Source organism: Solea solea, chromosome 10 (assembly GCF_958295425.1).
Source record: "Solea solea chromosome 10, fSolSol10.1, whole genome shotgun sequence".
Lineage (NCBI taxonomy): Eukaryota > Metazoa > Chordata > Actinopteri > Pleuronectiformes > Soleidae > Solea > Solea solea.
The window spans coordinates 24378182-24443736 of record NC_081143.1 but is presented as its reverse complement, the minus strand read 5'-3'; the positions used below and the strand labels follow the sequence as shown (position 1 = coordinate 24443736).

Sequence of the window (65555 nt, the reverse complement as noted above, 5' to 3'; positions counted from 1 at the left end):
GGACGACATACTAACCTATGACTTTTTTGTCACATTTAGGACGACATACTAACCTATGACTTTTTGGTCACATTTTGGACGACATACTAACCTATGACTTTTTGGTCACATTTTGGACGACATACTAACCTATGACTTTTTGGTCACATTTTGGACAACATACTAACCTATGACTTTTTGGTCACATTTTGGACGACATACTAACCTATTACTTTTTGGTCACATTTTGAAATACATACTAACCTATGACTTTTTTGTCCCATTTTGGACGACATACTAACCTATGACTTTTTTGTCCCATTTTGGACGACATACTAACCTATGACTTTTTGGTCACATTTTGGAAAATTTTTGGACGACTTACAACATTTTGGACGACATACTAACCTATGACTTTTTGGTCAAATTTTGGACCACATACTAACCTATGACTTTTTTGTCACATTTAGGACGACATACTAACCTATGACTTTTTGGTCACATTTTGGACGACATACTAACTTATTACTTTTTGGTCACATTTTGAAATACATACTAACCTATGACTTTTTGGTCACATTTTGGACCACATACTAACCTATGACTTTTTGGTCACATTTTGGACGACATAATAACCTATGACTTTTTTGTCACATTTTAGACGACATACTAACCTATGACTTTTTGGTCACATTTTGGACGACATACTAACCTATGACTTCCTCGCACATTTTGGACCACATACTAACCTATGACTTTTTTGGCAAATTTTGGACAATATACTAACCTATGACTTTTTGGTCACATTTAGGACGACATACTAACCTATGACTTTTTTGTCAAATTTTGGACGACATCCAAACCTATGACTTTTTTGTCACATTTTGGACGACATACTAACCTATGACTTTTCTGTCAAATTTTGGACGACATACTAACCTATGACTTTTCTGTCAAATTTTGGACGACATACTAACCTATGACTTTTTGGTCACATTTTGGACGACATACTAACCTATGACTTTTTGGTCACATTTTGGACGACATACTAACCTATGACTTTTTTGTCACATTTTGGACGACATACTAACCTATGACTTTTTTTTCAAATTTTGGACGACATACTAACCTATGACTTTTTTGTCAAATTTTGGACGACATACTAACCTATGACTTTTTGGTCACATTTTGGACGACATACTAACCTATGACTTTTTTTTCAAATTTTGGACGACATACTAACCTATGACTTTTTGGTCAAATTTTGGACGACATACTAACCGATGACTTTTTTGTCACATTTTGGACGACATACTAACCTATGACTTTTTGGTCACATTTTGGACGACATACTAACCTATGACTTTTTGGTCACATTTTGGACGACATACTAACCTATGACTTTTTCTTCAAATTTTGGACGACATACTAACCTATGACTTTTTGGTCACATTTTGGATGACATACTAACCTATGACTTCTTTGTCACATTTTGGACGACATACTAACCTATGACTTTTTTTTCAAATTTTGGACGACATACTAACCTATGACTTTTTTGTCACATTTTGGACGACATACTAACCTATGACTTTTTGGTCACATTTTGGACGACATACTAACCTATGACTTTTTTTTCAAATTTTGGACGACATACTAACCTATGACTTTTTGGTCAAATTTTGGACGACATACTAACCTATGACTTTTTTGTCACATTTTGGACGACATACTAACCTATGACTTTTTGGTCACATTTTGGACGACATACTAACCTATGACTTTTTGGTCACATTTTGGACGACATACTAACCTATGACTTTTTCTTCAAATTTTGGACGACATACTAACCTATGACTTTTTGGTCACATTTTGGATGACATACTAACCTATGACTTCTTTGTCACATTTTGGACGACATACTAACCTATGACTTTTTTTTCAAATTTTGGACGACATACTAACCTATGACTTTTTTGTCACATTTTGGACGACATACTAACCTATGACTTTTTGGTCACATTTTGGACGACATACTAACCTATGACTTTTTTGTCAAATTTTGGACGACATACTAACCTATGACTTTTTTGTCACATTTTGGACGACATACTAACCTATGACTTTTTGGTCACATTTTGGACGACATACTAACCTATGACTTCTTTGTCACATTTTGGACGACATACTAACCTATGACTTTTTTTTCAAATTTTGGACGACATACTAACCTATGACTTTTTTGTCACATTTTGGACGACATACTAACTATGACTTTTTGGTCACATTTTGGACAACATACTAACCTATGACTTTTTTGTCAAATTTTGGACAACATACTAACCTATGACTTTTTGGTCACATTTTGGACGACATACTAACCTATGACTTTTTGGTCACATTTTGGACGACATACTAACCTATGACTTTTTTGTCACATTTTGGACGACATACTAACCTATGACTTTTTTGTCACATTTAGGACGACATACTAACCTATGACTTTTTTGTCACATTTTGGACGACATACTACATTTTGGACGACATACTAACCTATGACTTTTTGGTCACATTTTGGACGACATACTAACCTATGACTTTTTGGTGACATTTTGGACGACATACTAACCTATGACTTTTTTGTCAAATTTTGGACGACATACTAACCTATGACTTTTTGGTCAAATTTTGGACGACATACTAACCTATGACTTTTTTGTCACATTTTGGACGACATACTAACCTATGACTTTTTGGTCACATTTTGGACGACATACTAACCTATGACTTTTTGGTCACATTTTGGACGACATACTAACCTATGACTTTTTCTTCAAATTTTGGACGACATACTAACCTATGACTTTTTTGTCACATTTTGGACGACATACTAACCTATGACTTTTTGGTCACATTTTGGACGACATACTAACCTATGACTTTTTTTTCAAATTTTGGACGACATACTAACCTATGACTTTTTGGTCACATTTTGGACGACATACTAACCTATGACTTTTTTGTCAAATTTAGGACGACATACTAACCTATGACTTTTTTGTCAAATTTTGGACGACATACTAACCTATGACTTTTTGGTCACATTTTGGACGACATACTAACCTATGACTTTTTTGTCAAGTTTTGGACGACATACTAACCTATGACTTTTTTGTCACATTTTGGACGACATACTAACCTATGACTTTTTGGTCACATTTTGGACGACATACTAACCTATGACTTTTTGGTCACATTTTGGACGACATACTAACCTATGACTTTTTCTTCAAATTTTGGACGACATACTAACCTATGACTTTTTGGTCACATTTTGGATGACATACTAACCTATAACTTCTTTGTCACATTTTGGACGACATACTAACCTATGACTTTTTTTTCAAATTTTGGACGACATACTAACCTATGACTTTTTTGACACATTTTGGACGACATACTAACCTATGACTTTTTGGTCACATTTTGGACGACATACTAACCTATGACTTTTTTGTCAAGTTTTGGACGACCTACTAACCTATGACTTTTTGGTCACATTTTGGACGACATACTAACCTATGACTTTTTGGTGATATTTTGGACGACATACTAACCTATGACTTTTTTTTCAAATTTTGGACGACATACTAACCTATGACTTTTTTTTCAAATTTTGGACGACATACTAACCTATGACTTTTTTTTCAAATTTTGGACAACATACTTACCTATGACTTTTTTGTCAAATTTTGGACGACATACTAACCTATGACTTTTTTGTCAAATTTTGGACGACATACTAACCTATGACTTTTTTTTCAAATTTTGGACGACATACTAACCTATGACTTTTTTGTCAAATTTTGGACGACATACTAACCTATGACTTTTTGGTCACATTTTATACGACATACTAACCTATGACTTTTTTGTCACATTTTGGACGACATACTAACCTATGACTTTTTTTCACATTTAGGACGACATACTAACCTATGACTTTTTTTTTTCAAATTTTGGACGACATACTAACCTATGACTTTTTGGTCACATTTTATACGACATACTAACCTATGACTTTTTTGTCACATTTTGGACGACATACTAACCTATGACTTTTTTTCACATTTAGGACGACATACTAACCTATGACTTTTTTTTTCAAATTTTGGACGACATACTAACCTATGACTTTTTGGTCACATTTTGGACGACATACTAACCTATGACTTTTTTTCACATTTAGGACGACATACTAACCTATGACTTTTTTTTTCAAATTTTGGACGACATACTAACCTATGACTTTTTGGTCACATTTTATACGACATACTAACCTATGACTTTTTTTTCAAATTTTGGACGACATACTAACCTATGACTTTTTTGACACATTTTGGACGACATACTAACCTATGACTTTTTGGTCACATTTTGGACGACATACTAACCTATGACTTTTTTGTCAAGTTTTGGACGACCTACTAACCTATGACTTTTTGGTCACATTTTGGACGACATACTAACCTATGACTTTTTGGTGATATTTTGGACGACATACTAACCTATGACTTTTTTTTCAAATTTTGGACGACATACTAACCTATGACTTTTTTTTCAAATTTTGGACGACATACTAACCTATGACTTTTTTTTCAAATTTTGGACAACATACTTACCTATGACTTTTTTGTCAAATTTTGGACGACATACTAACCTATGACTTTTTTTTTCAAATTTTGGACGACATACTAACCTATGACTTTTTTGTCAAATTTTGGACGACATACTAACCTATGACTTTTTTGTCAAATTTTGGACGACATACTAACCTATGACTTTTTTGTCAAATTTTGGACGACATACTAACCTATGACTTTTTTGTCAAATTTTGGACGACATACTAACCTATGACTTTTTTGTCAAATTTTGGACGACATACTAACCTATGACTTTTTTTTCACATTTAGGACGACATACTAACCTATGACTTTTTGGTCACATTTTGGACGACATACTAACCTATGACTTTCTTTTTCAAATTTTGGACGACATACTAACCTATGACTTTTTTTTTTCAAATTTTGGACGACATACTAACCTATGACTTTTTGGTCACATTTTATACGACATACTAACCTATGACTTTTTTGTCACATTTTGGACGACATACTAACCTATGACTTTCTTTTTCAAATTTTGGACGACATACTAACCTATGACTTTTTTTTTTCAAATTTTGGACGACATACTAACCTATGACTTTTTGGTCACATTTTATACGACATACTAACCTATGACTTTTTTGTCACATTTTGGACGACATACTAACCTATGACTTTTTTTCACATTTAGGACGACATACTAACCTATGACTTTTTTTTTCAAATTTTGGACGACATACTAACCTATGACTTTTTGGTCACATTTTGGACGACATACTAACCTATGACTTTTTTTCACATTTAGGACGACATACTAACCTATGACTTTTTTTTTCAAATTTTGGACGACATACTAACCTATGACTTTTTGGTCACATTTTATACGACATACTAACCTATGACTTTTTTTTCAAATTTTGGACGACATACTAACCTATGACTTTTTTGACACATTTTGGACGACATACTAACCTATGACTTTTTGGTCACATTTTGGACGACATACTAACCTATGACTTTTTTGTCAAGTTTTGGACGACCTACTAACCTATGACTTTTTGGTCACATTTTGGACGACATACTAACCTATGACTTTTTGGTGATATTTTGGACGACATACTAACCTATGACTTTTTTTTCAAATTTTGGACGACATACTAACCTATGACTTTTTTTTCAAATTTTGGACGACATACTAACCTATGACTTTTTTTTCAAATTTTGGACAACATACTTACCTATGACTTTTTTGTCAAATTTTGGACGACATACTAACCTATGACTTTTTTGTCAAATTTTGGACGACATACTAACCTATGACTTTTTTTTCAAATTTTGGACGACATACTAACCTATGACTTTTTTGTCAAATTTTGGACGACATACTAACCTATGACTTTTTTTTCACATTTAGGACGACATACTAACCTATGACTTTTTGGTCAAATTTCTGACGACATACTAACCTATGACTTTTTTTTCAAATTTTGGACGACATACTAACCTATGACTTTTTTGTCACATTTTGGACGACATACTAACCTATGACTTTTTTTCAAATTTTGGACGACATACTAACCTATGACTTTTTTGTCACATTTTGGACGACATACTAACCTATGACTTTTTGGTGACATTTTGGACGACATACTAACCTATGACTTTTTTTTCAAATTTTGGACGACATACTAACCTATGACTTTTTTGTCAAATTTTGGACGACATACTAACCTATGACTTTTTGGTCACATTTTGGACGACATACTAACCTATGACTTTTTGGTCACATTTTGGACGACATACTAACCTATGACTTTTTTGTCACATTTTGGACGACATACTAACCTATGACTTTTTTTTTCAAATTTTGGACGACATACTAACCTATGACTTTTTTGTCAAGTTTTGGACGACATACTAACCTATGACTTTTTGGTCACATTTTGGACGACATACTAACCTATGACTTTTTGGTCACATTTTGGACGACATACTAACCTATGACTTTTTTGTCAAATTTTGGACGACATACTAACCTATGACTTTTTTGTCAAATTTTGGACGACATACTAACCTATGACTTTTTTTTCAAATTTTGGACGACATACTAACCTATGACTTTTTTGTCAAATTTTGGACGACATACTAACCTATGACTTTTTTGTCAAATTTTTGACGACATACTAACCTATGACTTTTTTGTCAAATTTTGGACGACATACTAACCTATGACTTTTTTTTCACATTTAGGACGACATACTAACCTATGACTTTTTGGTCACATTTTGGACGACATACTAACCTATGACTTTTTGGTCACATTTTGGACGACATACTAACCTATGACTTTCTTTTTCAAATTTTGGACGACATACTAACCTATGACTTTTTTTTTTCAAATTTTGGACGACATACTAACCTATGACTTTTTGGTCACATTTTATACGACATACTAACCTATGACTTTTTTGTCACATTTTGGACGACATACTAACCTATGACTTTTTTTCACATTTAGGACGACATACTAACCTATGACTTTTTTGTCAAATTTTGGACGACATACTAACCTATGACTTTTTTTTCAAATTTTGGACGACATACTAACCTATGACTTTTTTGTCACATTTTGGACGACATACTAACCTATGACCTTTTTTCAAATTTTGGACGACATACTAACCTATGACTTTTTTGTCACATTTTGGACGACGTACTAACCTATGACTTTTTGGTCACATTTTGGACGACATACTAACCTATGACTTTTTGGTCACATTTTGGACGACATACTAACCTATGACTTTTTTGTCAAATTTTGGACCACATACTAACCTATGACTTTTTGGTCACATTTTACGAAATACTAACTCACATACTACCTACATACTACCACATACACATACTACGACATACTAACTTTTTTGTAAAATTTTCTCAAAAATGTCTATGACTTCTTTGTGTGTTAAAGTGTCATACATGTCAAATAAAAACCATCAAAAGTCACGTTCAAATTCAAGGTTTATTGGTTTAGTACAGTTGTATATTTTATATTTTATACACCATTTTTGCATTGTTTTCTTTGTTCTTGCAGATTCTTGTGATACATGTAGAAATAGTTATTTCAAAGCGATTTTCCTACGTGTCAGTTAAGAATGTTGCAGTATTAAACATACTTGTGTGTGTGTGTGTGTGTGTGTGTATGGATACATAAATGACTGAATAATGATGATATAAGCATGTATTTGACTACCAAAATGTCTAACGCACAGTCCTTCACAGTCTAATCAATGTCTAACTATTTGGATTTAAACTCTCTCTCTTTAACACACGTTGTCACATTGTACTCTATCTTTCTAACTAATGCAGACACATTACTTAATCCTAAACGCAGCTGTGTGACTGATACACGAAGCAAAGCGGTGACAGAACATGTCGTTTAACACTAAAGAGGAGTCGGTGTAATACACAGGAGAAGAGAGATATGAAGGAAACGAGCAGCCAATAATCAGCTTTCTGTCTCCTTTCTCTAACTCAACGACACCTGGAAAACGGCTGCGTATAGAGAGAGAAAAGGTGAAGGTTGTTAATGAGCGTGATCTGGCTCCAGCACTGGGTTACTGTCAGTCTGTGTCTCTGCAGAGCTGTGGGCCGTGGTGTTCCACATGTCCACCTCAGAGTGGGGCTCCAGAGACGGGCTCGCAGCCACGGGGTCTGAGGAGTTGGTGGTCGGGTCTGGCAGGTCGCGCACAGTGGTGAGAGGACGGTTGGCGGGGACGCCGGTGGGCAGGCGGGATGTGGGAGTGAGAGGAGCGTCAGACGGAGAGAGGGTGGGTGTGTCAGTGTGAGGTGTCTGTGAGGAGTTGAAGGAGGAGGAGTTGGAGGAGGAGGAGTTGGACGACGTGTACGAGGACGTGTTGGAGGTAGGAAGTGAGGGTGAGTCGGAGAGTGTGTGTGGGAGTGGGTCAGGCGGAGATGAGGTGGCCGGGGAGTCGGTCAGAGTCGGCTTGAGCGTGTGAGCAGGGGTCGGTTCCTGTGGGTCTGTGCAGATGGGCTCCCCGTCGGCCACGTACCAAACCTCGTTGTGCCTGTTCAACAGCTTTAAGGGACTGTGCACACACACACACACACACACAGAAGGAAACACAAGGAAAGAGGGAGACAAAAGTAAGAAGTGAATTCAATTAAGTGATGTTAGTGTCTTGGACAAAATACTGAAATGTATTGCATTCACCTAAAATCATTTTGGAAAAGGGCTGTTTTTACGAAAAAAAAATTTGGGCTCAAAATCTTGTAAAAACAGACCCAAAATAAATTATTTCGTAAAAAAAGATCTTCTGAGCTTCTATGCCTTTTATTTATTGTGTCTTTTATTTATTCTTCTGAACAGCTCACACTCTGTGTGGTGACCGATAAATAAACAATTAAAGGAAAAACACAAATTATTTTTACAAATGTCATCATACACTGCACAAAAGCTATAGGACTTCAAATAATAAAGTAATGTAAGTAATGACACCGTGATACCTGTCGTAGCCGACTCCGTAGTGGTACGTGTTGTTGTAGGAAGCTCGGACTCTCTGCAGCTCTTTACTCAGCAGGTGAGTGTGAAGCCTGGACGTGACCGACAGCATCCAGCCTCCGTAGCTCCTCACGTACACGTCCATCTCTGGCATCTCAGTGAAATACAGCTGTGACAGAAGATAAACCGTTTCACCAACGACACTTTTGGGCAAGCGCTCTTGACATTATGGTGCTGTTTTTTGTTTTGTTTTTTTTTCCGGTTCAAAGAGGTGCATCTGCGTGTGTCGTATTATCTGTCTTGTTTTTATCTTTTATGACCTTGTCTGTGATCAATAATGACGTGGTGGAGGAAGAGGAGAAGAATCACAGAAACATAAAAAGGCTAATAACAATAATAATAATAATAATAATAATAATAATAATACTCAAACTGGCCACTTCTGCACTATCTTGGATGGATAAAATGGATTAAAGGTTGGATTAGTTTGTCATAAAGCAGACACTGGACGACTCAATGTCACAGCATTGTCTCGCTCTCTGTTCTGCTGAGTGAGTGAAAGTCATCTGCACTAAATACTGTGCACTCATCGGTGATTTTCTATTGATCTGAAAGCAAAAACCACCGATTCAATTACACGCGAGGACTAAATGGAGGATAAAAGCATTCGGCTTTCGTGACGAGAAAGAGCAACTAAGCATCTGTGGAAAAAAAAACAAAAAGAACAGGAAAATGCCTCTGAAAAGAAATGGTTGAGTCATGGTTGGATATTTTGTTGTGTGTAAAAATGCAAATGTCTGCAAAAGACACTTTGGACTTTTTTGGAACTTGGAAGTCAAAGTTTTGGATTTTTGATGTTCATGTATAATCATCATGTAAACCTTGGAAAGTGTTTTTTATTTTAAATCTTTCGTAGTTACGTATGTTTATAAAACGCTTTAATCCTTAGAACGCAGAGCTTTCAGGCTGATTTTTCATTACTATGTTAAAATGTGTATATATACAGAGGCTATAACCCTTTTTAACACCTGAGCCTCAAAATGTCCGTCTGGACTTTTGTTTTTGCTTATTTAACCATAAAAGGAACAGAAAATGTCATGTGAGTAAGTGCTTTTGCCCATTTTTCCAGGATAACTTTCAATATCTGGCTGTTATTTATAATTTACTGCAAAAAAATACAGTTAAAATAGTGAATTAAACATTTAAAATAAAGATAAACACAAGGCTTTATTGAGAAAAAACAGTATTTAAACAGTATCAAAAATATTCAAAACTAAACGTTTTTGTTTTTGTCTCAATGTCCAAAAACAGGCCAACAAAATGGAAACTATGTAAAGGTGTTTTTTTCAACTCTCTCCTTTCTGGTGACTAAGACACTGATTCTCCGGCTTCCTGCAACAGCACCAGCAAAATTACCGTAATAACCAGACATAGGCTTTGACGTGCAACTTCTCAGCTTTCAGAAACGGTTGGAATTTTTCCGATATATATCACAAACCACCGTATAATTACGGTAATGCAAAGTGCTCAGTATCTTATATCCTTTTTTCAGCACAATTTATAGATAATCTGATGACATGATTTTTTTGTTTTTAATTTTCACCAACTATACAAACGCATCTGAGCAAAAAGTACTCACATTTTTAAAAATTTGTGAAATTTGGAAATATGTCACATTTCAAAGTTGGCATGGCTCGTTTTTATGAACAAAAATAGAAGAAAAAAGGTCTGTTTTTGTGACTTCTGCACAATTCTCACTACATTTATATCATTATATTACATTTAAAATGTATGCGATATAAAATGAATCATAACTTTGACTCAACAACACATAAGAAGACGGAAAAAAATGCATTTTGTAAAGCCTGAAGATGTGACCTATAAACACACACACCTCCAGGATGTCCATATAAGGAGTTATGTATATTTCTGTGTCCCTGGTCACCAAACTGGGACAGGTTAATCCAAAGAAATTAACATTTCGGAGAACTCCTTTAACTTGTTGAGCTAGTTTGTCAGTTTAATATTAAAACATTAAAATGAAGGGCTATTGCTTCGATTACTGTGGTGACACTGATGATCTGGGTTTGGTTTATATAACTTTTAACCGTCATTTCTCAGCTCACCTTGTCACAGGTGGGTGCCGGTGGGTTCTCCTGATAAGCTGCCGGCAGCGGGAAGTTCAGCGTGTAAATAGCCGGCTCCCACATCTTGGTCTCCGCTGGGATCTTGACCAGGACTGGAGCTGTCATCTCCATCTGGATGCCTGTCCACACACACACACACACACATAGAGAAGAACATAAACAGTCTCTCCACTGAGGCAGATTTTCCCTCTGGTTCCTCTAAAGCACGGACTTTACCTGCATCGTTGGCTCCGGTGATGTACTGGAAAAGTCTCCTGAAGGCCATGGCTGCTCCCACGCCCATGAAATAAGCTTCTGCGTCTGTCGACACCCAACGAGTCGGGCTGTAATGTCGCACCTGGACACAGGAGCACACACACACACACACACACACACACACACACACACAAATGGGAAAAGAAATGATTGTGTATTAGTGCCTGTGACAGTTTTATGGACACGGTGATGTGTGTGTGTGTGTGTGTGTGTGTGTGTGTGTACATGTGCCGTTCACTCGCCTCGTATTCATCCGTCTTGCAGACGAGCTCATACTGCAGACATTCCTTTGACTCGGTGCAAAAGCTGGTGTTGGTGCTGGGTCTGTAACAGAGCGCTTCTTCTTTATTATTTTTAAAGTATATAAAATAAAACTAGGGCTGCACGCAGTCATTACAGGGCCCTCGTGACTGGATGTGAGCCTGGTACAAGGCAACAAAATACAACAATAGACAATGTGCATCTATTGTAACCATGACAATGACCTGACTAGTTTTGATTAAAAAAATAAAATAAAATTGGAATTAAAGAGTTCCAAAGAAGTATAATAAATTACTATATTCCTGTTTAGAGAAGAAGAAATAATAAATGAAAGTCATATAATTTAGTAAAACAGCACCTAGTTTATTTACAAACAGGTACAAATGAACCAAAGACAGCATTAACTAGGAGTAAATACTTAATAATACTTAAATAATCAACACACCAACATTTGACCATGTGATGCATGTGATGAGCTTACCCAACACTTCCTTCTGCTGAAACCACGAAGGCCAAAACCACCAAGACTGAGACGGAAGTCCTGAGGACGAGAACGCAGAGAAAATCACACACACACACACAAACTGACAGTTATTATTAATTACGTTAATTTAAAAAGCGTTAATTTACCTTGCAATGATTAAAATGAGGAAAATATTGCTGTGAAAAAAATGGGGGTTTGTGGAAAACTATCATGATGTATACAGTATATCATGCCTTTTCTTAATTACTTATAATTTTTTTGTAATTTGTGCAGGTTTAGTCTTTCTTTCTTTCTTTATTCCTGTTTTTTTTCCCCTGTTTACTTTGTTTCTTTATTTTAAGGGAGCAGAGTTCGTTGAGCCTGCAGCCTCTTCTCCTCTCGGTTCATTTGAATATCCTGTTTTCGGGTTAAGGTTAGGACTTGTTTTTAGGTTTAGGGGTAAAGTTAGTGTTAGATACGAGGGCCACATCACGCAAAAATATAGACCTTTTTTTTACTAATTTCCAGAGATAAATGAGTTATTTGATCATCAGACAGTGGATCTGAGATACATGTCTCATTCTTACAACAACAACAGAGGAAGAGAACGTTCTCTAAAGGTTGTAGAAAAGTAACATTCTGGGAACCAAAATAGAATGTTCTCTAAAGGTTGTATGAAGGTTGCAGAAAGTTATATTTGGGCAACGTTCTGGGAACCTTTAGAGAACAATCTCTGAAGGTGTCGGGGGGCGTGAGAGGCAGGGCAGGACAACTCATACAGTGGTTTATGCAGATAAATAAATAAAAATGATCAGGTTCTCAATAATGTGAAAACATTTCTGTTTTCACAGAAAATGTTTGGGGGGGCATGATAGAAAATAATAGAGAACCACTGTGTTAGGGGAACGTTCTGGGAACCTTAAGAGAACGTTCCCTAAAGGTTGTATGAAGGTTGTAACAAAGCAACGTTCTGGAACCAAATGTGCAACCAAAAACTAACATTAGGGGAACATTAGGAAAACTTTCCACGTCAACCACAGAGAGCCCTGGGGGGAACCTTCAGGGAACGTTCCTGCAACCAAAAGGTAATGTTCCCAGAACGTTCTGGGAACCAAAAATTGTTAGCTGGGTATGTGTGTGTGTGTGTGTGTGTGTGTGTGCGCTGCAGACATGAAAGGGGACACGTTCCTCTGGAGACAGAAGTGCTGCATCATCAGTCTCTGTCTCATGAACCAAAGGCGTTTTAAGGTCGTGGCAAAATAAAACAGCCTTAAACAGCATCACCACACACACTCCTGCATCATAACCTGACTCTCACTGACATTTAAAGACAATAGAACAAAGGAAAAATCGATATTATACAGTGTAATAATGTCCGATTGTCGCGCACGCACAGCGGGTCAACAATGACGCAAACCAAATCAACTTCACTTGACCGTGACGCTGCAGAAAAGTCGCAGAAATCAGCATTAAATGATCCGCGATAAAACGCTCACAGTCTAATAATGATAATGATGATAATGATAATAATAAGCGCGTAATATTCATTTAAAATGCCAATGGTATACTCACATCGTTCGTGCCCCGTGTTCGTCCTTTCCACCTGCCAGAGGAGCGCAGGGAGGAAGAGGAGGAGGAAGAAGTAGAAGAGGAGGAGGAGGAGGAGGAGAGTGATAGAGACTGCAGTCTACTGCACTCTGCTGCGGACTGCAGTGAGGAGTGAGTCCGCCTGCAGCTCACAGGAGGGCGGGGCTGAGCGGACAGCAGCCCGCAGACTACTGACGCTTATTATTATGACATTCTGTCACTTATTGAGAGTTATTATTATACTGACGACGATTAGTACACTGGCAGTCACTAATTACACTGAAAGCTTACAGTTATTACACTATTGTAAGGTATTATTTCACTGAGTTACTACCAAAAACTCAGTTATTATTATGCTGTACAAGGCCCTTAAATGTCTTAAAGGTCTAGTGTGAATGTAAAGACAAATATAAATAGTCTCATTTAATCTAATCCATTCCAGTACATGTAAGAATTAAGTGAGACTGCAGATTGTGACAAATGAAGGACTTCTACACAGTCATCCCTCACTTTCCCAAATGCATCAGGAAGCAACGGTGGCCTTGATAGACCACAATAGTATGTTGAGATGTTTGATGGTTTTTAGTTTAGTAAAAACAAGGCGACCATGGCGTAACCTTGAGGGAACGTTTAGGGAATGTTCTCTAAACGTTAGTTTTGGTTTGGTTGTAACTAACCTTAGGAGAACCTTAGTTCTGTAAAGGTTGTATGAAGATCGTATAAAGGTAACGTTAGAGGAACCAAAAGAGAACGTTCTCTAAAGGTTCAATGAAGGTTGCAGAAAAGTAACATTAGGGGAATGTTCCCTCAACATTTAGGGACCATTATGCTCCTACCTAAGGAACGTTCTCTAAACATTAGCTTTGGTTTGGTTGGAACTAACCTTAGGAGAACCTTAGCTCTGTAAAGGTTGTATGAAGATCGTACAAAGGTAATGTTAGAGGAACCAAAAGAGAACGTTCTCTATAGGTTCAATGAAGGTTGCAGAAAAGTAACGTTAGGGGAATGTTCCCTCAACATTTAGGGACCATTATGCTCCTACCTAAGGAACGTTCTCTAAACATTAGCTTTGGTTTGGTTGGAGCTAACCTTAGGAGAACCTTAGTTCTGTAAAGGTTGTATGAAGATCGTATAAAGGTAACGTTAGAGGAACCAAAAGAGAACGTTCTCTAAAGGTTCAATGAAGGTTGCAGAAAAGTAACGTTAGGGGAATGTTCCCTCAACATTGAGGGACCATTATGCTCCTACCTAAGGAACGTTCTCTAAACATTAGCTTTGGTTTGGTTGGAACTAACCTTAGGAGAACCTTAGGGGAACGTTCTTTGATGTTGTGCGTTAGTAGGGGATGAGTTTCCGATAGGTGCAGATGTGCAGATGTTTTAAAGGGTAACTAAACCCAATCTTCCAAGGCTCAAAACTTCAAAAATGCCAAGAAGTGAGCCGAGAGCTCTGTGATGAGGAGTGAATAAAAAAATTGAAAAAAATTAAAAAATAAAACAAAGCAAAGCTTCAGGACAAATGTGGAGGACAGCTTCATGTGAGACCTTTCCAAAAACACCAGCTTTATTGCGACATTTCACACAAACTCTCTGTAACAGGCACAAAACCTTCCTCAACACAGGAAATCCAGGTCGTCTGCAGACACTGCAGCTCTGTTGTCACCGTGCAGGAGAGACGGTGCTCAAACCTTAGCAGTCTTTCATCGACTCCTCTCATTTCCTCCTCCTTCTCCTCATCTCGCTACTGTCTTCACAGCGTCCGTGCAGTTCTTACAAAAAAGTGTTATGTGCCTCCTCTCTCTCAGACCGTCTTCCTGTGTTAAGTATTTACAAAATGGCCGTCGTCCACCTGACCTGCACACATTTTCTAACGTTTCATGAACCAGTACGTCAATGATAATTAATAAAACAAGCGGCACGCCAAGAGCAAAAAAAAAAAGAAAGAAGGTAAAACCAAAAAAAAACAAATATATCCAAGGATGAAGGTCACATCTCTGCCCAGATCGACACGGCATGGCCAAAAATATAGCTATAATAAAAAAAAAATAAAAATAAAACAAAAACAAGGTCATTGTTCTTGTTTGGGCCATTGATTGAAAACCCTGTTCTTTCATTGTGAGGTCCACAGTCACAGAGTGAGTCCAACTCTAACCGCTAAAGCACTAATTTACAGCAGCCGTCCAAACCTCGCTAACATAATCAATAATACTGAAACTTAACATTTCAATATGCACCAAGCAAACATGTTGAAATACACAGCCTCTCACATCCATAAATATATATTTCAATGTAGAAATCAAATGTTTTTTTATATTAAAAACCATGAAGCCGATGAAGCTTTACAGAAACCTGAACATGTCCAGACTGATACCTACCGTTATTATTATAACCATTATTTTAAACTGTATACTAATTAGCCTTTTACCTGAGTGCGGGCTATAGTCTCCAAAAAAAAAGGAAGAAAACCACAACATAGTTGCGTTCGAATCTTGACACATTCACACAAACATTCTCGCACACACAAGTACTCACATCACACACGAGAAGGTACAACTATGAAGCTCACAAAAGTACCATTTTGAATAGCCGATATAAACACACCCAAAAGAAAAAGTCTTTCTCTGATTATTTATAATTATCTTTGGAAAGATAGAGAGAAAGGGAAAGAGAGGAAGACATGGAAACCGTGAAGAACGTCAGAGCCCCTCTCCATATCTCCACGCATCCAAGTGGCAGGAGCTCGTCTCCTGAAATCTTTAGTGTTCCAAATTAAGTTAGTTTGTTGTTGTTGTTGTTGTTGTTGTTGTTGAGTTTTGTTCCTTTTTTGTGTTTTTCTTTGCATAGCCTGACAGTAGTCGCGCTTCCTTTTCCTGGAAACATGACCTTTTTGAAACTCTCTTGCAGCCACACAGGAGTTTCAAAAAACAAAACAAAAACGATGACGGCTGTCAACGTTGGGGGTCTAGAGCCTCGGTCCATGAGCAACCCCTTCAAAGGTGGCTGGTCAGGGGGTGTTTAGTGGGTCCCTCCCTGAAGACGCAGCGTCCTGCTCACAAGGCCGACTCTTTCTGGCGTTCGCGTCCGTTGGACGTCTTCTTCACTTTGGAGATTCCTTCCAGGACACCAGACTCGGTCACTCTGTTCACGGGGAAGGGGCAAAGCAGAGAAAAGCAACGACACTTAATTCAAAATGTAATATTTAGACACAGTTTGTACATTTGGTTTTGTTGAATCTGAAAATTCAGTAGTGATGGGAACAAAAGCTAATTTCGGTGTACTTTAGAATCAGTTCACTGAAAAGATTTGGTCACTGAATCGTTCTTCATCAGTTCTTCCTACACGACAAGAGCGCTGAGTCACTGAAATGAAACTCCTTGCTTGCTAAACATTGGAGTTTAACACACATTTTCTGTCACTTTCTGTCTTTTCAAACTGAGCAAAAGTTTGGCATTATTCTGGGATTTGCTGAGGCAGATTTTAAGCCGCTGAGTCACTGAACTGGTGAACTGATTAACAAACAGTATACTCACTTGATGGATCACGTACCGTTTCCTCACAGCAAAGTTTAAGTAGAACTGAGACGTCTCAGTATGCGTTTTTTGTCATATTGTAGGTTTGAAGGGCTGAAAAGGCGTCGAGATCAGAATGCAACACTTTTAAACAATAATTTGATCTTGCCACTTTAGGCTCAGAGCGACAGGAGTGCCAGTAAATCTCCCGTTGAGAATCTGCTGCAACTGCTGCTTGAAAACTCTGAAAAACACATTTATCTCTTGCTCCTGTGGCCACATTTTTAAAGATATCCACACAAAGATATCATGTTGTCCAGGAAGTACTCGGGACACTCACAATGTCGTCGGTTTTTCCAACAGGACGCATGATTTCCAAATTACAGCGAGTTGTTTTGACACTGTTTTCTCCGTATCGCACGCATGCACGCTTCAAACCAGCAATTCAGCGTAGCTTCATTTTGCGCATTCGACTACAATCACACTGCAATTTCTTTCTTTTTTTTGTCAGCAATGTATGACTTTCTAATATCGTTCAGCCCTAGTCTCACTTCTGTGTTATTTCATTACTCGTTACAACACGAGTAGAGCTTTCACTCGAGTTTTACTAAACATAATTTTGCTCTCATGAACAGAAACCTAACGCTATCCACATCGGATCACGAAGGCTGGATGTTAATACCAGGTCTGAACAGGACCCTCAGTCACATGCCTCGTTAATTGTGTGTTTACAGTCTCTTACATAATTACGGCCGATGTCGAAAGCATATTTTACATGTGGTCAGATTACAATGTGTTGTGGAAAGAACAGAGAGGTCAAAAGGTCAAAAGATCTCATTCAGGTGGTGTGTGTCCTTACACTTCATCCATCTCCACGTCCTCCTCGTCCTGGGGAAGCTGGAGGTACGGGTTATTGGACGCAGGTCGGAATTTGTAGCCCGTCATCACGAAAAAGACCAGCGTGGACACCTCCACCAGAAACTGAAGACACATGAGAGACATTACACATTAAAGGAGGAAATCAGAAGAGCAAACACGACATCTTCGTTTGGGTCACCAGTGATTTTATATTTTCTTAACCTCTGCTTTCATTGACCGTTCTATTATACATTATGTTATTAGCTGGAAAGGCTGAAACAGCAACTATATTGTTCCTGTTTTCTTTATTTCATGTAATTAAGAGGGCTGCACCGATTATTTTTAATAATTAAAACAACTACACAAGCTTTCTGATTTATCAGCTTCTTAAATGTGAGTTTTTTTTTGGTTTCATTGCTCCATTTAACAAAGAAATCGTGAAAATAATTGACAAGATAAATCGATTATGAAAATAATTGTCAGTTGCAGCCCTAGTAATTAATTTCACATGATTACAAGCAGTATTTTGGTTGCTACGTCTTTCTGATGTTTTTTGTTTAGCCGATTTCAACGATACTTCAACGATATTCCTGACAGAATTAAAACAGGAAAATGAATCCTTGTCTGTGTGCTTTCACTCATCAAGAGAAACGTTTTAGGAAATAACGCTCACTGCAGAGTCACTCTTCGACCTCTAAAAACAAGGGCGCTATTGTCTTACCTCGTAGCACCACTGCCACTGGAAGGGCATGGTGACTTTGAGCAGAATGGCTATGATCCTTGTGAAGTAGATGTAACACACGATCTAAAAGAAAAAAGAAGAGGAAGATACATTTACATATTTACTATCTCATGGGTAAAACTTGATTTGTGACCAAATAGAATGACACATGTTAAAAAACGGTCAAATAATATCTGGAAAAAGTGATGAAATGCTGATGGGTTGAACTCCTCCTTACCATCACATAATAATGCCGGAAGAGCTTGAGCTTCTCCAGATTCATGGCAGCTGCAAGAGAGGAAATCAATTATTTTAATAAATACATTTCAGGCTCGATATACATGTCAAACTGTGAAACTTCAGATCGTCATCGCTGATCGGGGGAGTTCACCTTTGCCGTCAGTGCTCGAAGCTTCCTGTAGGTGACGGATCGACCTGTGAAGACCAAAGAGTGTTCGTTCAAAACAGAAACTACCTGGATCATTAAATTATTATAACGTCATTCTTTTCTTGGTGCAAGTTCATTAAGCTAATTTGAATTTACTCTATCACAGAAAAACCTTTAGGTTTTTTACCTTTTTTTCAGCGAACAAACAGCAGCGAGTTTGCCTTTGCCACATTCAATACTAAGTGTATTGACTTTCATTTTGATGCCGTAAGACACGACCCCTTTTAAACATATGCTGCTACTCCCAACATCTCTTACTTAAAGCTCCAGTGTGGAACTTCTATCGCCCCCTGTTGACTTTTGAGTAATTACCAAAACACTGCAGTCTGCACATGACCTACTTTTCTCTCCTCCTCGCGCGCACACACACACACACACACACACACACACACACACACACACACACACACACACACACACACACACACACACACACACACACACACACACACACACACACACACACACACACACACACACACACACACACACACACACACACACACACACACACACACACACACACACACACACACACACACACACACACACACACACACACACACACACACACACAGGTTTGTGCAGCTATTCCTGTTGGGACACTGCCATTGACTATGACTCATTCATTTGGACAGGCAAAACAAGGTGTTACCATGAACCTTAACCATGACCACAATTCAGTTCTTAGCCCTAAACATAACCAGTTCCTCAGAAATTAGGTTTTGCCTCATGAGGACCAGGATTTGGTCTCCATGAGGACAACTGGTCCTGACAAGGTCTGTGTTTATGCCAGAAAAGGTCCTAAAGAGGTATAGATATAGGGATATACTGACCAGACAACAGGGAAAAGGATGGCTCCACAGCAGATAAGGTCAACCAGAAAGAGGATCTCCTTCCACAGGTAGTATTCACTGGACCCTTCCTCTGTAGACTCGATGATGATGTAGGCAACGTTAGCCAGAACCTAGAGGACGACAGGCAAGGGTCAAAAAAAACAAAACATACAAACCCACTAAGACACACACACACACAAGTAGCCATTATCAAGCACACAAACCTGCAAGGGGATGACAATCATGAAGATCTTCTTCTCCTTGTCAGACAGGATGTATTTGACGAAAGCCCAGCCAGTGCCGATCAGTGCCAGAGTGATGAAGAGCAGAGCTCCCTTCAGCCTGGAAACCACATGAATACAAGCTGAAGAAGAGGATCCTTTCAAATGAAAAACACTTCAACTTTATCCTGGAGAAATGTGTACTTACAGGTGTGTGATGTAATACATGACGGCCCAGCCTTCGATCGGATGACCCTCAGTGTTGATGAAGTAAAAGTTGATCTAAGAGACGGAACAGTCGCCACAATATAAAAAAAAAAACAATTGCACAACACTGAGACAGAAGAGAGCAGATGTGCATATGTGGTGATAGTTACTTACACTGTGGAAAACTAGGGAGATGGACTTGGTGAAGGCCAGTGCTGCCATTAGCCAGTGGATCTTAAACACACTGTACCTGTTCAAAAGACGTTTAAACATTTTCTGTGTCAATACATGTCTTAAACTCAGGTGATTGATACAACCATTAGCCACGTTTCCATCGAGTGGATCGGTTCGGTACAGTATGGTATGTACGGTTACGGTTATAGTAAATTCCATGTTTGGCACCCTTTCCTTGGGGTATCAGAGAAAAATGGTACGGTATGGTCAGGGTGGAGTCAGTTAAACTGGACGACAGAACACCCTCACACACCTTCCGACTGGCGTTACTTCGAGGCCCGCAGTTTATATTCATAAAGAGCTAGATGTCTCGTTGATGGTCGCTAACGCAGCCATCGGGGCATAGCCCACACACATACTGTACACTTGACTTAAACTTAAACCCACATATCAAACAGCAAAGGTGGGGTGTTGGGAAAGTGGAGCTGGTAATCTATTGCATTTAGTTAAGTGTAGTTAATGGCCCTTTTCCACTATGGTCCCAGGTCGCCTCGCCTCAGTTTAGATTTATTTTCCACTACAAAATAGTACCTACTCAGCGTAGGCGGAGTCATCACTGCACGGCTGCATGAAACTGCCGTGACTTTGTTTTACACGTGACACACACACAAGCGACTAGTGACTTGTAAAGCAGTTGTTTTCAGTGTAACTGAATCATTAGAATCAGTTCATTAAAACTATATGTTCAGTACTTCCTCCATGACCCGAGCACAGACTCCATCTGACACAAGTCACTGGACTGAAATACAGTGGCAGGGTTTGCGATGTCGCTCGTGAACTGCAGTGCTGTCGCTAAATACAGACTCCTCTGTTAAATATTAAGATTTTAGACATTTCTCTGGTAATTGTTGGATATTAACCCACGTTTTTAGAATCGTTAAGTCGTTTTAACTGATCTACAGTTCGGCATTGTCCGGCTTGATTCTGTTGTCTGACGTCTCTTCCTGTGACGACACTCTGACCAATCAGTGGCCGGCAGTCTGGCGACGGTGTGCTTAGAACCCCGCCACAGCAGTACTAAAAAAAAAGTACCTGGTACCAGATATATGCCGGTGGAAACGCAACTTAACCGCGCTGTGCCGTGCCAAGGCAAGTCGAGCCAGTGGAAACACGCCATGAGTTTCATGTGGCTGCAGCTACTTCATTCATCTCAGCAGCTCCCAGGTTTTAGTTGCTTAGTAACGACAAATGCGACAGAAGAGTAACCTCCATATGTGCGTTGGTTAAAACTCCTCTGCTTTATCCAGCATTTTTTAGACGTTGCATGTGAACTGTGTAAGTGTGTGTGTGTGTGTGTGTGTATACCTGTGCTTCATAAGTGTGTACACCCAGACCAAGGCAGCGGTGAAGAAGATTCCAGCCATACAAATGTAAAGACGAGACAGTGGAATTTCTGCTGCGGACAGGTAACCACCAGGGTTCTTCTCGGTCACCTCCACCTGCAGATGATGTATTCTCCAGGTTTATGCACACACACACACACACACACACTCCTGGAGTGTACACGTAGTGCTGACACAAGCTCAATCAACTTACAGTGAACGAGTAGGGCAGTCTGCGCCCGGCAACCCTGTTCTGACAGTAGTGGAATTTGAGACTGTACAGACCCTGTGCCTGTGAGCCGACTTGTATGTGGAACTGTGGAGGGATGGAGGATTTAGCATAACAGAAATGATGCACCGACATTGAATTCTGGGTAGATATCAAATTTAAAATTGAAATTAGTACATACACTGAAGTTGTAGGCGCCGTCAACTTTGTCCAAAGCGATCGTCAGTTGCTTGGTCGTTCCCAGCTGAAAGCAAACACAGATTAGAACCCGATTTCATGAAACAGACGATGCAGACAGAACCAGATAGACAAACGCGTCTCACATTGAATTGGTTTTCCTCCATTTTTGTAGCTTCCACTGGTGCTTTTGGCACCGTGTCATCCTCTTTCTTCTCATCCACAGTTGAGTCCTTTTTGTCATCGTCGGGCTTCTGTTCCCCACCTGCTGGCTTAACCTCATCAGCAGCCCTGATTTTCCTCTGACCTACGGGACACACAATTTAAAGCCAAGTCAGTCATTCTGATGCTTAAATATGGCCCCAAAGGGAAGTTAACCTCTGAATGATTTTGTATGTGTAAAAAAAACAGACCTTTAGACTCATCGGCCTTTGGCTTTGCTGTCAAGAGGTTGTCTTGGTTACCTGTGGCTTTCACAGTGACACTGCACAAAAACACAACACACAAAGTTAGAGAGTCAAACTTCACATTGGGCCGTCATTCGACACTACCACTTCCTGAAACACACACACACACACCTTCGGCCAATGGTATCAATAATAAAAAAAATAACAGGCTCCTCTTCATTACTGGTCATCTCTGTTGGGGTGAGGGGGCACGTATCTGTCTCCTCTGTCTGAAGAAGAAAAAAAATCATCAGTATCTTAGAACACATGAATAAAATGGACTTAAAAGCCATAAGTATTTCAAACAACTGCTAAAAAAAGACTGGTTTTTAATTTTGGATTAGGAGGGACTCACTGGGTAGGCGAGGACACCATTCACTCGTGACCTGGAGAGGCTAAAACCAACCTGAACAGGAGTGCAAAAAATGTGTCAGATTAAAATCACATGATTCTCAGTATTCACACATATTGTAAATTTTCCTTTTCATAGCTCGTTCACAACGGAGTTTCACTCAACACTCCACATACTGTCTGGCTCTCATAGTTTGAAAAAACCAGGGCAAATGGGCAGTCAAAATACCACCAATGCTGTGAAACCATAGGCCAGATAGAAGAAAGCTTACTACTGTATTATCATTATTGTAGTTATTATTATTATTGTTGAGTGTTTTAGCTTTTTATGATACTGAAATAACTGCACTAATCCTCAAATACACTAAGAGATTGTTAATCATTGAAGCTCCTCGTCTCAATTCTAATTATACTCAGCTTCTCAAAAACTATTCAAAGCTACTTGTGAAAATATTATCTTAAATTATCTTTGGACAAACTTTTAAATGTGTATAAATACTGGCTTATTTTCTTATCGTTTGCAAATCCCAGTAATTACCTAGTATAAGGGCTGAAACAATTAATAATTGATTAATGGGTTTGAGTGCTCTTTTGAAGAATCAAACTAATTTTCACATTCTTAAATGTGAATATTTTCTGGTTTCTTTGCTCCATATAAATAATATAAAAAAATACCGTTTCAGTTGTTGACAAAAACATTTTGTTTTCACATTTTTATCAGTGAAGTCATAACTAGTTTAAGAGGCACTTTTTTTTTAACGTTGTAAAAATAGGTATGTTGCACAATTTCAAATGTTACAGGAAGTCAGTGAGTGCTGTTTAACACTAATCTCATGATGGATCTCTCCATGTCTGCCCTGTTGTACAAGCCAGTTTAGGTTCCTTGCCTGAATTTGCATATTTGAATACAGGAACTACTTTTCTTTTTATGTGTGGAAAATACCTCTGTGTTTTTGCACCTGCAGATATGTTATTGACAGCATAATAGTTTATGAGATGTAGAGCAACTGTATGTGGACAGTATCAAGGTCGCCATATCAATATGGGAAAAGAAAAACTGGTTGAGCTATCCCTTGCATATTGCCCGTTCCCACAACTGGCTGCGTCACATCCACAAAGCAGAATAATTCCACACACCCCACGCTTAACTAACAGCTGGCAGAGAGGAGGTTAGTTAGTGTTGATTTGAGTAGAATATCTTTTTAAATTCAAAACATTAAAAATAAACAGGGTTCAGTGCTGTAGGGTTTGTATTCAAATCTTTCTTATTCAAAGCTCTACTAAAAAGGTAACTTTGCATACAACAACAGCATTCACAAACAAACACTTGTTACCGGGTGGGCGCTGGAGTTCTGCTGCTCGATGGGGAGGCGCAGGGAAACCAGGTTGACATCTAGTGTCCCATTAGCATAGAAGCCAAAATTATTCAGGTCGACAGAAACGCGGGTTTCATTCTGTGGGGACAGAGAAGGGAAGAGTTGAGCACAGAGGTTTCCCTACATTCATTCAGCAGGTGGTGCACAACTTTCAACACCATCATTAGTACCGCTAGCCTCAGGGGTTCCCCGAGCAATAATTTGGTGCAGCACTTGTTTTATTGAAGTTTACTGTGTGTTTGTAATTGGTACATTTCCCTTGCCCTTTTTAAAAAAACATTTCTCAATTTAAGAAAAACCCCAGGAAGAATTACCAATGTTTTATGTAACACTGCATCCTCAGACAACAACGTTGTGGGGACATACTTAAGTATTGTAATGCAAACTACTACAATTATCTGAGCTGTCAAAGGGGAAACACCACGGGTGATACAATCATGTTGTCATCCTGTAGCACTCAGACCGCAGTTACACTCAAAGCAAGACAACACCACATGCACTGGATTATGATAAGATAGAAGAGTGGTTCTCAAACTTTTAATAACAATTATGACCAGAGAAAATACAAAGAATATCACCATTATCACCAACGTTAAAATACAGTTGTGTAAATAGGCCTAGCAAAGTCAGCTATAGACTTTGCACAGGAGACAGATTTATTCCAAATAAGATCATTTGCTCTCTCATCCTCCTCTTCTTCACATATATTTTACACACTGGAATCGTGCTTCTGGCTGGCATTAGCAGAGAATAACATTTCAGAATAATCATACATTATACTTTAAAATCATACTGTCGTGTTTTTTTTAATACCTATGTGTAGGTGGACATTATTTAATAAATGTTTTCGATGTTAAATGCATGTTGTTTGAATGTAACCCGGGGCCATCTCCCCCTCCTACACTGTAAACCTGTACAAATACAGGAGAAGCTATGGCTATCTCATGACACTAAACAGACGCAGCATTAGTTTACACATATGCTCCAATAATCATCATAACACACTTTTTTTTTTTATATCGTATAACTTTTTGTTGCAATCTGTCACAACGAGACACCGCGTTGGGTTCAGTGTCCGTCACAACAGATATCCAGCTCCACATTCCTACGTTACCTCCCAAGCTAACGTACGTCTTGCAAGAGGAAGAAAAGCTCGTCTTACCCTCAGTGTAAGCTTGTGTATCCTCGCCCTGCAGCCAGCCAGCAGCAGTATGAATAAATACCCAGCGACAACACAGCCTCTCTGTGTCACAGCCATCCCCGGACACTACCTGGCTGCTAACGGTAACTAGATGCTAACGTTAGCAAACGTCAATCCAGCCAGATGGCTAAAGGGCGAGTTAGCTAGTGAGCTCAACAGCACGCGAGACGTTTATTTTGTTTTGTTTTTTCCAAATCAGCGTATCGGTATCTTTAGTCGCGTCGCTATTTAACAAATTGGCACCGTTGATGCTACGTTTTGCGATTCTTTTGTGCTTTCATCGCGCAAGGTATCGGCTGGCTCGTAGGTGGTACGAGTTTCCGGGTAAAACAACTCTTTACGCAGGGTCCGGACAAACACGTCAGCTGGTAGCAGTAGCAGCAGGCTAACGTCCGCACACACGGATGTGACTGGGCAAAAGGCCTAACTGAACAGAAGTTACCCAAGTTACTGGGTCTTAAAACAACGATTTACTAAAGTGAGACATCGAAGATAATATGGAAATGGACCAAAGTGCTGTTTTATTTTTATTATTTAGTTAAACATTTGCGTTTTGACTACTCCTTGTGCTAAATGTCCTAGATTTGGTCACATGACTCATAAGCTTCCGGATAGAGCGTTCATGTGATAAAATCCTCCACGTCATATGAAATTTGTCCCGTGACGTCTAACATGTGAGACACGTCGAACTTAAGCTATGAATACATAATTCCGTATTAATTCACATAAAAATATACGGACGGACAATATTTCCCGACACAGATTAAACGAATGACTTTTTATGCTTTTTTTTTCTTTCTCAAACCACACAGCTTTTATTTTGAAAAATGAGCACATTCCCAAGAAGATGAGATGATAAAATATCAACACACATATACTGTATAATTAACACTAACTACAGGCCAGTCGCACTTGCTGTGTGTATATATATATATATATATATATATATATATATATATATATATATATATATATATATATATATATATATGCATAATTATATCTAATCTCCCATGTTTTCTGTCAGTATCTGTACTTTGACCTGTGATGCAAAAAAAGTAACTAAAAACAAAAATGACTAATAAATGCTGACAACTCTTTACCAAGAAAATCCCTCCAGAATTCCAGACCAAATGAGGACACACATTTAGTTTTTCATTCATTTGAACCATTTAATAACAATAGCTTGAGGAAAAACTAGACATTTGATTCACATCACAACACATTAAAATCCAACACAGAAGCTGGTGAATTGAAGTCAACAAGGGTAAACATTTGTATATACAGTTGTAATTGGTACAAGCATATACCACAAATATGTTAAACTTTTTTTAAAATATTTTATTAATCATCTACGAGGAACCTTCCTAGAATTAGGAACAGCACCAGGGGTACCCCAGCCCTTTGACCTGGCAGGGACTCGAACCAGCAACTCTCCAGGTATGTCAAACACAAATTTTGTTAAAATATGTTGCAGGTGTTAGTCTTAAAACTATCCTCGTTACACTTGGACTCTGAGCTGTTTAACCCGTAGGGGTTACCCTCTTACCCTAACCCTTCAGCGTGACATAATATTAAAAAGCAAAAACTAAAAAAAATTCCAAAACCAAAGCCAGCAATTAATGTGATTATAAATATTCACTGTCTGATCCACAGCGGAGCTTTAACAAAAATAATCAGCAAATCATCATTTGTTAACGGTTATATTCACTGTTCCACAGTTGTCACCGGTCACCATCGGGGCGACGACGATGCCGCCATGGTCAGCAGACATTGTGAAAGGAGCAGCAGGAGCAGCAGGAGCAGCAGGAGCAGCAGGAGTTGAAGCAGAGGAGGCGGTGGCAGCCGCTGCTGCTTCTGGTTCTCCCCCTGCGTATATATCAACAATAAACAGATGGAGAGAATCTGTAAAGACAAACCAAAGCTGCAAAGACACTGGTTTTGGTTCCTCTGACTCCAGTGACTTTTTGGAACGTACCGTCGAATGCACCTGGGAACATGTCCTTTAACTCCTGTGCATTGCTGTTGCAGTCCATCTGCTTCAGGACCAAAGCGGTGACACGCACGGCCGACTCATCGCCATAGCTCTCCCTCAGCCTGGTGACCGTCTCTATGCGGGACGCCTTCGCCAGGCGAGACTTCGGAATTGGTTTGCAGCCGTCCAAGACTCTCATTGAGAGATACCACTTAAATTTCTCGAAGTTTTCATTGTCCAGGTCCTCCAGGGTCTTCAGGAGCTGTTGTGGAACCTGCATTTTTGTTCACTGAACAGGCAGAAAATACACAATATTAGCTTCCATTGTGTAGACCAGGGGTCTCCGACCTTTTTTCTTTCTTCTGAGAGCTACTTTGACAAAATGAAAATGAGAGCTTAACATGTTAAACGGAATAAGCTTGTTTCAACCTGAACATTTACATAATGTCGGTGTCCACTACTCACATTTTGCAATATTCATTCCTTCATCTACCGCTTTATCCTCCACATAAAATCTCTTTTAACCTCTATTGATCCCGAGCCGTCTCTTTTCTTATTTTCTTATGATTGTGTAGGGAGTGGATTCCTTGGTTGTTGACAGTAAAACAATAATGAATTCCACTAAACTCAATTTTACATCAGAGCGTATAATATATATATTTTACATCATAAAGACGAGAAAATCGTTTGGCAAATAACAAACTGAATTCACCTTTTTATACCCACATTTGAACATTCAACCACTTAAACTAAGTTTTCTGTTCAGGAATGCAAGTAAATAACTATAATTTGACATCAATCAAGAAATAATAATGTCCTTTACTATTTTTTCAGTTTTTTTTGGAAAAAGGTACATTTGAAAATTCATGGATAACAATAATAATTCTATTTTAACAAATAATAAAATATAATTTCTGTTATATTAACCATTTATAAATGCTGTAAATTGGGGAGAAAAGGTCAGTGTCTGTAGTCATAAACTTGTGTAAATCATTTATAAAAGGTGTTTGCCGTAATAAATGTTAATAAATATTTACAAGATTAGACCTTTGTCTTCCAAATGAACTAAATGGTTATTCCAAACATTATACCGCATGCACGGTTAAGCCCGTGGTATACTTTCGCACACATGCTGCGCATCGCATATCGTGGACCCTGGGGTATACTCGCGCGTCAGGGTCCCGTAGTATTGGTGGGCGGGGCTTATACTCCACCTACCCGTGGGGCGGAACTTTGGATCGCGCATGCGCTGTCCATGCGCACCTAACACGCTCTCTGTGTATGGAAGTATACCAGGGCCATTTCAAGTCGATTTTTTTGAATGAAGTGTGTCCACCTCCACTATGGTGGGTGGAGGTATTTCAGGTCGTGGCTAGGTGTTAGCATGTCTTCATGCCATCCACGAACTTTAAAATATTAAATTCTATAGCCTGATGCTGTGTTCACACCGAACGTAATTTGATGCAAATTTAATGGTGAAACTCGCCAAGCTGAGTCCAGCTCCGCATGGTGTGTGGTGAAACCACACAAGATGACGGTTTCTTAAAGAGATAAAGTGTCGTACAGCTCAGAGTGTCCACACACAAAAATAATAAATTTCCCCGAGCGGAGTTTACGTGACGTCATCCAGAGAATCTCAACCCTGATTGGCCATCACGGCGCAAAAGTTTACATTTCAACTTTAGCGACAGGCGCGATTGCTGCCATTTTTTCGCGTCCCTGCTCCCCAATAAGCACGGCGATAAATTTGTGTTGTGTCCGGTGTGAACGCAGCATTACACAGCAAAAAAGGTCATTCAAAAAAAAAATGTCACTATGTTTTTGTCACCGTTTTTTTCTTTTTCCGTGAATAAACTTCTATTAATTCTGGGTATTAATGGGGGCTGTCCATTTTTGCGTTGTTTTTTTTTTTTAAGGAAGTCATCAAACATCTGCTTTGGTCGTATGTGGCTGCTGTGAAAGCAACAGCACGTCCAGCAAAAGTCGCATTGTGTTGCTTTAAAGGATGATTGGGTTCACATCTGGATCTCGACTCACTTAATTAGCAATAACTTCCTGGACCTGTGGCCTGGACTTCCACCACAGTTTATTGCAATCTTATTTAAGATATCCTGACTGCCACATTAAAAAAAACAAATAAAAAAAACACAGATCAACCTGCTCTCGCTTCAACCATTTAATTAACGGATCTTCAACAAGGTCTTATCACCGCACACACGGACACACGTCTCTCTGTCTCTCTCAGTGTGTGTGTGTGTGTGTGTGTGGGTGTGTCAGCGAACCCCCGCCCGGACCTCGCCGGAGCAGACGGTCCTCAGTGCGCCCTGACAGTGTCGCGTCATCAGGACGAGGAGCGTAAATCGTCTCGAAACACGGACCAAGTCATTTTTAGGTTTTGATTGTCCCTCTGTCTGTCCAACCCCCCCCCCCCCCCCCCCGCCCGGGCCCTAGGCAAGTGCCTAGTTTGCCTTTGCGTTAATCCGGCTCTGTGTGTGTGTAAGGAGCGCGCGCTGCATCAGGATCACTGACCTTGTGTGATGAAAGAAGTGCGACAAGACTACAGAAGCAGACTCACCTAAGCCCACTGTTCATACACCGCCGTCAGTTCATATAGAAAGAAAATGGCGCAAATTTAAAATAGTTTCACTTTAAAAACCGGAAGATTGACTTTGACACCTATGAGCGCACACACGCGCACACACGCGCACCGCAGCGAGTAACGAGAATTGAAACCTGCGTTTATGTGACTCATCAGACATTCACTTAAAAGTCACACACGGGCATCAATATCAACATACTGGTCTATTATAACCATAAAAATATAAATATGGCTGGTCGTCTAAGCACTGTATATAAAAGCTTAATTTTGTTTTTATTTTATTTATTTTATTTAGAGTCTACTTTGACTTGATTATTGTTTTTGTTTCGCATACACTTCTGTAAATATTTATTTTCTATCAATTTGCCTATTAATTTATCTAAGACTGCAAGTTATGTCCTCTAATGTGCACAGTTTAAAATCACATTAATTATATATAATGAATGCTGTCATGTTAATGTGTGAAGGTTGTGACAAATTAACGTTAGGGGGAACGTTCTGGGAACCTCTAGAGAACGTTCTCTGAAGGTTGTGACAAAAGTTGTTAGGGGAACTTTCTGGGAACCAAAAGAGAACGTTCAATAAAGGTTCTATGAAAGCTGTAGTAAAGTAACATTAGGGGAACATTCTGGGAACCTCTAGATAACTTCTCTAAAGGTTGTGACAAACGTTGTTAGGGGAACGTTCTGGGAACCTTTAGAGAACGTTCTCTGAAGGTTGTATGAAAGTTGTAGTAAAGTAACCTTTAGAGAATGTTCTCTGAAGGTTGCATGAAGGTTGTGACAAAGTAAAGTTATTGAAACCAAATGTGCAACCAAAAACTAACGTTTTCCATATCAACCACAGGAGAGCCTACAGAGGAACCTTCAAGGAATGTTCCCGCAACCAAAAGGTTACGTTCGCAGAACGTTCTGGGAACCAAAAATTGTTAGCTTGGTGAGTGGATTAGGACAACTTCATTTATTGGACAACCTTAATAAATGACTACTACTATGATTTTCATATTTATTAAATTACTAATTTCACCATCCCAAAAATAAACTTTTTTTTCCTAACGTTAGTTTTTGGTTGCACATTTGGTTTCCAGAATGTTAATTTGTCACAACCTTCTTACTAGACACACTTTGAGTTAGGGTTAGTCACCATATGGTTCTCAAACTGTGGTACGTGAGCTTCCTCTGCTGGAGTGAAATCATAAATACTGTTCTACTGTATATACCAGAGTATGTGATGGTAGTGGAGCCGAGGAAGTTTGACTCGCTCTCGCTCCATCTTCATCGACCAGCGTGTGAAGTACAGTATATGTGAGGAAGAGGAGGATGATGAGCAAATGATCTTATTTACACCACTGTGTTTTAACGTTAGTGATGATGGTTTTACTGTGAGAGCTCAGTATTTTCACTTGGTATAAAACTTTGGTTTGAGAACCACTGGTTTAAAGTAACACTGAAAGCAGCTGTGCTCATGTAGTTTTGGGGATTTTATTTTTATTTTTAAAGCAGCCTATTGTTGTGTAATGCACACACACACACACACACACACACACCTAGTCTTGCCCTCCATGCTTCAGCACTACACTGCATTATTCTTGACCCTCCCTTCCTTCCTCTCTTGATATACCAACAGAGAACGCCCATGCTGGGTTTCAGAGGCTAGAGCAAAGGAATCGCCTGATTATTAGTTTCAGACGCACACGTGCGCACACACACACACACACACGCACACACACACACACACACACACACACACGCACAAACACACATACAAACCTACACACAGAATAAAAAGCAGAGGTACGCAGAGTTTCTCTCAGAAGTCTCATTGCTGGCATCGCATGTGTGCTTGACGGAGACGTCACATCATCAGCAGCCGATATTCTGAGCCGGGGAAACTGATGAAGGATGTTTGTTTGTCACCGACCAATCACACTCCTGCTGCTCCGCCTGTTTGGCTCAGGTGAGTGTTTTCAGCAGGTATAATGAAATTGAAAGAAGAAGAAGAAGAAGGAGCATTAAGCTTTAACATTAAAACAGTAATTTTAAAACAACAGGGTAATATTAGACATGGCAAGAGAAATATTCTACAATATCTTTTATCATCTTGCAGTAGTTAACATATATATGATTTCATATATTATTATTATTGCTATTATTATAATATGAACACAATGTATCATCTTTAACCTCATGTGATCTCAGCCTTTAGAACTGCTACAAATGATCCTAAAGAAAAATAAATGACAGTAGAGAGGCAAAAGTGACTCACTCACACTTACTAAGAAATATAATGTATTTTAAAGGAATATTTCCATTTCTTTTAATACACTTACACATCAGCATGACCTCATTTCACTCATCTGACAGCTCAAAACTGTCATTTTAAGAAATTAAGAATCATCCAAATTTGGCAGATAAAATGAATGATCAGTAGAAAATGATATAAATACCCCAGAAAGTTCAAATGTAAAAAGTATATTTTTGTTGCAATTACTCTAACACAGAGGTCTCAAACACATGGCCCGTGGTCCGCATGCAGCCCATGATGAGAAATAAAAAGAAATTTTAAAATCATAAATATGTTTTTTTTCTATTGTGAACTATATATATATATATATATATAGTATATATGTATATATATACATATATATGTATATACGTGTATATATACGTAATCTGTGAAATATCTGTTATTCTGTCATGACTGTTTACATCTATGTGACCATATGAATAGTTGCCCACTATTATTCCACTCATTTTTCGCCAGCTATGAGGTTTGACAGCTGTGACACACACACACACACACACACACACACAGTGAGTGAGTGGGCGAGATCCTCCAGATAGGCAGGAGAACAACCTCAGGATTCAGTGGAACAATGGTCACAGAAAAGAGAAGGGAGTTCTTTCTGACTTGGGCAGGGTGTCCTTCCTTCCTCAGAGGAACACACTGGGTGTATTCAGTGTGCCGCGAAACAATGGTTCACAATAGATCAGCTAAAAAGAGTATTATTTTACGAGATGGCATAATTCAGCTGACCCCTGCCTGTATTATGTTAAGACAGTGGGAAATGACTCACGGGTTCACGCGACTCTCGGCTCCAACATTACATATTTTGCAAAGACACATCGTGATGAAAACTGACCGGCAAGAATCTACATTCATATATATAATAATTGAAAGGGAATATTAACACAAAAATACGAGTTAAACTGCATTTATTATATTGACATGCCTTGTAAACATATTTCTTCCTCTCCCACCCTCTGACCCCCCGCTGACCTCAGTTGCCTCACTCGCCATTCATACACCTGCTCCACCTCTTCCTTCACAAATCTTCCCCGCCTCAACCTTTCCATCAAATGTTCCATCCTTCCCCGCCTCTCCTGGCGTCCCACCCTCCGTCCCTCCCTTCAGCAGCAGCACCACGGAGTCGACAACAAGAGCCCGCTGCCCTCTGACGACGTCACCCTCCTCTGTGGTGGTCAGGTATGATGACTGAGTGATTGAGTTATTAAAGGGGTTTGTTCCACCCAATTTCTTAATTTTTCCATCTTCCCACTGCTGGAAGAAGAAGAAGAAGAAAGAAGTGTTGGACTTTTTTACATGTCTACATTAGAGATGCCATTCTTGTGAATTACCACTCAAACCTCAAGGTGTTTTTGGATGAAAGGGACAACCATTATAATTATTTTTGAATAGTATCTAGTTAATCATCAATTATTACCCCAAGAGATTTGATTTATTTCTGTCACTCTTTCTATTTCTATATCCTGAAATATTGTGTTGCCCATTTCTTGAATGTGCTATAGTTAAATTACCAATTACATTGTGCTTTTAGCAATAATCATCTACTATGAAAAGTAAAAAAGTCTCTTGCAACATTTGACACAAATAATTTCACTTGCTCAAATTGAAACTAGGCCAGTGAACCAAGGATTAGATTATTTTTTCTCTGTTTTGAACTGTTCCTGTGGAAATGTGTAAACTAACTGAGTTAAAACTCTCCCATCACAGGTTTGAAGATCCAGTCACAGTCAACTGCTCTGTACCAGAGACGGGTTTCTCTCTCCTGGGATGGGAAGTCTCACTGGTAGGAGAAATCTTATCAGCTAAATAAAAAAACACATCACCCATAATATTGTCTTTGCAGACCTCCAGTGAACATTAAGCCTCAGGATGCAAATATTACCTATAATATGTACATTTATCATGGAGGTTTAATGTCTTACGTAGAGGGTCAGTGAAGTCTGTGTGTTGCCTGTTGAACTGCTGGACCCTACATTTAAATATTCTGTGTTCAAATGGGGTTTGTTTACCATGCTCACAGAAAGAGTACTCACATGAATTGTTTTTAATTAAAGGCAAACCTTTACAAATTAAAGTGCTGACAAAATATGTCAACACAGAATGGGTCAAAGGTCACAAATGCTTTAACTTTCTCACTCACTCAGGGACCTTAATTAATGCCAATTCACGTGTCCTCATCATTCACTTGTCTTCATTATCCACCTGTCCTCATCCTACACCTGTCCTCATTATTCAACTGTCCTCATTATTCACCTGTCCTCATCATTCACCTGTCCTCATCATACACCTGCCCTCATCATTCACCTATTCACCTGTTGTTTTAATTTGTGACCTATTGTAACTCAAGGAAGCTCCTCAGCCCACGATGAATCGTTTCCTGGTCTGGAGTGTGAACAGTGTGACTGACTGGAAAATCAACTCCACGTGCTATGCACTGTCTGATCACGGGGGGCAGTGCTCCATCAAACTACCCATAATAGTCTACAGTGAGTTTTCAGTGTAAATCTTTCTGACGCCATCAAGCATCATCTTTTCTGACTCGTCTGATGCGCACATCTGTCTCCACAGAGCCTCCCGACAACGTGTCCATCAGCCTTGGTAATCACTGCGGCCCGATGCTCGAGGCTCATCGGTACACTCTTCACTGTGAGGTGCAGCGCGTCGCTCCGGTCGGACGCCTCACTGTCACGTTCTACAAGGGACAGACGGCACTACGTCAACTACGCTCCAACAACACAGAGAAGGAACCAGTGACTGAGGTCTTCACCGTGGACATTGTCCCCAGCAAGGAAGACGATGGAGTCCAATACTGGTGTGAAGCCACGCTGGAACTGGGACCTGAAGGGCCACGGCGTCCCCCTGTGATGATGTCACAAAAACTCAATGCATCAGTGCACTGTGAGTCCAACTTCTGACGACTGAATCTACATTTTTTACAGCTGTCAATTTTTCCCTACGTCCAATGTCTTCACTGACAAGAATACAACCTGAGCAGCATATGAATAAATGCTCTCTTCTTCTCTCCCAGTTGGCCCACAGCTCATTTGCCCTGGAAAGCTGCAGGTGAGAGAGGGAGAGCGTCTCCTCTGCGACGTGACGGGAAACCCTCAGCCATCAGTCATCTGGTACAGAGATGGACAGGCGGTTGCTCTGCCCACTCACTCCAGCAGAAACCATGCTGGGAAATACATAGTGTGGACAAAAGGACATCTGGGACAGAAAAACTTTACAGTGGAGGTGGAAGTCCTTGGCAGTTTTGGTAAGTTTGTGTAAATCTGCATTGAAGAGTCATTTCACTGAGGTAAAGGTTAAAAAGGCATAGTGTCTATTAATCAGCCTGTCTCTTCCTCTCACTAGGAACATCCAACAGCTGTAATAGATGTTTCCTTTCAGCCGTCCTCGTTATTCAGATGATCACCTGGCTGTGAAACCTGTGCGATCTGTCCTTTCATGCTGTTTGGATGAACTGTTTGCCGAAGAGGAAACCTCGTCTCTCGACCCCCACCCCCCCCCCCCCCCCCCACCCCAAACACACACACAATGGATCACTTTTGAATGTGTTTTCTTTTTTTTTGTGCATCTTCATGTTCAACTTTCTAAACATGGGGATCAGTGAAGTTCTCCGCTTTGCTTGAGAGCTTCTGCTCAGGTACACTTTCTTTTTTGTTATTAAACACGAGTCTCCATGTAAAAACCACAAGTCACCCCTTGTCATTGTTGTTTTTGTCGTTCTGGGACAATGGAATGCTTTAGAAAGATCTAGAATCATGTGCAGTGTGATGGCTGATTTTGGAATAAAATATATATAAATAATATTTTTACGAGCCAGTGGGACTTCATAGCATCTGCCTGATGGCAATAACTGAAAGGAGGGATGGAGGGGGTGAGGTGGGTCCATCAGAGTGGCGTTTATGGAGAACCTATGATTTTGCTGGCCTGACTGACTATGCAGGAGAGTCTTGTTACTTCACCCCACAAAGTGAGAGTGAAGTATTGTTTTTAGTGGCTCTGCATGTCTCTGTTTGTTTGTGTTTCCACACTTGCACTTGCCAATATGACCATGAGAGGCCGCCAGAGGCTTGTTGTGTGAATGGGGTGAAGTCTGCCAGTCAACATGTTGTGTAAAAGACAGGGTGGAGTCAGTCTTGCTCTCTCACATTCCACACACCAGCTCTTGCTTCACTGGGATAAAAACGATTAAAATGAATGTTAAATGTCCAAACATACACAAACTTGCTCCATAATAACTACATTTTCTATGTTTATATGATGTTGAAAGTATGTGAAAGAAACATCTGACGGTTTAGATTTAACATTTTAATGTAGAAAATAAAATGTAGGTGTGTCCCACTCTAACTATAATTATGGGGTGAAATCTTTTTTGTGTGTGGCTCAACAATCCTTAAATGTATTTTCAGTTGCTGTAACCTCATTAACACAACCAAGCTAGAAAGAGTTGATACAGCCTTTAAACTCTATTATTTATTTCTTCCAAATAGACCTTTTACATTAGAAAAAAAAAAACCAAAAACATTTCCAGTACATATTATTATCATCATCATTATTATAATAGGGTTATTACCACATTCAGTTGTCAAACTGTGGGTAATGAATTCACCCGACTATTCAAGTATTACTCAAAACTCTTCCAATCTTCCAATCCAATCTCAGATGACTAACCTATCCAAAACAATTAAAAGACAAACAGAAATCTTATTCCGACTGTGGCCAAAGGCGAGCAGGTTTATTAATATTAGCTGGTTATCACGGTTTATTATAATCCAGTCGTGTGTCCAGTCCATCTTCATGTGCAGTGTTCTCATCTAAAAAGAGAAGACAAATACATACGCATCACTTCCCATCCACCACGAGGAAAAAACTGATTTCAGCCACTCAACAGAAGTCTTATGCAACAAAATCTTTGCCTACTTAAATTGATGATATTGAAGGAACATTAAAAACGCAAAATTCTGCATTTTAAGCTTACAGGGACACAGAAGATCCAGGTCTACTGCTGAAGTTTGTTTCACTTATTCTAGGTCATTTGAACAAAGGATTACCAGCACCAACACATTGGATGTTACCAGTGGCGATTTTGGTCTTGAAATTCGCCTGGGGCCAAGCAGGAAAATCTTATAATGCAATCCAGAAACACCACATTACTCTCATACCCTCATGACAAAAACACAGTAGCAAGTGAGAGAGGGAACACAGCACATTTGACACAAAATTGCAGCTGAATAATGCCATCACACAAACAATGCCAATTTGATGACATATATTATCATATCAATAGCACCACCAAATGGCTGTGTTCAAAATCTCACAAGATCAAATACTCAAGATCGAAAAAACAATGTGAAAACAGCGCACACCCCATTTGCAAAGCCACCACAGACGTATCGCCAGGTACACACTACAGAAATTCCACTATAATTCAAACATGTAAACTACATTATCAATTACAAGTTAAAATAAAAATAAATTAGACTGACCGCTCACTTCTTGAAGAGGAATGACGCTCTGCGGACCTTCATGTGCACAAACCAGTGCCCGCCCTTGCTTCAAATCAACCAATGAGAATCGCTCTGGGTCCCTGAACTTCTGGCCCCACTGCTGAAACTGAAGCGTGCTCTGTACACGCGCAGCAGTTCTGAAGTACACAACACTGCAGGGAGGATATCACGGCCGGGCCCCACCGACCAGAAACAGAGGACGCGCAGCATCCGGCACAACCAACTATTCACATACAACTACACGATGTGTCTCCATTTACCACCTCACAACTAAATCTGTAGCCCGATGGGAGGCAGGGCACTGTAAAAAGAAAAAAAACTCCCATTGAAAACTGCCTAGACTGGTTGGGGTGAAAGGCAAAATGGGGGACAGAGGTGAGGTAGAGATAGAGAGTTATCAGTTTTGAAGTTATCAGTTTAGACAAGACAGATTACGACACAGTTCAAAAGAGAGCAGGGGCTCAGGTTTGAAAACGAGTGCATCTGCCCATGTTCAACTGATGTGGACGATCAGGTCAGAGAGCGACGGTCCAATAACCTAACAAGTACTTTCACAACTTGTGGATGAAACTCACAATCCTGCCAACTGTAGCTCTAAGGCCACTTTGTCAAACAGGGGGCGAGGAGTTTGAAAGACAAAGACCATCTTGGATGCATTATGGTGAATCCAAAATCCTGTGATTTTGCTCAAAGTGTATTAGGAAATAAAATGTAATTTCTGCATTGTCTCTTTAAGGCCCATTTTTACTAAATTTTTGTCTGTTTTACTTTCGTCCCTCCAAATCATCATCTCAGTCACTATCCTTCATACGTCTGTGGGTCTTTTACGTACAGGTATAGAGGTTAAACAATGCAGTGCCAATTGCCAAGTTACAGGCAGAAACAAACATGGCTACAATTGACAAGGTTATTAACTCACAAGGTGATTGAAAATTTCTAAGAAAACTTACTGTAGGTAACTGGCGTCAGAAGGATCATGGTATGATGATGACAGAATCGTCAGACATTCTCTGCACTTGCTCAGCCTCCAAATTCTTGGCGAAGTCTCCCGTCTGCAAGAGCTGAGGCAAAACCGACTGACACACCCTGAACTCCGGGAAGCCTACTGGGCTGGATTGAGGAGGGGGAGGAGGACTTTTCATGTTCACCCCAAAACTATTCCAGTGCTGACCTGAAAGTTTGTATTTGATGATGGCCGCTGCGAGGATCTCCTGGGGAACCATGAGAGGTTGCCCTCGAGCCAACGCTTGATCAGCGAGAAGCTCTAGAGGCGAGTGAGACGGAGCAGCTGAGGCACTGAGTGAAGGTTGTGTAGAAATAGGTGTGGAAGCAGCAGCAGCAGCAGCAACTGTTGCCCCTTCATTTTTTTTCGGGGGAGCAGCAGCTTCCTTCGTCGTAGCATCAGGTGGAATAAACATGGAAATACTTGAGCCTTCAACTATGTCATTAGTTTTCTGGGGGACTTGTACTTCTAGAGGTGGAGCCCCTGATGTACCAATGGTGGAGGACTGCTTCTTATCTTGTTTGGCCTTCTTTCCTCTGGGCACACAGAGACAGACGGTTTCAATTTCATACCAAAATAAAACCCGTAGACATGAAATCCTCTGATTTTTGTACTTACGGCAGCGAAGCAAAGGAGCCTAATAGCTTCCTGCTCTCTCGCATCAGTGTCCTAACACAAAGTGTAAAGCAAAGGCAGGTCTTCATGTAGAACAAGATGAAAAAAACAAATACATTTCATGCCCTACTAGTATCTTGCACACCTGGACAGCATCCAACCCTTGGGCCACAGAGGTTTCACCTCACTGTCCAGCAGGGTCTTCAGGTACTCCTCTACCTCCTGACTCTCGCTCCTTTCCTTCTCATATTTGTCCATTTTTGCCCTCAGCACATCACACAGACACTCTCTACATTAGAGGGAGAGGAAAAATAATGTTATTAAATAGTTTTATACCTCAAGTTGATCCGTTATAATGTATCTGACCTGATCTCCTCATTCCATCTGAACACCTTCTTGGGACCTCCTCTTGTCACACCTTTCTCCTCCACATTGTCCTCACTCGGTTTGCCCTCAGTGGCCTCCTCTGTCGCCCTGACATGAACACAGGAACAGAGGTCATCTCCACCACGAATGTTATGTTTCCACCGTTATCTATTTCAGGCTTTGTTTGTCAGCAGGATTGTGAAAATACTACTTGGAAAAAATGATTTCTAACAAACTTGATAAAGGGATGATGTCTGGGAAGCGTCCATTACATTTTTGTGAAGACTCGGATTAGGATTATTAAGGAATAACTTTTCACTTTACCATGTTATGACAAATCAATGATTTAGATCACTTTTGGTGCTTTATCTTTTGACTTTCTACTATACGGAATCATGTAATGACTTCCGAAAAGATACAGATCTACACTAAAAATAAATAAATCAGAATAAGTGTTGAGAAAGTGACATCCATAATATTCAAACAAACGGGATCTTCCTCACATCTTCAAATCGACATACTATAGTCTGTCCTAAAACAAGAATCTCCCCTCTCCAGTGTCGAGTACTGTACATCCAGGATTTCTTATTTTTCTATAGTAAAATGACTGAACACCAGCCGTTCAGATCTACATGCCAACTACAAGTGTTTCTTCCCGTAATGCCTTTAGCATTGATTCCCTTAACCACATTGTGCTTAATGTAGAGCTGCAACTAACGATTACTCGATTAATTGAGAAAATAAAATGTCAGAAAAGGTTAAGAAATGTTGATCAGTGTTTGTCAAACCTGGAAATGACGTTTTAAAAGATTCTTGTTTTGTCCACAAACCACTTTTAATGATTTCTCTGTTATATGGAGCAAATAAATTAATTTCTTAACATTTAAGAAGCTAAAATTTTTTTGTTTTAATCATGAAAAAAGTTTCAAACTGATCAATAAATAATTGATTAATCGAGTAATTGTTTCAGCTCTAGTTAAATGTGAACGGTGAGGGTCAGCTGAATCTCATCTCCACGTTATTATCATGTCATTCATTCACATGCAAAGGCCTTAAAATACAGTTTAAAATAGTTTAAAATACAAAGGTCTGCCATGAGATGCTATAGCAGTCAGCAGCTGCCAAATGTTTTTTGTTCAAAAAGGGTTCAAATAATTCGAATAACATGATATTTGCTGTGATCCACCATCACATAAGATACATGCCAATGAACTTACTTTGAAGCTTTCAGTTGTTCATATGCTTGACAGTTTGCTTGGTAACACGCTATCTGTTCAGGCATCGCTTTACCGATGGCCTCGCTTAGTTTCTGTACGGAATCCTCCATATCCGGGGGCTCCTCCTTGTCAATGTAAGATTTAAAATGTTAAAGTCACATACTTAAACACATATACACACACACATACACACACATATGTATATATATATATATATATATATATACACATATGTATGTATGTATGTATGTATATATATGTATATATATATATATATATATATATATATATATATATACACACATATATACACACACACATATACATACACATACATACATACATACATATATATACACATACACACACACAAACACAACTCAAACAATCAGCACACTGACCATGCGAGTGAGCAGAAGCTTCTTGATGCGTTTGAGGAGCGTATCTCTGCTACAGGGCAGGAAAGACGACAGATGTGTGTAGAGCTTGGAGCGCAGCGGGCCGCCCTGCTCCCGACACTGCAACTCAATACTGGAGGGAGGTGAAAGAGGGGGACATGATGCTTAAAGCAACGTAACTCAAAGTCTTATTGTCGACCAGTTTGTCAGATTTACGGATGGAGTTGAAGTGTAATATGTGTATATGTGATTTGATCTCCTGCTCGACAATTGTTTGAAGTTCCTTCGAGCAGAACGCTGCTGATGGAATCACTAGCTGTGTTTACATGTGCAACATGTCTTCATTATAAAAAGATTGGCTCCATTGTTTACATGGACACAACTAAAATGATGATGATGATGTATCAGATCAGAGTTTTCGGAATTGCCATGTTTATGACATTTTTATTCCAATCAGGCTTTAATTCTGCTTACTTGGGTCCATGTAAACAAGGCAAGTGTCTTACAAAACAAAAAAAAAACAAGGCAAGTGTCTTAAAAAACAAAAAAAAAACAAGGCAAGTGTCTTACAAACAGAAAAACATAATATGACAAATCTAATTCACACCAATAGTCCGTCAGACTCGGTACGACTGGGGACTCGGTTCAATAGACGTTTGCAACATTCAGCTGGTCAGAGTTTGCTTTCACACAAACCAAAACCTCTTCAACAACGTATTCCCCTACTCACCTGAATCCATCTCGCTATCGTTCTACATGAGTATGTTGTGGTTGGTCGTTGTAGTCCGAACCAAAACCTATGTTTTTTAGGCGGACCTTTGGTTGCCCATTCACACCGAGCAAAACAAACTGGACTTTCCGAGTACAAAACGAACTAGGATCCGAAAAAGAAGGATTGGTGTGAATGCATCCCCAAAGGAAGGGTGCCAAACTAAATGGAACGGTTGGGGTTGGTTATTTTTGCATACACAAAAAAGTACCATACTGTACCAAGAGGATGATTAGTCTTGGCTGGAGACAATTACTGCTTTCGGTTGTTGGATTACTCACTCTAACAGGATTGAGTTGATCTCTGGTGTGAAGAACTTGAGTTTCGACTCGCCCTCTGACATTTTGACAGCCTGAAAACAAAAAAAAAAAAACAAACAAACATGCAATTGCAATTTTAGCACATAAAAAAAGCAAAACTCATCTCACCATCATGAGTTTCTTCACAGCCTCTTCTAGTCCTGGGGTGAGGCCCTCTGGTAGAGGAACACACTGATGCGATGAGCAGGAACTGGCTTCCGACTGGGGCTGGGGTTGTTCAGGTTGAATCTTTGGCAAAGAATTAGTCTTTGTGTTTGAAGGTCGGGCTTGAGCATCGTTAGGATTATTTGTTTTGGGTTGAATGAGTTGTGTCTCGGTGGCAGGTTGTGGAACCAATTTTGGTGACAGAGTCTCTTCAGTGGCGTCTAATAAGGAGACCAAATCGATATCAAAATCCACCGTGCTGGCCGCTTGGATGAGAGCGTGGTCGTTGATGGATCCAATTAAACTAAGGAGAGGATCAGTCATCCCAGAGCCTCCGCCGCCAGCTGCATCTGCCGGACACAGAGGGATTGTGGGTACACGAGGGATCCCCGCCACCTTCTGTTTTGCCTTCTCCATTTTCTGTCGTTCCTTCTCCTTCTCTCTTTGAAACTTCTTCAACATGCTTGTGACACTGAGTGTGCCCACGACCCTTTTCTTCTTCTTTCTCTTCATCTCGTCGTTCAGTCCATTGTCAGACAATGTGCTGCAACGTGGAAGAGACTTTAATCAAGCAAAAGTGTCTCAAATAAGAAGTAAAGTTACTTTGAGTATCACCTTAACCTAGCTTCCATGTTGACGTTCTTCTCTTCGTCCTCTTTGCGTTTCTTCTTCAGCTTCTCCTGTCCATCATTGACTTTACGTTTCTAGGCAAGACATTTTTTTACAACACGAAACAACTGTGCAAACACTTTAAATTGAAATGTGAGAGACTGTGTCCATTTCAGTTGACATATTAATAAAATATTTACCTTTGAGAGCTCAAGGATTGTCTCTGTTGTGAAGTTCTCAGTCTCCGAGTCAGACACCTGGCGGAACTGCAGCACGCCAGAGTTGATGTAGAATCCACCAAATTTTGTTGTGATGGCAGCCGGAACAAACTCATCGTACTACAGGGAGCAGCCGAAAACATTGTTACGATTTGTTTTAAAAATCAATAAAAGAAAGCTAAAAAAGAAGTTGAAATTTGAGGACTCAGGAGAACAGAACTGTCCTGGATAACAATGCTATAATGAAAGTATGAAGTAATATATAAACATAGACTTACAGCCTCAGAGTTGTCAATAAAAGAATCTTCATCGTCATAACCATAACCAATATCAATCAGATCCTGAATGCGATCCTTCTTTTTCTCTGCTTTTCCCCCCTATAATGAGAAGATGAAAAACATTGCTTCTCTTTTTTAATGACATGAAAAACAATAGTTTGATGCAAGGTCATTTAAATCGATTCATGTTGTTCTTCTTCTTAAGCTTGACAAGGAAGAATTCCTGGTTGTGTGTGTGTATGTGTATATGTATATATATATATATATATATACACACATATACATATACACACACACATGAGTGATTCTCACATATTTTGCCTCCAGTTTCCTTGTAATGGAAGCAATTTCATCAGTCTCTCTCTTCTCTTCTTCAAACTTGCTCAATGGGACTTTATTGTTCGAGTGCTTGATCTAAAAACAAACAAACAAAAAAAATCATACAAGTTAATCATACATTTCACACTTAAAATACACATTTCTGTGTTCCACAGTCACAACCAAACACCTTCCAGGGAGAGGTTTAAGTGCTACTGTGAAAAACAACAACTTATACATTTAAAAAAAAAAAAAATGTAAAATTAAACTATACAGCAAAAGAAATTAACTTAAAAAAGGTACAATAAGCAGGATTTTATTTGTGTGCATTGATGAATTATTCCATAACGGTCTGGAGAAAGGAGGCTGAAAGCTTATTTCAGAGAAGACAAAGACCAGTTTGGCCCAAACTCTTATATCAAAAGACAAGCTTAAAGTGGTCACTGCATTTGAAGAGGATGAGATACTTTCATCTCGAAGTAATGTAATGCAGACGTGATGATAATAACAAAAGGAGAAACGTTGCAACCATGGTCTAATTTGTCTGTCTCCATTGAAAATAACACATTTGTAAAATGCAAAAGACACTGCGCGTGAATGACACCTGAGGCCTCCTAATTCCCGAGTGGCAACTTTGGAAGTATTGCTGGGAATTGGAATTTTGGGAAAAATACTTGGATATCAATTTCTGGTCTATAAAGCGTACCCAATGTTTCAGGGTCAGAAATAAATGTGTGCTTTTTTTTTGGGGGGGGGGGGGGGCGCTTTTATGCCCCCGCCCTAACCCAGTGTCCCTAGAGATCCTTGCAATGCCCCTGGTCCTAGCAAACACATTTACGCTAATCATAGCTTCGTGATATCAACATTTAAGTCCACCTTTGTGCAAAATTACGACTTAAAATGAAGTCATAATTAAGATTAAGACATGAAAATAATAATGTCCCACCTTGTTCTCGATGAGCTGACTGTAGCTGAACTCTGGAAAACTCTGCTCATCAGCCTCAGATAACGTCAGGACCAGGCGGACCGTGTCGGTATTAGCGGTCCCGTGTGGACGGTTTTCTTCTCCCGGCAGTATACCTGTCCATGATGGACACTTCTGGGTCTGGACAGAGGACGACGGTAGATCACAGGACAAAGTGGTTAACGGAACTCTGCGGGACTCCGCCATTACAGTGGACAACAACGTCGAACCGCTCAGGTTTTGTTTCAACACACACACACGCGCGCGCACGGGTTTAATTAAGTGAAAGCAGGTGCAGGTGTGTTCACCCGAGCCTCTCCACACACGGCCAATCCACTTAAAGAGCGCTGTTGACGATTCTTTTCAAACCACATAACATTAAACAAACACTTTCGTGTTGGTTTTTAAATCGTTAACATAACGTTTAAAAAAAAAAAAAAAAAGTGTTCCGTTAACGAAGTACTGCCCCCTGCTGGCCGCTATAACCAGCACACACTCGTGATGGGAAGTCCGGCTCTTTTCAAAGAGTTGGACCTTTTGGCTCGGTTCCTTTTGAAGAGCCCTCTATTTTAGCCTAATTTAGCAATTATGTATGGTTTGTGTGTTGGTTATTATTTTTTTTAATCAGTTTTTTCATCAAAGCCTTTTTTTTATGCATTTTTTTTAGCACAAACAATACAGTTACTTATTATTTTTTATTTTTTTATTAACATTTTAAATGCACCTTTAAATGAAAAACTGAACACATAACCTGCACCAAACCTAACCTAACCTAACCCTGCACTGAGGTAGCACTGCTGCCTCACAGCAAGAAGGTTGGTTCGAGTCCTGGCCTTGGCCTTTCTGCTTAAGTTTGCATGTTCTCCCCGTGTGCGTTCAGGTTCTCCGGTTTCCACCCACAGTCCAAAAACATTCCCCAGATTTGGGATTAGGTCAATTGGACACTCTGAATTGACCATAGGTGTGAGAGTGTGAGTGGATGGTTGTTTGTCTCTATGTGTCCCTGTGATGGACTGACAATCTGTCCAGGGTTTGACCCTGCCTTTCGCCCTATGTCAGCTGAGATGCCACAGCGCCCCCTGCTACCCTCAGCTGGAGGATAAAGCAGTAGAAAATGGATAGATGGATTCAATATCAAATCAACTAGTAGCTTATGTAAAATCAAAAAATATTTGTTTTTTGGCATTGTCTGACTTAAGCAGTGCAGTGGACCGGTTTGCGACACCACTGACTGCAACAGTTTTGGGGCTATTTTGAGTTAGTCTGTGAGTGTTTTCTTATTGGTCTGAAAAAGTTTGAGAAACACTGTTCTAGGGATTAAACCAGGGGTCTCAAACTCAAATGACCTGGGGGCCACTGAGCATTGAGTCTGGTCAGAAGGGGGCCGTTCATGAAGTCCAACTTTTTCGTAGGGATGGGAATCGGTATCGGTCCGATACTGGTCAAAATCACTGGGTCGCATATCAGACGGATAAAAATGTAGAATCAGATACAGTCCAAAAATCCTATATATCACACGCTTCACTGAGCACAGACTGAAAAAAATGTAAATAAAAAAATCAGCAAAAGCATTGTAGCTGAGTCATGTTTGGGCTGTTTATTTCAATATTTGTTACACATTTGTTACAGAATTATGTCTTTGAAATGACTCGGTGCAGATGTGTCAGATCTGTGTGTAACACCTTGTATCAGAATAATTTTCAGAAGTAACTTTAAAGTTTGAAGTAAAGGGTGGAAGATATGAAAAAGATATCAAACATATTGTAATAACAATATTTTTGATGATATTCCACAGAATTTCAAAACAAATCTTGATACGGAACAATATATAGCTGAAAAAAATATCTTTATGATGTAAAAAATTATCTTTTCCTTAAAAAAACAACAGAAATAACTCATGAGAACTTGATATTTAAGTGGTGGGCCACAGGGAATCAGCTGGAGGGCCGTAAGTTTGAGACGCCTGGGTTAAACACTTGTTTAGATATCTAAATCACAATATCAGTGTAAAGACCTGCATGGCACCTTGTCTACCACAAGAGGGCGGTGGACATCCATGAGGAGGAGCAGAAGCCTGTACTGTTAAAGTGAAAATGCTTTGAGAAATCTGAGGGTTGACAGTTTACCTTAGACTCCCTATGAACGCCTCAGCACACATGCAGTATTTGGGCCTTGCAGATTATAAATGAAATAATAATAATAATAATAAAAAATCACATGATCCTCAAAGGCCTGTCTTCACGTCTTGTAATTGAGGGTGTGTACATGTGTCATCGTGTCATCTGAGGTGACAGCCTGACAGCAGAGGGTTCCTGTTGAGGCTTTGGTAAGCAGGGTCACAGAGATAATCAGATCGTCGGCGTCGTGTATGTGTGTATGTGTGTGTGTGTAAAATCCGACTCTTTCACATGTAGCGTCCACTCGGCCTGCGGTGAATTGATTTTGACAATTACAATAACAGGATAATTGCAATCTGTCACCATACATTTGTGTTAGCACGTCACCAAATAACCAATTTGAGCATGAGTCAGTCCCCCGCCCATACACACACACACACACACACACACACACGTCCCCTGATCTGCATAACACACACACACAGACACTGCAGCCCGTTTTGTAATTATAAATGAATTTCACGGTGCCAGGCTTTTAATGCAAATAATATGGATCCTTTTTTTTTTTTTACACCCCTCCTTTCACTAACAGGACCATGTTTGTGTGTGTGTGTGTGTGTGTGGGTGTGAGAAAGAGAGAGAGAGAGTGAAAATGAGAAGGATCAGATTGCAGCCATGCTTTGTTTGAGTAGCCTCCCCTCTCAAATGAGTTAATGGGATGGAAGTTATTTGCCACCATGAGCTTATGATGCGAGGGTGAACAGAAGCGTTGAATCAAAAAAAAAAAAAGAGAGAGGAAAAAAAGCGTCAATAAATGTGCTGGAGACAATGAAGTAAAATACACATGAGCAGGATGAAGACAGACAGATGGAGCCTCTCTGTGTGTGTGTGTGTGTGTGTGTAGTGACAGGGACCCCATCAGTGCAGGATCAGAGTGGGGAAATTGGAGGACAATGGAGAAAGAGGGGTGTGGGGGGGATAATTTAAAGCGATTGGGGAGGCGGCGTCCCAGAGGTGCATAATTCACTCATTCATTAACTCGACCAAACAGGAGCCAATATTAATTAACTCGTTCCTCGTGCTGGGACGCCCTTCAGAAGCTTGTACTTTGTTGTCAATTGGCCACAACAGTTCTTGGAAGAGAAGGCTTTAAAATCAGAGGTGACAGGCCACAGGGTTCGAGGGGGGTGGGGTGGGGGGGGGCGGTTGTTAAATCTGCTGCTATTATAAGTCTAAATGTAGTTTTTTGTTTTTTTTCAAGCTTCTACAAAGAAGTAATGAATAATAATCATTGGTGGAAAAGTCACTTTCTACTTTACGATGATTCTTACTTAGTGCCACATTTCATTATTAGCCCATCATTTATTTAAAAACGTAGTTGCTTTGGAGATAAAGATTTAACACACAGAAAAACAAGTTGCAAACAGGATATCAGATATGCAGTCCAGTATGTTAATGCATCAACAGAAGTAATATTTTATATCAATATAATACATTAAAAAGAGTTTTTCCCCCCTTCATGTCAAAACAGTGGCTTCAGTTCTCTTATCCCACTGTGCTGCATGTACCTCATACAACTTTAACTTTAATATGCATAAGAATACTTTTACTAACAATATAATTTGATATAATATGTATGTATTTTACAACGTTGCTCGACCACATATTCTATTCATGCTACTTACAGTACTTACAAATACGCTTATTTATGTGTTCATATTCTTACACTTGACGTTTAACTGTGCGCTGGAAATTTAGTTATGAAAACATGTGAAAGAAAGTGATGGGAAGTAACTTGTACTAACATTCAAGAGGTATAACTAACTGACAGTTTTGAATAACTTTTATATAAATGTACTTTACAACATGTTGCAGGAGTCACAGGCACACCTAGAATAAATTAAATATCTGCACAATATGGTCAAGAAAATCATATTGCAATTCTGTTCACAGACACTTTGATTGCAAAGTGATTCATAATCGGTATGACCAATCAGTTTTACCACCAATCTGTTTCTTCCTTAAAAACAAATCATGTTTTTTTGAATCCCTGCATTTTTTAATCATACTGCTATTTAGTCGCAGATTTTATATTTATGTATATATAGTATAATAATAAATACACGACCATACACGAGCCAATATTATTTAAGTAATTCCTCGTGCTGAGACATATATAAATATCAACCTTAAGGTTTGTTTATTATACTGTATATATTTATCTTTATGTCTGTATTATTTATCTATATCTCTCAAACGTACCACTGCAACATGGTGGACTGGAATAATTATAAAATTGTTAATGCTGCACAGGTAATAACAAAATAATTGAAATTGTGACAAGGTTTTATATACAGTATATATATGATTATTGTATTATTGTAAAATAAAAAATTTTGATTTTAAATATTCTATTAATTACATTATAACGTAATAAAGTAAAAAAAGTAGTGTGTGCTATGCAGATCAGGGGACATGTATATGTATATATATATATATACATATAAAACTGTGGATATTGTGGATAAGTGTTGGATATTGCATTTGGTTTTATCATGATTTCAATTATTTTGTTATTAACTGTGCAGCACTAAACAATTTTATAATTATACTGGTCCACGAAAGTTTGGTCATACTCTGTAATTATGTATTCACTAATTCTCATATTCAAACATAACAATAATAATATAATTATCTATGTATATTAATGAATCGCTCTAGAACAGACCAAATAACTGCAATAATAAAAACTTACACATATATATATATATAATGAAAGGAAAATCTAGTTATCTTTTGCTTTATTTTGTCTTAATGTGTCTTGTCTCACCGCTTCTTTGCATAAACTCAAGTGTATATAAATAAATGAAACTTGATTTAACACACACGCACACTCACACTACAGGGCCCCTCTCCTCCACAGTGGGGCGCTCCTCCACTGACTGTCTGTCTGTCTCTCTGCTGTCAGGCCCTGCTAACTTTGATTAAGGTTTAAATTGGCTGGATTTAATGAACGTTGCCTAATTAGGCAGGATAACAGCTTTAATTGATAAGTAATTATCTGCCACAAATTGTTATTAATTCTCCGGCTCTGTCTGATAGTGTACTGACTCTAAACCCTCCTCTACTCCCCCGTCCTCACCCCCCCCACACAACCATCACCCCCCCACACAACCACCACCCCCCATCCCTCCTCCCATGTAGCATTTTGTATTTATGTAAACAAGCAGTTGTAAACAATTAGGCATATGTTGGGATGGGATATTCCGGAGGGTATCATTAGGCTGTGCTTGGTGAACTGGCAGTTTATGTGAAATTATTTGCTCTGACTGACTGATATCTCTGAGCATTAAACTGTCCCGTCACTTTGGCCGTGTGCCATCAGCCACATGCTGTCTACAGCCGTAAAATAAATAAAAACACAACACACACAAGCGAGAAACACAGGGACAAGATTGTGTTTGTTTAATTAAGAGAGCTGAACTCTCATTACAGAGGAAAAGAGGCTTTGAGTGCTTGTCCGCTGTTCCACCAATAATACTAAATCTACAATATTGATTAAGGTTCATCATCCACTGTAGTTTGTTTCATTATATAGTTTCAGTCCAAGCTAAATTTGACATAAAGTTTATGGTAGCAATACATTATAATATTTTTCTGATTGTAGAGGCAATCAAATTAATTAGCTTTTAATTTGAATGATATTTGAGGTTGTTTTTTTGCAGCTCCATGGCTCCTTGTGTTTGAGATTTAATGGTTTAATTCCATTTAGAGTTTAAGGTTCTGTATTGTACACAACTGGATATATTTAGCCTCACTTTCCCCATCCAAGTGTATTACCAGCTGTGTTGGACTTAAGGTAGCATAATCACATAAACAGAACCTCCACAGAGACAGTGTTTTAATTGATTTGTCAATTTTGGGCTACTGCACAAGCATGAAGGTATACAATCGCAGACCCCCATGGAAGAGGACCCACTCCCTGTGTAATATACTGTAGTATGAAGAGCTCTGAAATAATGAAAGGTTTTTAATAATCAGGTGATGATCAGGTCTATCCAGCGTCCTACCACGCCCACTGAACCAATTCACCAAGTCCATCACTGATTTAAGACCTAGGACGTGCTGGTGCCAAGTGCAATTATGGACAACTGTGACTAGTACAGAAGTCCAGCAACTGAACACTGCAGCAAACCCAGCAAACAATGGAATCTAGAGTAAGGGCATTCTTCAGCACCCGTCCCGAGGACTCAAAAAATGGCAGGTACTCTGTGCAGCTGCTTGGCGCATAGGTGCAAGTAACCCTCAAGACCCGTTCCCCAACTTGTAGGCATATGGAAGTAACCCTTTTGTCTACAGCGGTAAGGGGAGGTACTTTGCTACCTTCATCATGGGGGTCCTTCTTTGTCTGGTCGCTCACCTAAAGGACTCATTTGCTTTGGAAGACCCTGTACCAGTGCACATATGTACAACTGTGATGAGCACAGAAGTCCAACAATTGAACACTGCTCTGGTTCAGATCGGGTAGGCTGTTCCTTCCAATCACACCCCTCACATTATCATGGCCACATGAGACCTCAGCAAAACAATGGAACCCTGAGTAGGTGCTCTACATCACCCATCCCGAGGACTCCAAAAAAGGCAGGTACTCTGTGCAGCTGCTTGGTGTATAAGTGCAAACAACCATCAAGACCAGTTCCCCCAACCTGTAGGTGTAGGAATCAACCCTTTTGTCTACTGAGGTAAACGCCAATGTATAGGTAGAGGGTTGGAGAGCTACCACTTAGCCCACGCTTGCTCTCCGCCTCTCACCTGGAGCAACTCCAGTATACAATATCTAGTCGGTATCTCTCAGCCTCATGTAAAAGGTTCGGCTCTTTCCCCAGTTCATGTCCCAAAAGCCCATTCAGCAACCAGAGATCCCAATCCACACTGCAATGGACCCCCTTTGGTTTTTCCTGCTGGAGGATGGACCCATGTCTCTGCTGCGAGCTGGACACCACCAGGCCCCATGGACGAAGGCCCAGCCACAAGGCACAGGGCAACAGGCCATTCCCCAGGCCTGGCTCCTTGGGTATCTTCAACATGGGGATCCTTCTTTGTCTGGCCACTCACCTAAAGGACTAATTTGCTTTGGAAGACCCCTATACCAGGGGCTAATTGCCACCAACAACAGCTACATTATCGTTAGGGCACTCAAAGTCGGGGGTATCATACTTATATGTACTGTATGTATATATCATACTTGAATTAATGTATATTTTGCCAGGATGAAAAGATAAACCATTTCGTCTGAGGGCATCTTCAATACTTTCACAAAATCAACAAAAATTGTGACAAATAAATGGGGCAAAATGAAGCTTGTACCTACCTGGACCTTCCAATGGTTTAGGTTTCAGATGTTCCAGCCTAATATTCCTAGTCCTTACATACATTTAAGCCATTAAATAAATATGTTTATATGCTATGAAAAGTGTAATACTGAGTTGATTACTGTCTAATATTGATGTCAGTATCAGCCCCCAAAATCTGTATCAGTCTGTCTCAAAGGGTTAGGAGACATGGGTTATAGTGAGACGAGAAAACAAAACAGCTTTTGTTTCAAAAGGCTTCAGTTCTTTTATTTCAGCGTTCACAGGCCCTTCAGACTCAGATATTCATTAAAGTGATTTAAATGAGATGGGCACGAACTTGCCGCCTAATTAAAACATCTTCCCTCGTTTACAGAGTGGCTTTAAGCTGAGCTCTTTCGGGGGGAGAGGAAGGAGGAGAGGGGGAGGGAGATGGCTTTCTCTTCCTTCATTCTACCCCTCCACTGTTTCTCTCCTACAGCAGATGGTTTTGTTGGGCTCCAGTAGCCATGCAGCCAGTGGCCAAATAGGCAGATCCATTCTTTTTCTCTATGCCCATCAGACCTGGGCATTTGTTCCAATACCCACTTACACACACACACACACACACGCACACCAGAGATGTGAAGACAAGTATTGATAGAGTGCGCCCCTGAAATGTAAAAGCAAACACTTCCAATTCGCAGCATGAAAAATTGGTGTCGCCATTTCTCAAATGATATCATTACTATATCTTGAAAATGTTAATTTGCATAGTGGATATCCCAGCGGGGGGTGTGGGGTGGTGTATGTGTGGAGGGGGGGTTAATTATGTCTATTTCCGTGTGGCTTGTGCCAAGACAACCAAGAAAGAGAAGAAGGTTGAGCAGGAGGAAAAGATAAAGAAAGTAAGAGAGGGTGGGACGGGGAAGTGGGCAGATCCAACTTACTGATAACAATTAAAATAGCATTTTGGGCTCTTTCAAGGACTGAAAAGCTAATTTTTAGTGAAAAGGTGATAAGTCAATTTTTATTGAAATTGAGTTATTGCTCCAGAGGATCAGGTCTGGATCTCATAGAATATTTATCCTTTTTCTATATTATATTATAAATGTTTTGTAATTGTTGGTACGTGTCTTATTAGTGCGTCTTTGTTGGTTTAAATTGGTTTAAATGGACTGCTTTCATTGGACTTCTCTGTTAAAAAGGATGATTAATCTATCAAACAGGGAAGTGAACTGAAGGAAAAACAACTCTAAAAACTCCATTATTGTTTGAATTTCCCCCAAATACTCTTTCTGAGGCACAATTACTCTGATGATTAAGTGAAGTATAGGGGAAAAAAAGTTTTTAATTAGGGAAGGGGCTAAATCGCATTTATCTGGAAATGGCTCCTTTCTTCTCTAAATTATCAAAGCTTCCATTATGTGTCAGGAAAATGATTTGTGGAAAAAACCCCAAACATCAATACATTAAAGCCTTTCACTTTTTAATTGGAATAGCATCTAGTTTTCCGGTGTTAAGGCAGCACAAAGTGCACTGCTGGATCGAAAACCAGCCTCCTAACAATTAATTTAGATTAGACACTTAATTATCAACCAAACGACTAAATAATGACTGACTTCATTTCAGATGGTTAAAAATTAACTTGTGCTCAGTAATTGAGTAATTAACTCTCCTATGCTTCACCTTAGTTTGCTAATTAAAAAATAAATATGACTTGATTCCATTTCTCAGGAGGCATTGTTGAGAGTTTTGTGGGCTCAAAGGAGATTCTTATTCTGAGCAGCAACTCACAAGGCCACAGCTTTATTTACAAGAAGGCAATGACTGATTCTTCTTCAATGTTCTCATGTGTTGTTTCCATGTCCATATGGTGAATGCAAATTGAGTGTCTTAAGATTGATGAGGTGGCAGGTGTTTCTACAGGACAGTGACCTAAGAGAAAGTGCAGTGTATTAACTGATCCCTTCATTTGTGGAAGACCAGGCTGGATGTAGGACTTTATATATTAATTTCAAACTTTGATTTTCTATTTGGCCATATTTAGCTTTTTTCCCTACTTTGGGACCAAAGGCCTTTTTTTTACACAACTGTGCTTTGTTGGTATTAAACTACCAAGGGATTTCCAACCACAGTGTCATTAAACCTTAGAACACAGAGCATTTAGGCTGCTTTTTTCCATTACTATGTTAAAACTTATGTACAGTTGAGGCGATAAGAACGTGAAATAAAGAGTGTCTTATATCCCCTTTTTCAACAAAACCTATAGGCAATCTGATGATACGTTTTTTGTTTCCATTTTCACCAACTATATAAAGACACCTGAAAAAAAATACTCACATTTAAAAAAAAAACAAAAAAATTATTTGGAAATAAGTCACATTTCAAAGTTTGCTTGGCTCGTTTTTATGCAGAAAAATAGAAGAGAAAGTGTCTATTTTGTAGAGCCGCAACTAATGATTATTTTCATAATCGATTAATCTGTCGATTATTTTCTCGATTAATCGAGCAATCGTTTGGTCCATAAAATATCAGAAAATGTTGAAAAATGTCGATCAGTGTTTGTCAATCCTGGAAATGATGATGTTCTCCAATGTATTGTTTTGTCCACAAATGGATGCAGTTTTAATGATTTCTTTGTTTTATGGAGCAAAAGAAACCAGAAAATATTCACATTTAAGAAGCTGAAACAATCAGAAATCTTCTTTTAATGAAAAAAGCTTCAAACCGATTAATCGATGATCAAAATAGTTGATGATTATTTAGTGATCGATTAATAATCAAGTAATCGAGTAATTGTTTCAGCTCTACCATTTTGTGACTTCTGCACAATTATTACTCCCACTTTAAAATACATGTATATGCGTTATAAAATGAATCATAATTTTGATTCAACAACACATAAGAAGCATTTAGTAAAGCCTGAAGATGTGACCTATAAACACACACCCCTAGGTGTTGTGCAGTATTCCCACTGTAATTTACCAAGGGTGCACCTGCGGCACAGATCTGTGCTACGTGAGCACTAAGGGTTAAAGTCACCTGCATATAGATCATTTCTTATCACTTACTATGGCAATTTTTAGACTTAGTATTTACAGAGCTTTGCAAGTCTGCTCACTTTTTCGCCTTTAGCTCTACAGAGCTCCCCCTAGAGTTTTGGAGTAAACATCCATCTATTATCTACCACTTTATCGCCACTGTCATAAAACTCACCACTAACGCTCCCCCCTCTCTTCATATGCCGGTTACATCCGTTTTACATGCTTCTGTTTTTGTTGTTTTTCAATTCTGGCCATTTGAAAAAAGCCCGGTCCGAAGTTTCCTCATCTGTGACCCCCTCGCTCGGTCAGCCTGGCTCTGCCGTGATGAACGCCTAAAATCTTGTAGCCAGTACCTAGCTAGGGTGTGTGTGTGTGTAATGCTGCAAAGCAATTTGTGTTTCTCGCGAGAACCAAGACTTTGTGTAACCTCCTGATTCTGAGGACTCTGGGACGGCGGCACTGATCTTGTAAGGCTGGTTTTCTGCTAACAGATGGTAGGGGGAGTGGAGACACGCCCCAATCAAGCCAGTTAACCATCACAATGACTCTGAAGCTATTAAATTAGGGTAAAGATCCCTAGATGCCTAACTCCGCTTTAATGCAAGTTAAACAATTTTGGTGGCATTGGTGTCAGTTGTGGAAGTAAGAGTAGAAGTTGGAGAGGTGAGGAATTGAAATGCAGTATTGCGTGCAGTATGGCGTGCGTTCATTTATTGATGATAATGGACCAGTTTTTGTTGAACTCAGTTGTTTTGTGTTTGAGGGAAGCTGACATTTTTTCCATGGATATGTAATCTAATAAAAATGTTCTTCCACAAGTTGTTTTTTGATTTCCTGTTTAGGAGGATGGCTTTCTTTGCGAGGGTTAAGGTTACAGAATAGAATTAGAAGTAGAATAGAACAGAATACTTGCAGCAGAGGTTTGTAACGGTACAATTGCTAAGTCTCCTAGGATACATACATTGGGTAACATGATTAAAGCTAAATCATGTTACTCCTCTCCATACAAAACATTTAAAACAAGCCAGCAGTGTTTTCAAACTTCATTTTCGGTTCTCCTGAATACAGGAATTGTGTGCATCGCAGGCGTATCCATAAATGGAGTAGTGTTATGTATGTCTTGGGGGGTTCATCTTGGCCTTGGGTCCCAGGCAATTGCTGGTTGATAAATAAGATGTTGGGTTGTGGTCGAAAAGTGTTTGGACTGGCAGGAAATGCACACAGTAGAAAAGCCTTTGAGCAAGGATTCTGGAAATATCCAAAAGATCCAAAAAACTCCAGTGCCCAGTACTACGACAATAACAGTGCATTCACACCAGTCCTTCTTAATCAGGGGAGATGTGTAACCAACAGATGAGCGAGTTCATCTGTTGTTCATTGTTTGTCTCGTCTTCTCCTTCAGTAATTCTTGATGCAGCGCCGCCTCAGGCGAGGAGGGGAATACGTTACTCAAAGGGTTTGGTTTGTTTTACTGAAGACCTAAAGTGTAAAACTCAGACCGGCTGAATGTTGCAACCGAGTCCACAATCAGTAGTCTTCTGTATGTAGCACACCAGACATACGTTAGGAGCAGTCATGACCACTCTTAAAAGGGAGCTGAAAACCCTACCCCTTCCATTATTAGCAGATGGTGGAAATTTGTGCATTCCATTTACATCGGAGGTCAGAACTGGGAGTGACGTCACCTCCAAGTTGGCCATGTTCCAGTTGAGAAGTCAGGAGGAACTCCAATACAAACATATGATCTCGTGCTAGCCATTGTTAGCTATAGCTACAGTTGAGATTAACGCTCTACACCAGGGGTCGACAAGTTTGAATACTGGGCCAAAACATCCTTTCTTCTTCAGGCAAATCCTATGTTTTAACTAACCTTTTTTCTTCTAATCTTAACTATTCAATACTGTACAAAAATTTAAAATTTAAGAGGTGTGTTTTTTTTCCAGAATAAAAGATCAGAATTTTTAATTATACATTTTTTTTTAAATCCGATTAGTGAAGCAACATATGTACGGATAAAAATTGAACAGTACTACATGTATGACTGATTTAATGTGAAACATTTAAGACAGCAGAGGATTTTTTTAAAAAAAGTATCTGACTTCACTCAGCCTCAGATTAGTGATCTGTCCTTTATTTGGGGATCCCCCCCTTAATGTTTTGACCAAAGTAAAAAGTTAACTTCGCTGTTAATCCCTGTGATATTCATCATAGATTACAGCTCAGAAGTCGTCACTTCAGCAGGGACCAATATTCTGTTTTGATTAGCTTTTTTCTCCCTCTTTTAAGTGTGGGTTTTGTTGTGTTGTCTGCTCAGAGACAGCGAAGGGAGGGGGTAGCGGAGGGGGACTGGAGGCATAGCAAGCCGAACCCTGGCCTGCATGAGTGTCGCCCATATTATTATCAAGTTAATTAAAGCGAGCATCTGACAATGTCACTCGTGCCCAGGAAAAAAAGGGGGGGAGGAAGGAAGAAAAGCGAATTTAAATGCTGCGGTCTCTTAGGACCTCATGTCAAGGGCTGCTTTTCATTGAGCTCTGCATGTGTTTGGCTCGCACAGCCACTACGAAAGTAAAAAAAAAAAAAAACAAGAAGAAGAAGCTTTTATAAGCAAATGACATGAAGGATGTTCAAAAATGGGAGCAGGAAAATAAATACACATCAGGAAAAGCAGCAGAGAAATTAAAAGGATATGTAGAGAAAGCAGAAAAGAAAGATAGAGATGGGGAGGGGGCATCAAAAGCGCCTCTCAAGCTGTTTAAAGTTGCACTAAGATTGAGGAAAAGGGGGTTCAGAGCAGCCCCGACCACCAGCTGACATTAAAGAGTCCATTTAAAAACTAGACATTGAAATGCAGAAAGCCTGCTTGTGTGTATAGACTTGGGGTCAAGTAACGGGAGGGATTATATGCTTCTTCATAATAATATTAATTAAACAATTTACATGCTAATAAGGTAACAATTATCGGAGCTTCTGGTGAAAGATTCAGGTTATTACAACACGCCAATCCCAGGGCTACGGGTCACGGGCAGAACAGCAGAGAGAAATCTCAACTCAAATTAACATTCTGTCAGCTCCAGAAATTGGATAAATAAAGTCGAATTAATTCACAGTAATGGAAGAGGGAGGGGAGGGGTTGGGGGGGGGGGCACTTATTCAAGCAGCTCTGATTACCATTCAGTATTCACCAGCACGCGGGTGGCTTTCTGTCAAGAAATTTAACACAAAATGAAGCAGTCACCGCCTCGGGCAAGATCTGGCCCCTGCGACACCATTTACAATTTATATGTATAATCTCTCTCTCCCTCTCTCTCCCTCTCCCTCTCTCTCTCTGGCTTTCTCAAAGATGCCCACCTGGACACTTGCACTCAGTTGCTCTTGGCCTGTGCTGCCATGATTGTGAATTTCAAAACCTTTCATTTACTAAAGCACACTTCAGTCTGAGCACAGTTTCTCCCGCACAAGCTAATCAGGTCGGCTCCAAACCTCAACTGTAGTTGTCTGAGGCCGCATCCAGACGGAAACGGCACAAAGCGATCTTTTTCTTTGCCGTTTTCCAACGGCATCGTGTCCGGAGATATCTCCGTTCACACGGAACCGCCTGACACGACACAAAGCGCTGTAGTACATATGCCAGAACTGGCGTTGTGGCGCTGTAACGTAAAAACAGAGAAGAAGACGTTTTACACATTACAGACATAATAACAGTGACAGGAGACAGAATTAGAAAGAAAGGGAAATAATGTCTGTTTACGTTTAAGTTTTGTGCCATTTCCATGTGCATATTTTGCGACTTTACAGACCCCCGGAAACTTTATACTCTTTTTTTTAAAAAGGGACTAGCAACAAATCTCGCGACTTTCTGTCATAAACCTAAATACTCTACGAGAAGGAAATGAGATCCATCGCACGAGTGAGATCCATCTAACTGTATTTACTGCAGCCAGAGAGTCGGACACACACACACACACACACACACACACACACACACACACACACACACAGTGCAGTGTGTGGAACAATCACTGATCTGTTTTGTTTATTCAAGTAAAATAGGTTTTCTCTCTTTATTTTACGATTCAACACTTTTTTCACCCCCGTGTGTGAACGTGCTCTAGTGATATCTTACTTTTAATAGTAGTTGGTAACACTGTCAAACAATCTCCAAACACCAAGACAATGAGAGAGACCTTCCTAAAGTAGTGTGGCGTTTTGAGATTTTCCCGCAAAAAAATACAGTTTCAGGTCCTAAAACGTTGTCTCCGTGTGGATGGATCGCCTCTATGCATATTCATATTCACCTAAAACTGTTTCCATGTGGACAAGCCCTGAACCTCCACTAATGTGATGCTCAATTTTAATTTAAATATTTTGGGTTTTGCTCGTGGAGTGACTCAAGGGAAGGCAATGTCAGTAGCTGTCCAATACTGAAATCTAGACCATATACAACAATGTATTATCCATCACCTACAGAAGATGACTCCTACTGACTTTTCAGATCCCTTAACTCACATTTAGTCCATTGTCTACCACTTTATTCTCCACATGAGGGTCGCGGGGCTGCCGGTGTCAAACCCAGGTGACAAGTAGGGCAAAAGGTCGCCAGTCAATCGCATAGAGACAAACAACTATTCACACCTATGGTTAATTTACTCCAATTAACCTCTGCATGTTTTTGGACATGTGGGAGGAAACCGGAGAACACCCACACGGAGAGAACATGCAAACTCCACACAGAAAGGCCTGGAACCGGGGACTAGAACCACGCGAACAGTGCTATTGCCACATTTATGGATAAATTATGAGAATGTTGCCATTTAGCAGTCACCAGTTATAATCTTAGGATTGTTAGCATCATCATTCTGAGCCTCAAAGAAAGACCAACGTCTCTGAAGAAACATCTGCCTCAACCGACACAAAGATTTGTGATAGGTTGAGTCAACCCCTACTGTCCTAGCGTGAGGGTTGTGCCATACACAAGTGCAAATACTATATGGTTCACAACATAAACAGTCACTCAAGAGAGTTTATAAGTAACAATGGGTAGTGTTTAAATCCTACCCCTTCAACAACGTGACACATCATCATAGAAGCAGGACACAACGTGTTCGAGTTGGAGATTCAACATGCCATTGTCAAAAAACCCATTAACCCTTTAGAACACGGAGCAATAAGGCTGCTTTCTTTACATTACTATGTTAAAACGTATATACAGGCTATAACAATTTGTGCGATATAGAGTGTCTTATATCGTATAGTTTCTTGTTTCCATTTTCATCAACTATATAAACACACCTGAGCAAAGAGTACTCACATTTTTTTAAAAAGTGAATTTGTGAAATTTGGAAATACGTCACATTTCAAAGTTCGCTCGCCTCGGGTTTATCTACAAAAATGTTGTGACTTGTGCACAATTATTACTACTATTACTTATTACTCCCACGTAAAATATATACAGTATATGCGATTATTTTGACTCAACAACACATAAGAAGACCTGAAGGCCTGAAGATGTGACCTATAAACACACTCCCTCAGGATGTCAGGATGTCCATAAAAGGAGTTGTTTATTATTCCCACTGCAATTTACCAAGGGTGCACCTGTGGCTCTGATCCACGCCACATGAGCACTAAGGGTTAACATAACCCAGAACGGTTGAGGTTTGAAAAGAGCCTTTACAGACACCAGTGTGTCTAAAAATCCAATACAAAAAGCCACCTACTGTTGTCGTGCTGTTACATCTGCACACACTTGGAGTCTCACTGTGTGTGTGTGTGTGTGAGAGTATTGAGTCATGTAGACGACAACCTGCTCTACAAGTGAACATCGATGTAAGCTGTTCAGGTGAACAGTCAGAATAATGATGCAGAGTTTGAGCAGGATGACTAAAATATTAGGTGTTCTGTGTCTGTGTGTGTGTCTGTGTGTGTGTGTTCTTACTTTTGTTACCTCTTTAGGACCTTGCATAAACACTGACCTTTTCAGGACCGGTAGGCAGAACCCTATTTCTGAGGAACTGGTTAAGTGAAGGGATATGTTTTGAATTGTGGTCAGGTTAAGTTTAGGGTTAGGCATTAACCCTTAGTGCTCATGTGGCACGGATCTGTGCCGCAGGTGCACCCTTGGTAAATTGCAGTGGGAATAATACACAACTCCTCCACATTTCTGTAGCCTCTGTATATATGTTTTAACATAGTAATGGAGAAAAGCAGCCATAATGCTCTGTGTTCTAAGAGTTAAATTAAGGGATAAAGGTTAGGGTTAGGCATTAACTCAGATGTGTCAAACTCATTGATCTCAAGTGGGCCGGACCAGTAAAATAATAGCATAATAATCTATAAACAACAAGAACTCCAAATGTTTCCCTGTGTTTTTACCTTTAATGAAGTTTCTTTTTACAAAACACATGATGAACAAGCAAAAATGTTAGCCATTAAAGTTTTACCATTTACACACGTGCATTACAATTATTACAGATCACAGTGGATCTACAAAGCCACGAATATTTAGCCACAGGTATCTGGATCTGGAACATATAGTATATCACAAATGCATCCTGGCCGGTTCTGGTCTGCGGGCTGTATATTTGACACCTCTGCATTAGTTGGTTATGGTTAAAATAATACTTGGTTTTGACTGTCCATCTGAAAGTATATGTAGATATATAGATATAGATATCTCTCTCTCTATATATATGTATATATATATATATATATGGAAGTCAATGCAGAGTACTTACAAGAATAGCTGGACAAACCTGTGTGTGTGTGTGCAGGGGTCCCTGAGAGATGGAGAGAGGCTTGTAGTTTGAAATGCAATGTGACAGCTCAGGAAAAAGGGGGATGATAAAGGCTCTGTTATTGGATCAATGTGGCCTTGAATGCCTCCTGTAAAACACGACACACTCTCTCACACTCACACACACACACACGCACACACACACAAGGAGAAAGTATTGCCTCTTGTTAAAACCACCTTCTGTGGATCATTTATAAAGAGTTTAAGTGTAAAGGCGTTGAAGCTGTTATCAATTAAGAGTCTTTATTAACATGCAACATTGTTGACTGATCAGTTGAACTAAAAATCAATTTCTGAACCACTCATCAATATTGTCCACTGAAAACTTATTATGATATGTCAATAGAGGTCTTAGCCTAATGTTAAATGGTAAATTTGGAGATGTGACAGTTTCAGGAATGATGTTCGCGTGTCTATGTTTCAGTGAAGTTATAAACATCATCAGAGAGTTTCTCTAATGAAGTCAAAAGCCTGAAGACAACATGTGTTGAGACATGTTTGAATTATAAAACAACATGTAAAACATTTTTATCCTTCTTTTTATGACACTTTCATAAAAAGATAATTTTTCATCTCTGTTTTTTGCAGATAAAGATATTAGGCCTGGCAACCCAAACGTTGTTTTAAGGTACAAATGATTAATTGCATTAATTACTTTTTTTTTTTTCTTTTTTTAAAACCCCTTTATTTTAAGTGATTTCATAAATTACAAAGTGTAGCAGGAAAAGGTTTTGGCTTCTTTTTCTCTTTTTTGTGTGTGACTTTATTGAGATTTTCACGGAGTCCATGTATCAATACGTCTTCCTCACCCTCACTGTTTTGACAGAGCTGAATTAAAGGTGTAATTAACGATCGATCGGACAGAAACACAACTCTCTCTCCCTCCCTCCCTCCCCCTCTGTTTTTACCTCGTGCTCCGTCTTCCTACCCCATTAACCGCGCCTCTGACGTCACAGGGCGATTAACGTTTCTTATTGGCCCCGCGTGCAGATGGAGGAGTCCTAATGAGGGATGGTGGCGGAGGGAGGAGGAGGGTGGGAGATCTCGCGGAGAGAAAGAGCTCGGGGTTGACACCTCGGTTGGACCGTGAACGCATCACACCTCGCACAGCCCCGGTCTCCGCCGCTTCTCGAGGCTGCTTTCAAAGCGTGTAGTGGCCGCGGGAGACGGCTGTCGTCTGCCCGGGCTCCCTCTTCTCCTCCTCCTCCCGCTCCTCCTCCTCCTCCTCCTCCTCTTCCTCCTCTCTCTGACTCCTGCGTGTCGGACTGCATGTTCAGCCACACTGACTCCCTCTGCGTCGTCACTTCGGCCCCGCCGCTGCAGCCCGGGCGAGCATGGACAGTCGGGTACTCGAGCATCCTCACGCCCAGTTCGGAGGCTCCTTGGGCGGGCTGGTGGGCTTCCCGTACCCGCTCGGGTCCCATCACCACCACCACCATCCGCACCACCACCACCTCACTCACCAGCACGCCTACGAGCTCGCCGGCGGGCACCAGCTGCAGTCCGCGGCCGTCGTGCCCTTCTCGATAGACGGATTACTTAACGGCTCGTGCTCGGCCTCTGTGGTCAGCAACTCGCTGCTGTCCGCTGACAGCCAGCAGTTCAAACTCTCAGGTAAGCTCTTTAAAATATAAATATATATATATAACTCAATTATAGACCTATGTGGGAATAATGTAGGCTATGATAACATTTGTAAACTGACTGTTTCTGATCACATTCTGTGGCCTCTGACTGTGTTTGAGCAGAGTTTAAAGGATACAGCAGATTCAGTTATGTTTAAAAAGTTTTTTATTTTTATATATTTGTTGGTTTTTTTTATTTTTATTTAAAAACTTCATGTTCAGGCTCATTTCTAATCGTGCAAGGCAGCAATGAAAGTACAAGCTTGTCATTCATAGGCTGTACAGAGGAAGTTGATGCTGGGCTTGAGAATGAGGATTTATGATTATTTAAATTTTTTGGCAGATAATGAATGAGTCAAATAAAGAACATTAAGTTGTTTTAAAAGGCCGAATTTTGTGGTGTAATCTATTAAAGTTGAATAAGCAAATATATTTTAAAGAAATTAAGAAAAGAGACAGCTGATGCTGATTTTTGCATAAATCTACTGTTTTTACAAGCAAATTAAGCAACGACAGCCTTGTAGAGTGAATCCCTCTCTCTCCTCTCCCATTCACACACACACATACACCTTCTTTCTCTCACCCTCTCTCTCTCTCACACTCACACACACACAACACACAACACACGCTGGTGCAGATTCTGGGGACCCGGATAAGGACAGTCCCGGTTGTAAACGGAGACGGACGCGGACTAACTTCACTGGGTGGCAGCTGGAGGAGCTGGAGAAAGCTTTCAACGAGAGCCACTATCCAGATGTGTTCATGCGGGAGGCGCTCGCGCTCAGGCTTGACCTCGTGGAGTCCAGGGTTCAGGTAAAAAAAAAAACACCAAAAAATAATAACAAGCATTTGTTTTAGGTTTAGAAATACTGTGGTCATATTTCAGTTTTCGTTTAAATCTTAACAATCAAAATTCCTAAAGTGATAATAATAATAATAATTTATTATGTCCTAATAATATTTGTAATTATAAGATGAATTTGTGCTGTGCTGTGCTGGTCCTCACAG

The 65555-nt window shown here is 39.7% G+C and overlaps 5 protein-coding genes across 7 annotated transcripts in view; 2 read left to right on the top strand and 3 right to left on the bottom strand.

Moving 5' to 3' along the window:
- Window positions 1-7649: 7649 nt before the first annotated feature.
- soul5l (heme-binding protein soul5, like) lies at window positions 7650-14020 on the bottom strand. Its single transcript, XM_058641235.1, has 7 exons — window positions 13867-14020; window positions 12313-12372; window positions 11813-11894; window positions 11532-11652; window positions 11295-11434; window positions 9174-9337; window positions 7650-8755 (listed from the first exon to the last, which is right to left on the bottom strand). Coding segments are annotated over exons 1-7 (1092 nt in total). The 5' UTR covers window positions 13869-14020; the 3' UTR covers window positions 7650-8232.
- A 1399-nt stretch (window positions 14021-15419) lies between these two features.
- Window positions 15420-26500, bottom strand: LOC131467366 (protein GPR108-like). The gene is made up of 18 exons (XM_058641230.1): window positions 25978-26500; window positions 24774-24893; window positions 23444-23494; window positions 23221-23318; window positions 23056-23126; window positions 22789-22949; window positions 22647-22709; window positions 22451-22552; window positions 22220-22353; window positions 20855-20930; window positions 20682-20755; window positions 20477-20594; window positions 20253-20383; window positions 19360-19403; window positions 19207-19256; window positions 18969-19052; window positions 18249-18370; window positions 15420-17018 (listed from the first exon to the last, which is right to left on the bottom strand). Exons 1-18 carry the CDS (start codon window positions 26071-26073, stop codon window positions 16931-16933), a joined length of 1683 nt encoding a protein of 560 aa, XP_058497213.1. The 5' UTR covers window positions 26074-26500; the 3' UTR covers window positions 15420-16930.
- Window positions 26501-32318: 5818 nt separating this feature from the next.
- On the top strand, window positions 32319-36404 carry LOC131467369 (uncharacterized). The gene is made up of 7 exons (XM_058641234.1): window positions 32319-32546; window positions 33875-34076; window positions 34605-34680; window positions 35245-35383; window positions 35466-35795; window positions 35926-36156; window positions 36255-36404. Exons 1-7 carry the CDS (start codon window positions 32492-32494, stop codon window positions 36323-36325), a joined length of 1104 nt encoding a protein of 367 aa, XP_058497217.1. The 5' UTR covers window positions 32319-32491; the 3' UTR covers window positions 36326-36404.
- A 953-nt stretch (window positions 36405-37357) lies between these two features.
- On the bottom strand, window positions 37358-46043 carry LOC131467364 (ubinuclein-1-like). Of its 3 annotated transcripts, none has more exons than XM_058641223.1 (14): window positions 45615-46043; window positions 44663-44764; window positions 44351-44449; window positions 44055-44192; window positions 43861-43949; window positions 43210-43789; window positions 43063-43133; window positions 42016-42145; window positions 41615-41739; window positions 40398-40505; window positions 40177-40320; window positions 40035-40085; window positions 39364-39952; window positions 37358-37720 (listed from the first exon to the last, which is right to left on the bottom strand). In XM_058641223.1, exons 1-13 carry the CDS (start codon window positions 45837-45839, stop codon window positions 39388-39390), a joined length of 2427 nt encoding a protein of 808 aa, XP_058497206.1. In that variant the 5' UTR covers window positions 45840-46043; the 3' UTR covers window positions 37358-37720; window positions 39364-39387. The 3 variants fall into 3 exon arrangements, with proteins under 3 accessions (XP_058497206.1, XP_058497208.1, XP_058497209.1); XM_058641225.1 differs by having other exon boundaries at window positions 41615-41736; XM_058641226.1 differs by having other exon boundaries at window positions 43867-43949.
- A 17884-nt stretch (window positions 46044-63927) lies between these two features.
- LOC131467367 (homeobox protein unc-4 homolog) overlaps window positions 63928-65555 on the top strand; it is a 4984-nt gene continuing 3356 nt past the window's right edge. The window contains exons 1-2 of the mRNA XM_058641231.1: window positions 63928-64536; window positions 65185-65360. Coding sequence (XP_058497214.1) covers window positions 64257-64536; window positions 65185-65360 — 456 coding nt within the window. The 5' untranslated portion in view covers window positions 63928-64256. The remainder of the gene's footprint in view (window positions 64537-65184; window positions 65361-65555) is intronic.

What these genes read in the sequence shown, in the direction of transcription:
- soul5l (XM_058641235.1), bottom strand. An exon ending in GCAAGACGGATGAATACGAG is followed by an intron (nt 11,653 to 11,812) that starts GCGAGTGAACGG and finishes TCCTGTGTCCAG; the next exon opens with GTGCGACATTACAGCCCGAC. An exon ending in CGGCACCCACCTGTGACAAG is followed by an intron (nt 9,338 to 11,294) that starts GTGAGCTGAGAA and finishes CTTCTGTCACAG; the next exon opens with CTGTATTTCACTGAGATGCC.
- LOC131467364 (XM_058641223.1), bottom strand. Translation starts at nt 45,839, where the DNA reads ATGGCGGAGTCCCGCAGAGTTCCGTTAACCACTTTGTCCTGTGATCTA. An exon ending in AACATGGAAGCTAGGTTAAG is followed by an intron (nt 43,790 to 43,860) that starts GTGATACTCAAA and finishes TCCACGTTGCAG; the next exon opens with CACATTGTCTGACAATGGAC. An exon ending in AGCTTCTGCTCACTCGCATG is followed by an intron (nt 41,740 to 42,015) that starts GTCAGTGTGCTG and finishes TACATTGACAAG; the next exon opens with GAGGAGCCCCCGGATATGGA.
- LOC131467366 (XM_058641230.1), bottom strand. Translation starts at nt 26,073, where the DNA reads ATGGCTGTGACACAGAGAGGCTGTGTTGTCGCTGGGTATTTATTCATA. An exon ending in ACGGCGCCTACAACTTCAGT is followed by an intron (nt 22,553 to 22,646) that starts GTATGTACTAAT and finishes ATCCCTCCACAG; the next exon opens with TTCCACATACAAGTCGGCTC. An exon ending in GACGTGGAGATGGATGAAGT is followed by an intron (nt 17,019 to 18,248) that starts GTAAGGACACAC and finishes CCCCGTGAACAG; the next exon opens with AGTGACCGAGTCTGGTGTCC.
- LOC131467369 (XM_058641234.1), top strand. Translation starts at nt 32,492, where the DNA reads ATGTTTGTTTGTCACCGACCAATCACACTCCTGCTGCTCCGCCTGTTT. An exon ending in TGGGATGGGAAGTCTCACTG is followed by an intron (nt 34,681 to 35,244) that starts GTAGGAGAAATC and finishes TTGTAACTCAAG; the next exon opens with GAAGCTCCTCAGCCCACGAT. An exon ending in ACTACCCATAATAGTCTACA is followed by an intron (nt 35,384 to 35,465) that starts GTGAGTTTTCAG and finishes CTGTCTCCACAG; the next exon opens with AGCCTCCCGACAACGTGTCC.